Consider the following 67,122-nt stretch of genomic DNA (forward strand, 5'->3'; position numbering starts at 1 on the left):
CGATGAATGAATGAGGAATGAATGAAATGGATGTGTGACGAAACGAACGTACCGGCACTCAGCGCATTGTCTGCCCAGTGCAAAAGAGGTAGCAACAACACGATTGTTCCGTACGCTTCACTCGTTTGCGAACGATAGATGGAATTCAACGAATCTCGCCCTGTACAGTGAGGTTGAGTATGAACCCCTAGCCTAGATTTAGTAATCTAATCTTATCAAAAAGATACTATTTGACTTAAGGAAGTTATTATAATAATCACATTTTTAAGACATCTCATTTTTGCACGCAATCGCGATTTCATTCGAAATAGATAAACAATGCTACGGATACGGATGCTTTTCTTGAGAGACTAATAAGAAAGGTAGACGACGTTTGCTACCCTTCTCTCTTGCTATACTTGACACATACCAACGCGAATGAGACCGATAGATGCTCGCAGATGTATCACGCACACACATCCATCGTTCATCATTCAAACGAGCTGTCATTCAAACTCTGTCGTTAACTTCCCACGGAACAAAATATGCTTGTAGGCAAGTGCCAGAAATCTCTGAAGTAGAATATTTTATTTAAAGCGTTTTTCTTCATTTTTTACAGGTTTTTGTTTATTTTTGACATGTTAAATAGAAGTTTTATAAAATGAATAACATTAAAAAAATATTTCATTATTACAATTTGACGAGCACGTGTACCGACCGCCAATTGGAGTTTGACATTTTTCGTTAAATCTGTGTTGTTGTTTTGGTCTCCACCCGGTTAGACAAAGTGGAATTTATTAGGGAATAAAATGCCTTTTTTACGGGTTATTTTATTAATGTGTGGCGTTGCACTCGCTTCTACAAATGAAATTGAGGTATTTTAGCTATAAATAAGTTTAATGGTCCTTTTATATTACCCTTTACTTCATTTCAGTTACCGGCAAAGTTCGTAACAAGCAGCTCGCACACGAACAATTGGGCCGTGCTGGTGGACACGTCTCGGTTCTGGTTCAACTATCGGCACATCGCTAACGTCCTGTCCGTGTATCGTTCGGTGAAACGATTGGGCATTCCAGACAGCCAGATACTGCTCATGGTAGCGGATGATATGGCGTGCAACGCACGTAATCCACGCCCTGCCACGGTTTTCAACAACGCGAAACAACACATCAACGTGTACGGTTCGGATGTTGAGGTCGACTACCGTGGGTACGAGGTGACGGTGGAAAATTTTGTACGACTACTTACGGGTCGTAACGAAAATGGAACCGCTCGCTCCAAGCGATTGCTGTCGGATTCGGGGAGTAACGTGCTGATATACTTAACCGGTCACGGTGGAGACGGATTTCTCAAGTTTCAGGACTCGGAAGAGATCACTAACCAAGAGCTGGCAGATGCCATTGAGCAGATGTGGCAAAAGCAACGGTACAATGAGCTGTTCTTCATGATCGACACATGCCAAGCCGCCTCCATGTATGAAAAGTTTTACTCACCGAACATACTTGCCGTAGCGAGCAGTTTAGTGGGCGAAGATTCACTGTCCCACCATATCGATCCTGCCATTGGGGTGTACATCATCGACCGCTACACGTACAATGCGCTTGAGTTTCTGGAGCGGGTCGAATGGAACAGTAAAAAAACAATGGGAGATTTTGTAAGTTCCACGGAGACAATTCATCTTCACTTTGGCTACAGCAACATTTTTTAAATGTTTTTTTAGCTTGCTGTTTGTCCCAAACGTGCGTGCATTTCAACAGTAGGTGTCAGGAAGGATCTTTATCCGAAAGATCCCTTCAAGGTTCCTATAACGGATTTCTTCGGCTCTATCCGGCCAACCGAAATATCCTCCGATGTAGTCAACGTGACGCTTTCAACCATTCCAGTAGTATTGTGAGTAGTTAGTAACGCTGGTGATTTTATTGGTCAATGATTAATGTATGTACGTATCGTACATGGATGCATGTTTCTCTATTTCAGATCATCACCAAAGCCCATCAGTAAGCCAAATGCTCAACTGTTTTACGAACAGTTTCCTACCAAACTGTTCCCCCGGTCTTAGTCAACGACTGGTAGCAAATAAATGATCCAAAAATAGCTCTACGACGAACGTCCTTTGGTATCCTCACTGTTTGACAGTGATCCATCGCTGATCCGAATCGTTCCGGATTTGTACTCCGTGATTAGCGAGTTCTCTGCGTCTCCCAGGTTCTTCAATCCCGCTATGAATTGTTGATTTTCCACATTATCATCACACAGATTGTGGATCGCCAGAATGCTCCATTCCTTGATCACTGTAGAAAGAATGTATAAGTATAGAACGATGCGACACACTGTCCAAGGAGGTTCTTACGTGGATTACGAGCGTCTAGATTGGTGCACTCCAGAATCGCTGCAATAATTTCCATCTCACGGGCAAGCTTTTGATTTTTCTTTGATTTGTACGCCAAATTGGCTAACGCTTTTACAACCGAAGACCTCAAGGAGTAGGAAATTTTCGGCTCAATGTCCAACTCACTATCTCCTTGCTTAATTTTCAAAATTTCTTCTATCTTCTGCACCGGCGTGAACATGTTCTTCAGCTCGGATTTGCTGAGTAGCTGCATCTGTCGCAAAAGGCCTGAAAATGAAAGAATATTGAAGGTGATATCGCTCGAAGCATGAAGTGTGCTCTTTGCTTACATCCCAGGTTTAAAAATAACCCTCCGTCGTGACGCAGAAACGATCCATACGGCTCCACACACGATGAATCGGCAATTAAAACTAGCAGAGTGAACGCTTCCTCCGTGTCCTGGGCATCGAGCTGCACGTTATCGGTTTTGAGTATCATGTCCGACTTCTTCTTAAACTCGGCGAGCAAATGTTTGAACACATCCGGATGGATCGGGTGAACTCGCCGGTCCTCCTGCCGTATGTACTCAATGAGATATCGATAAAGCAGCAACTTTTTGCTGACATCAATCTTTTCCAACACACGCACCATCTCGTTACTTTCGACGATTAGATACTCCAAGAATATGGCCACGAATTCCGGCACATCGGTTTGTGCCAAACGGTTAGCTTCAACGTTTTCGAGTAGGCGGTTCAAAATATCCTGCAAATTTAAGCTCACAGCCTTATAAAGAAACCCGTTGTACAATATCATGGCCGAAGCATTTGAGTACCCTCCATTGGAGGATACATTTTTGAGCAAGAACGTATTCATGAACGTAATGATACGTTCCTGGTTGCACATGTTCTGTACGCAGAGATTGGCCAGCAGCTGTAGGCAGTTTGTGCGAACGTTTTCCGGTATGGTGCCATTCTCGTTCTCCAAAATGTCCCGAACACGTTCCAGGAATTCTACACGAGCAACGATGGCATTTTGAAACGATTCTCCCCGGGCGCAGGCTCGCTTCAGCAAGTTTAAGCACTTGATCGCAATGCGATTCGCGGGTTCGGCCTCCAAATCGTGGCAATCGTAGAAACTTTCTATTAAAATAGAGACTTCTCGCCGGAACGTGTCTACATCAGTGTCGCTAAAAAGTAGAATGGAAATAAATTTTCCAAACACGTTTCGCTTATCCGTAGGATGTTTTCTACGGTGAAAATCGCTAATATTACCTTATATCCAATGAGTTTAATGTATCCAACACTTTATCATAGTTTTTATCAGTAATATTTTGCTTTATATCAATCATGGTGAATGTAAAACACTTCTGATTGAGTTAAAACTGTATCTGGAAAAGTGGGAAAACGTATGGTCCAGAGCTCGACACTGCGCTCAAGAAAACATTCAGCTGTCAAATTTGACCTCTGCGAACGAACTGTTTTGAAAAATGAAGAAATGAGAAATGAGAAAAAAAATGCATTTATATTAATTATTTATTTTACTAAAAATGTTCTAGAACATAAATTTACATTCAACTAAGGTCAATATGAGGAATAGACCGTTTTTACACAATACAAAATATTTTTTAAATTAAGTTTGTTTACATTTCCTTCACAGCTGTCAAAACACAACCACAGACCGATAGAGCGGTGGTTAGAAAGAGATGCAATAGTGAAACTCAATTCCCAAGCAACAATTTCAGCGGAACTCTAGAAAATCAATTTCAACTCTTGCTAAAAGTCTTAACAACGGAGATAACAAGGTAATTGTGCATCTAATACAAATTACCCTGCACATTTTCTTGTTCAAATTATTTTTCATCCAATGACTAATATCTTCGTGGTCTAGGCCTTCAGAAGTTCTCCAATCCGCTCACTGTCGAACGTCGACACCATCATCCCATTTCGGTTCGGGTCTACCACTTCTGCTCTGTACATCTGTATGAGCAAGAAAGACTTTACGAGCTAGCTCGTCGGGTGCCTTTCTAGTAACATGTCCATGTCTAAAGACCCTGGTGAGTCGAATTCCGTGTACGATAGTAAGTTCTTCGTTTTTCTTCCTCTCGAACGTAGCTAAAAGAATTTCGTCAGATTTGGACACTGTTCATGTTTATAAGTTTTGTATAGTCCCAATTTCGATCGTCGTACTAATTCTGAGTAAAGAAAATTCCTCAGATTGTAGAATGACTGGTTGGGAGCCAGCACCCTGGCGCATGTTAGAGCATCAATGCTGTTGTAGGTTCTGACCTTTGGTGATTGTTTGACGACTCCTAAAGTGCGATCATATATCTCTACTTGAACATCCAAAACAAAGACCAGAATGCAACGAGCACCTCCAGAGATTGTAGCAACCCGAATAATGCACTCACACAAGTGAGGCTTACCACATAGGTATAAGCATATGTAAAAACAACATTATTATTCGATAAATACTCCAGTACATCGAGAGTTAATAGAAGGAAACTGTTTTCTAGGAAACAGTTCACATGTTACACATCTTTTTCATAACACTGTAACACGATCAAATAGAACGCACCTTTCCGAAAGGAGGAGGAGCAAAAGGATGCTTTTTGATCATGCGCACACTTTGCCAACCGTTTCGAATCGAATGCACCGTAAAAATGCATAGCACGTTTCGACTCATGCAGTCGCGCTCGGGAAGCTGCAAGGAATACAGGTTTTACACGGAAGAACTAGAGATTGTGCTCTACCAGGGAATTACAGTGTACCAGTGCAATGGAAAGCAATGCCAATAGTGATATCGATATGTCCAAGCTCGGTGCATCGGCCAAAGGACTGTTGACCACGTTCGAAAACGCCAATGCCAGCCTGATGGCATCGGCGCTGGTAACAACGGCACAGTTTGCAGCGGTTAAGGACATAACCGAAACGCTGCGACACGGTGACTGTGGTGAAGTGCAAAACCGATCAGAAGCTTGCTTTAGCCGCAGCCCAATGCAGGATCTGTCCGACGAGGATATGTCCGATTTTTCATCCAACGAAAGTGATGGGCTGGAAGAGCTGGATTTGAAAAATTCTGGTTAGTGTTACAGCTTGTGAATGTCGCAAACAAGGAATATTTAAGCTATTTCCCGTTTCTTAACATCAGGCCATCTTCGTAGTGCCGAGGAAGATGCTGACGGTCAGGCTCTCGATAGCTGTGGAGCACTTGTGCCCGTAATTCCGGTGCTTAATCTAGCTGGGACAAAGTTAGGCATCGGAGGAACTGGATTGAACGGGTCCGGTGCCGTCGTAAGAAAGATGTTCACCAACACCAGAGAACGCTGGCGCCAGCAGAATGTGTCCGGGGCGTTTGCTGAGTTGCGAAAGCTAGTTCCGACCCATCCGCCGGACAAGAAGCTGTCCAAAAATGAAATTCTTCGTATGGCCATCCGGTACATACGGTTGCTAACGAATGTGCTCGAGTGGCAGAAGAAGCAGGAAGCTAACGATCGCACTCCACTGAAACAGCGAAGTTCACAGCAGCAACTTCAGCAGCTTATTCAAGCACCCAACCACATGGTGCAGCATTCCAACAACGAGAACCATTTCACGGGCAACTACAGAGAAAATGGGAACAATCTGCTCATGATCGTATCGCCCAAATCGTTTGCCAAGTCCACCAACACGCCTAGTCGCACTGGCAGGCTCGAATCGAAAGCTGAACAACAGTGTGTAGAGATTGAGAAAATAAAGCTGGTCAGCAAGCTGTGTCCGGTGGGCAAGCTGGCCAAACCCGGCGGCACTGCTAACACATCGAGCACCAGCGCCAAAAGCCGACGCAAAACGATATCCAACGCATTACACTTCCGGTCCGGCTTGCACATCAAAACAGATCTGATGGCACTTTCGCAACCAACGTGTGGTACGATACCTACAATGATGGAGAGCGAAATTAAGCGTGAATTGACGCACCATGGCCAAATGATTTCGCTTGACGGGGAAGGACACAGTCGGGAATGTTTGAACGGTGGTGATGGAATGCCACAGAAAAGATCGATCGACAAGGGTTTGGAAAAGTCAAAGTAAATGGGGCAGATCCGTAGTAACGCAATTATGCATTAATGTTAACCTATAGTAGGTAATCGTGACGTGTTTGTGCTTAGTAATCTTAACATTACAGATAAATGTCCACCAGTTCTGATCAACTAATCAATGCGAAATATAGTGTTTCCAATAATACGTATCTTTTAATTGTGTTTGATATAAATTTTCTAAGCTATGTGTGACCACAAGATAAGCAATGTTCTTGCCATAACATGCAAATCAACTGAACATAAATCAATCAACAGGCAATGAATAACTCAACAAATTGATGTCCACAATTCCACGTAAATTAATTTCCAATATTAACGATGTAATTCCAAGTAATAACGATGGCTTCGCCCCATTACAATCACAGTCCCAAACCACGTTGCCCTGGTGTAGTTCATGTTAACTTTTCCTGTGATACTACAATCATCATCGATTGGTCTGGATCTGTGTTGACCGTAGCCGGCTTGCAACGGCTTTGACACGAATCATCTTCTTCTTCCTGGCGTAACGACCAACCAGGTCATGCTGGCCATTTCTGGCTAACTAGACTTATTTCACTACGTAGCCAGAGAGTCAGTCCCTGCTACGGGGGATTGGTCCTGATTGGAGTCGTGTCGTGTGGAAACCGGCGCCGCTACCAATACACTAGCGGACTCATCTATAGATCCTAAATGGACAGACTCTACCTATGGATGGGTAATTAAATTGACTAGTCTCCTCCATTGTCCTTAAGCGATCATGCTGGCATACCTAATTGCCCTTCCACATATACGGGTCTGTAAATTCTGCTGAGTACTTCCTCTCGAAAAAAGATTGGGAGGTTTCGTCCGCTTTGGGCAGAGCAGTGTTTGTAAAGGTTTATGTGACTCCTAGAACTATAAATGTGGTGATTAGTGGTGCCAGATTCACCAAGTATGTTGAGATTAACAGTTTCCGCCGGTTGGTTCATGGTGGTTGTTTTATGGCTAATATTGGTGTCGGTGTGGAGTTTTGATGCGTAATATATAAAACGATGCACCACATAGAACATGTTATCATCATTTTATTCTCATTATCATTGTTGTATCTGTTGGTGGGTCTTACTGTACATCATACCTTATTGCTGGTTTTATCGTCAAAAAAGAACTAAAATAATATTTTGTAATAAAAAAAATTGACTGAAAGTTCAACCATTCTGGGCGACAAAAAATGATGTAATCGATTCATTTTAAACCATATTTCTGATGCAAGTATCGTGTAATAAAAAATGAATTTGAAAACTCGCTCGATAAACAAAACGACTGATGTTAAAAATCACACCACCGCTTCTTTCACTTAATCCATTTTCCCATCGATATCACATGAGCAGTCGTCTGCCGGTCGTCAACACCGTCGTCTTTTATTTGTGTAAAAACCTCCAATTTAAATTCATTACAACCCCGAAATTCACTCGCCGGTGGAAGCTGGCACGTGTGTATCACATCGTTTTGCGTTCGAGTGACAAATAAGCCGAGCTGAAGTGACGAGTAAAACCTGAGAGCCCCAGGAATCTGGTCTGGTGTAGATAAGAGATTTCTCCACACACCCCTGCTTGCGCATTTCCTCTGCGCGCATGTAGCTTGGCCGAACCAGGATTCCCGTGCCCACCAATATTGTGCAAAAAGGGTGCGGCTCCTTCCTCCCATCAAACCTTCCAATTAATTTCGAATGATACTTCCGGCCACACGCCAATCCCCGACACGTGTCGTCACCTAACGTTTGGTTATCGGCACCACGAGTGGCTAATAGGATAAAGATTAGTTTATTTAGCTTATTTTATTGATTACTTCAAATCGGATCTTAATGTAGGACAGCTAGTTTCGTCTACTACCCAGCTTCCGGGAAAATTTAAGGGAAAATTTCGTCATAGAAACCACGCCTACTGAAAGAAAAGTCATTGCGTGGCAGACATGTTTTTTGTTGTCGCAGCTCAAGGCAGTGCAAAGCAGAAAAGATTATGTTTAGTGGGTATTGAAATTGGGGAAAAGATTCAATTTAGTAGCAAAAAAGTACGGAGAAAAGTGTGAAAATTGTTACGCGATAAGCACCGTGAGCTGTGAACCTTGGATAAGGACATTTAATCCGGTTAAATTTCACCAACGTTGTTCGGCCTTTGTCGGTTGTTTGTCATCCGTCCTAATCAGATTTCCCGACGGGATGAAAAGGAACAAACAAATTAAAAAAACACGTTGTTTTGATAATCGATTTTGGAAATTTTGCTTATTTTGCAACAATTGGTAAGAGACGATTAGTCTATAAATGTGTATAAACTGATGGGACAATGCCAACAGGTGTTATTATGGTACATCGTGCGATAAACGGTATATGCTGGGCTTTTTTCACATCAATAAATTGTTCAAAACTATTTAAACAAACTGGTAGTTGGTCACAACCATTGGATTTACTGGTGTATTTGTTTTCTTAGATTAGAGAAACACTTGTGAAAGTTTATAATAGAGCATGAGCATTAGAGCATGAGGCTGTTATTACCCCAAAAACAGGGCTCTACCCAAAGCTAATGAAATCTTTTTAATCAGAGGAAAACGTTCAAAAGAGAGATTGATCTAGTTTTTGTACAAGAACTATGCAGGGATGGATCAACCACTCTGTGAACTAGTTGACAGCGGGGGCTTCAAGCATCAATAATTACTGGAGATTCTGGAGTGGAGTGGAGTTGGGCCGCTTGGGACTCCATCGTCAAGGGGGGGCCCGAGGAAAGTTTGCTTTGCTTGATGGCCCTTCAAAATAGAAGTCGATCTATAGTGAGTCGGCTACTATTGGTAAACACCAAAGACCAAACTGCGTAGGGCTTCCAAGCTACTACTATGAAGTAGCCAGTGCAATGACGAGTTGTGACGGCGCTGATGCATCCGCCAGTAAGCCCAATATTACTGTGAACAGTTTCTTCTTCATCGGCACAACAACCTCCAAGGTCCTAAACCAAGAGGTTTGAGCCTGCCATTTCTGGCTTTCTTTGATAGTCAGTCCTGCATACTGGGGTTATTAAAAAACAGATGTTTATTAATAAACGAAGACTTCCGAAAGAAATTGAACTATCATATTTATGAGCTACACTTCACTTCAAAGCTTTCCCTGGCCGGTCCTGTCCTTTCTGACCACATCTTCTGCCAATTGGTGATTCCATTCTTCTTTTCCGAAGTAAGTTTTGAATCACTTTTAGTTTATACTGAAGACTACACAGTTACTTTCATAAAACCATTATAATTTATTTATGTTTCCTTCGCCATTTATGTATTTTGAAGTCCAACGTCCTTTCCTATTTACTACAACCAAAAACGAGTGGTTAAAAGTATATGAGTCACGAGTCCTAGCTTTTGATGCAACCGTCAGCTCGTCGGACTTTCAAATTTGGCCCGATCGGTTCGGCACTGCATGGTTTGACGTCAGATGCGCTCGAATGGATCTGACAAAGAACATCTGCTCGAAATCGTTGTCCCCTGGGTTGGGCTGCCTGCATACGGTACAGCAGTGTGCGTGATACCGAAACGTCCCGTCAATGTGATTGGGGGTGTGTGCATGGAGCTGCTGAACGTCGTTGTATTGCGCGTGTGTGCGTGTTAAGCAGTCCGTCGTCGTTTTCGTTCGTAGCGAATCTTCTTCCTAAGCTCACGCAAAAATCCCGTGCAATTAGCGTAGGCCGTGTGTGGTTTTTCTGTGTTTTTGGGAAATTTGTGGCCCTGATTTGGCAAAACCTGTAATCAGCACGCGTTACAGTACGTGCACCGAACAACCGAAGGAAACGGCTCCGTAAGCCACACGCACCAGACAGCGTCTTTTTGGTGAAGCATTAGCACAAAGCAACAGATAAAAAAATGGTAGGTGTACCTGGTCATGTTTCGGCAGTACCCGTGCAAATTTCCGTGCCGTTATGAAAGTTTAATGAAAATGCGACAATGTGTAAATAATGGGAGTGCCGTACGGTATCTGCAAAAGTACGATAAACTGTGCTCTGGGAGTGCAATCGGTTCTTAGCACAGCGTACAATTTGGTGCAGTGTCTTGAAGGGGTACTGAAAATGTCACCCCTTTAGCTTTAGCCCAGATCTCGTCTCGCCCTAGATCCCCAAGTTGCTATGGCGCCCTCTTTGCTGAATGGCTATCAGCGATTGAATGTATTTAGATTTCTAGTAAAGGAGGATTAAATTCTAATGCAAACGTGATGTTCTTTCTATTTACAGGGAAATGAAACATCGCTACCGATGGAGCTCTGCTCGAACTGTAAGTTTACCTGTTAAATGGACGCGCTTTTTGCAATTTGGATTTTGTGCATAATTCACTTGGCCGCAAGAACAATTATTCTACTTGAACGTGTGAAGAAAGAAAAACACGCGTATCACTGATGTGATCGGCGCGTAGTAGTAGGCCACAAAATATCCGTAGTGTACGAACGTGCGCGCTCTCTCGCTCTCTCTCTCTCTCTCCTGTTCTGTACTTGTGTGATGTTGTGTATGACCGTGTGTGTTATGTGCCTGCAGCAGCAGCAGCAGCAGCAGCATACGGCTATTCTCGAACCAAGCTAGAGTTTATCGATTTTCCTCCTTGCGAAAGACGCTAATAAAGAGGCGCATTGATCCTAGTATGCAGGAAATGATTTTACCTTCAGAACTCGACAACCGACGTTGTTAAACATTTCAAGTAAAGTAAATGTTGGACACATTTTGATAAAAAAAAAACACATTTAATTTGGTGTCATTGTTAGGCATTTTATGTGTCATTAATTAAAAAGAAAACCTTACTACATTTCCACATACGACGATCGCCCTGTAACGTTTAATAAATGATTCTTTTTACTTTTAGTAACACACTTTAGTCGGTACTCAATTGCCATTGGGATGGCGCGCATGTCTTGCCAATTTTATCTGAACGGGCAATCCGGCACGATCATTCCGGACGGTGACCATCTCGCGCGCAAATGTTTTTTTGTGTTGCTTCTCATTTGCGCGTATTATTTACATCTGCCAGATATTTGTCACTCGGTTCTATGAAAAAGCCGCGTGGGCCGTTCCACACTAGCGAAGAAGCGCTTGATTTGGGAAGACGCGCTACCATGGGAACCGGGTACCAAAGTCCATGCTTCACTTCGGTCGCCTACCGATTGAACTGGATATAGAATCAATCTCAGTTTCCTTTTATCCAGCAAACGAAGAGGATCTCTTTCTGTTTGTGCGTTCCGAATAGTCGGTTAGAATAGTGCTAATTAAGAAGCGTCTAATTCCGGATGGGTCAAATAACATCTCGCACACGTACGAGCAACAAAGAGGGAGCGAGAGCGAACGCGCATTTTGTCATCATCGTGTCACATGATAATTCAAATGTGCATTACTATTTTCCAGTTGACGCGGATGAAATCCGTCGGTTGGGCAAACGGTTTAAGAAACTCGATCTCGACAATTCGGGCGCCCTGAGCATCGATGAGTTTATGTCCTTGCCGGAACTGCAGCAGAACCCGCTAGTGCAGCGCGTGATCGACATCTTCGATGCGGACGGTAATGGTGAGGTCGACTTCAAGGAATTTATCCAGGGAGTGTCCCAATTTAGCGTAAAGGGTGACAAACTATCGAAGCTGAAATTTGCCTTCCGAATATACGACATGGATAACGATGGCTACATCTCGAACGGGGAACTGTTTCAGGTAAGCGAACCAAAGAACCGTATGGGGCTTTTTTTTTTGTTTTGAAATGCACGCGATATTATTCGCTCGTAGCGTCCAAAAGTAGTAGCTCCCGAACGTGCGCGGTCCTACATGGCTACGCGGTAGAGCAGGAGACGTTGAATCAATGCTAAAAATAATCATTCATCGTTCCGGGCTACCTTGAATACCCGCGTGTTCGCGACCGTAGAATCTCAGGCATGTGTAGATATTGCCGCTTTTTCAAAACAAAAATCATGTTTCCTTTCATGTTTCGACACTATCGCGCGTTCCGCCCTGCTTCTGCCACTCTCCACGCGGACCAGGTGTTAAAAATGATGGTCGGTAACAACCTAAAGGACACGCAGCTGCAGCAGATCGTGGACAAGACGATCGTGTTCGCCGACAAGGATGAGGATGGCAAGATTTCGTTCGACGAGTTCTGTTCGGTCGTGGGCAATACGGATATACACAAAAAGATGGTCGTGGATGTTTAAAGCCCCGCTCCCATCCCCCCTCGCCACGGGTTCCGTTTAACCCTCTTCCACCAAGCCGGGGCTCAGGTCATGTGCGCGCGCGCGCGCGCCATCTAGAAATGATCGGTACCAGTCGCGCGGCACTAACGAAACTCGTAACTCTTACCCAAACCACCACAACGGGCCGAAAACAAGGCGCACACGGCATCGTCGTTGTCGTCCTGCAAGCTTCGTCTAAAACTATTGCAATTATCTGCACCATTACACCCTTAAACATACAACACCCTGCATCGCGTATCGTTGCGAATGACGATGAGAGAACCGTGCGTGGGATTAGTAGTAGGGTAATTTCTACACCTTTTTACCTTTAGAGAGGGCGTTGTTTCTTTCTTTTATCCATCCATCCATCCACCAGCAAAGGCCAGACACACGGCACGAAAAAATTGCTACAATTTCACATTTAGAACCGCTCTCACATCAACCCCGCTGTGTTTGCGTCGTTAATTAAATTGCGAGGAATACGAGAGCCATATTTCATAGCACATCGGATGCAAGAATCGTCAAATAGGTAGACTTGTGGGTTTGGGTGGTGTTGTGTAAGCTGTCTCCAGTGTTTTTTTTTTTTAATATTTCTCTCGTTTCACCACAATCTTCCTTTGTTTGTTCGTAATTGTTTAGGAAAGAGGCAACATGCTTTACACACCTATATTTACACATTGTTGTTGATATGTCTCTTTGCGCGTTAGTCTGTGAAACACTTCGTTATCAAAACGTTTTTAAAACCACGCGAAACGATGAATTTTATGCTTAGCATTACGTTGTATAGTTTTGTTTTTCTTTTTTGTTTGTTTCAATCATTACACTTATCGTATTATCTAGACCAATGTAGTTAAGTAATAATGATATATAAAATAAAATGTGCGTTCTATGCGTTGTGGAAGTGGATTTACAGTGTGTAACTTGCAGCAATTCACATAGCCGGCTCTCGAATGAAAGATCACTTATTGTTTATTAACATACATTAACCTTCCACCGGTCATAGAAATAATCATAATAGGAATTTTCACACCTCTAAACAGAGTTCATATGCAAGAAGCATTTATTTTAATTTTGCTTCCCAAGTTTTCTCTACTGTATGAGTGTATTTTTTAAGTTTTCTTTCGTGTTAAGAATTTGGGGGCAAGCAATTCATTACAATGAAAGCAAAAAGCAAACAAACAGCACGCGCATGGTTAGGTCAGTAAGGATATTTAAATGGTCAAAAGGCATTAATATAATAAGTAACATTCTTCGACCGTTGATCTTATCGTTAAACCAAAAGAAGGACGAATTCTTAACACACTCTTAAGAGCATGCACTCCGTTGCCGTGTGCATACCTGAGGCTAACGCAAAGATAAAGATGCACAGCACTAAATTACTCGAGAGTGGGAGAAAAAAAACACATTCATGAATACTAACGAAACATGCTTTTTTAAGGTAAAATTGATGAAAATATGCAATCATTAGCAACACGATGCACACACAAAACTGTAAAGGACAAAAGGAAGATGGTTTTCAAAAACTGTTGTTAAGATGTTTTCTTTATTTTTCTCTAAAATATTGTAACTATTTTACGGGAGCGATCAGTTCAGTGGGATACAACAGTAACACAAAATAGAAGGAAAAGCAAATCGTACTTATATGCGCGGATGAATCACTTAAAACTGAATTGCAAAGTTTGTTAACATAGTTCTTAACATACGATGGTTATCTACGAGGAGGTCATACATTCATTCTGCACAGACGGACACTGATGATCAAGGAGCCCGCGTTCCGTTTTTAAATAGCGTTTAATAATAAAACAACCCAACGCCGATACCGTGTTCGACAGCTCACACTGACTAGCAAGCAGTGGTTGCGTTAGGAGGCCCGTTCGCGTTCGTGTTTTGGGTGATATCTGTGTCCTTTTCCAATACTAACGACATATGTTCTTGCATAAATGCTACACACAAACGTTACGGTGCGTGCGGTAAAAAGGCCATATTTTCCCGTTTGGAACAGATGCTTAGGTTAGGAGTAAAGTCACTTGCAGGGAGAGAGGCGTGCATATATTAAAACACGAAACTGTATCGGGATGCGATAACATGAATTATCTGCACATTTACACGACACGTTTCTATAACCACTATGAATGATCTGGTCTGCAGCTGGAATTCGCACTGGGGCTCTTGTCCCAACACTCTTCCACCCATTAAGAAGGAACACCTTGATGCCATTTAACACCATCGCCGCTAACCGAGTGGTGGTGTGTTACAACAGTTTAACTTGTAAGTGTCGTTTTCAGCGCGCTAATTCCCCTGACTAAACACCACGAATCTCTGCAAAACAATAAACACACAACAAGGTCTTGTAAATCGATTCCTAAATGGCCACCGCTCTTGATTGAATTCCATCATTCATCAGTGTTGTTATTTTCGCAAAATATTCGCACTACAAATAATCGAAATCATATACCACTACCCCCCTGAGGAGGAAAAGAAGCACCTTAACGTGTAATGGATGGCGGCAAATTAATCTCTAACCAATTGTGCTCTACGAATAAAACAAAGCCAGAACTATATCTGAAAGACATTCAAAAAGTGCAGTCGAGAACTCCCTTGTCGGGACGTTTTTCTTTCTTTTACCATACAAATACCTCGAAATGGTTCCGAAATTGTTATCAGAACAGTATCACAATCATTTATAGGTACGCCACACTCCGTATAAAAGTGATAAACTTCAGAAACACTAGTGGATATTTCCGCGATCGTACCCGGCCAACATGAGCAACAGTCGGTACAAACGATCCGTATTTCTTTCACTGTTCTTCCCTTGGCTGCCGTAAATATCTTGATGCTGATTCTACTAAACTACTTACTAGTGAACTGAACCAGACAGGGTGAAAAATGGAATATTTTGGTCGCTTTTTTTTAATGAATACGCTATGCATGTTTATATACTTTATTTGCTTAACGCCCACGTCGATGCGTGGTTTTAGTTTTTATCATAAAATTTTCGTTTAGGCACATGGTTCGTTTTCACAATTTTGCAATAATAATACGCACTGTGTGGGTATAAAACACCGTTTGAAATGATTACGTCTAATTAATTGGAGCAAACTTTGCTCGTTCGTCACACTTGAGTTTCACTAATCATAATCATCACACACCTTCGCCACCGGCTTGGAATGGTGTTAAAGGGGACAAAACGAGAGGAGATCACGAAGCGCAAAGTACAACGGATAACTGCAGTGTCTTTCGCAATGCGTACGCTAGGCGTTTAAGTGGAAAGACACCGTACGTTCGGCACCGTTCGGTGTGTAAAATGTTTAAGTTACGGTGATTTCTTCCTCCTTTATCAGAGCAGATTCTTTCTTACTGCTGCTGCTTCGTTCGTTGTCTTACAGCGCGAGATCGTACTTATAGATGTAGGAATAGATAAGAATAATACGTAATAGCACACACAATCTATACGAGTGTGTGTGTGTGTGTGGGGGGTAGGAACAACTTCAACAATACGTTTTAAGCAAGCAAAGTACGTGGAAAGTGATTCATCTCAATGAAATCCTGCACTATCTCCTCCAGCAGCTCCCTAGTAATCTGTGGATGACGCAGTTTATACCCGTAAGACTTTAGCTTTTCGTTGCTTAAATGCAAATGCTTGTGAAGAAGCAACTCTTGGTCCATGTACGGTGTTAGCGGTGTATTCTGCACACCGTCTCGCTGGCACAGCTCGGCCCACGGCCCCAGATGTCGGTCGTTAATTTCCTCGATCGCTCCGGCCATGTCGAGCTTCGTCATGTTCGACATCGTGACGCCCCAGTAATCGATTTTGATGCCAAACATGTCGGCAAGCAGCTCACTGATCATCGCCTGGGTAGCATTGCTGTCATCACACACGTTGATCGTTTCGCGCACCGTACGATCGGTTTGCAATAGCTCCCAAATGCTACCACACACGTCATCCACGTGCACCACGTTCATCTTCATCGTTCCGGTCCAGAGAAGTTTCATCGTTTCGTCCAGGTGCTTATAAATTCCCGCTATAATGATGCGAGGCGCTAAAACAAAGAACAGGGTAAGTAAGACCATATACTAACGGTCCAGTTCTGGTAAAGCGGCCAAAGCACGTACTCAATCCTTTTCGATCGCCTACTCCATAGCAGATCGGCAGCCGCAGTATGGTGTAGGGCAAATCCTTTATGGCGATCAGTTCCTGTTCTACCTTCGCCTTGTACTTGCCCACCATCGTCCACGGTTCGACGGGACAGTCCTCATTTTGTGGGACCTTCTCGTCCGACCACATGCTTCCGGTGCTCAGCTCCACGTAGCGCTTCGCTTTATGCTTCACAGCCTCCGTTGCACAGTTTAAGCTTAGCTTCAGTATACCTTCCTGGTAGACGGGATCCGTTTGGCCGGGTTTCGTTTCGGCCGCACAGTTTATCACATAATCCCAGCACCCATCGATCGGTTGTTCGCCCACCTCCATGCGGAAAGCATTTTGGCACGAAGCGAGGTTTATTAGATTGGCGCTCACAAATTCCACCCGATCGTTGGCGAACGCTTGCGTGTGTCTGCTGTTTAACCAGGCCATCAGCGGTGGCGTCTTGTCGACCACCTTAATGCGCCCCGCTAGATCATGACTGACGAGATGATCAACTAGATGACGGCCAATAAATCCGCACCCTGCGAAGTTAGACAAAGTAAAAAGGGGAAAAGTACCTCAAAAAAGCAGAAAAAAGCAAACGCAACCATGCAGTGCAGCTTCTCAGCTGTCCCTATCGGTGATTGATCTCGGTTCTCTACCCTCCCTAGTGGCATTGAACCGTGATTATCGCTTCAGGAACCGGCTTTGGAAGCAGCAACACAACCGGCTTCTGCTGCTGCCGGATGGCACGTTCCAGCGAATGTGCGATGCGCAGAATATCGATCATGAGTGGCAATTATGTGACATTAACTTAATTATGAACCGGGTCCGCATTGTGTTCGTTGGCAAGATTGTTGCGCAACGAGATTTTTCCCCATTCCGCTTTTCTTGTTACCGAACTCTGGAACAAAAGTGCGAAAACCTCCCCTTTCAACATTGCTCTTGCGCTTAATTACCTCCAAGGACTAGAACGTTCGGTTTTGACATTATTTTTTAACACTTTTGCAACTGTGGCCGGAATAGCGGAAACAAAAATTGCACACGAACCGCGAGAACGGAAACAACGTTCAAATATAAATAGCACGGCACACTTAACTAAAACTAAGTAAACGCGACAAAGCTAATGGCACTAACGGCTAGTGAAGCTGAACCGAGCAACAGAAGAATACAATGTACAGAAGTGCAACGAAAAAAATGTGAACACACAACCGGAGTGGTCCAGTGCACGATGCAACCGTTGCGGCAGATGAGTTGTTTTTGTTTTCTTTTTATCGCCCAACTGCACTTGCTTTATATCAGATGTGGGCAAGTGGTAGAGAAGCGCACGGTCAGTACATTTGGTACAGTTTGACAGTTGCTGGCACGGGAGGAAATAGAGTGCATTTTGGGTCAAATTGAACAATTTGCGAGAAGTTGAATATCAAATGTTTTGCGATGAAGATTTGAAACATGTACAGTTCAATACATTTCATAGTTTTTCTTAGTGATATGTACATATGTCCAGAGGCCGTCAGTGATCAGATCCGGCACGAGTAGAGTGGCGCAGAGAGCTCGATGAATACATCAAGGTTAAGTTTAACCGTCGGAGATTGGATACAGCCGGGGATGGAGGAGCGCAACCCTAGACCTAGTTTCCTTTAAACGGACTGACGACCTGGCCATACAGGCGATTTCAAAATTTTTGAAATCTCGTAAATGTCAGGTCGTTTGCGATGAACCAGCCTGAACCAGACCATTTTCATGCAAATGACATTTCCGAGAAACCAATTCGAAACTGTCACTTTGGGCGAAGGTTTCTGACGTGTTGTTTTGTTGATGTACACTTGGCACTTTAATTTGTGAGCCGCTATAGTTACAGAAAATGCTGAATATCGCTACACATATGGTAAATATTCTCGCGTTGCAATTCCGTACACACTCGCACTACCATTCTGCAACCATTTTGCAGGACTTTGAGGGCCAAGGAAGGGCCGAGAAGCTTTCCCGCATCATCATTACGCTGTTCGGTACGGTAGGACTAGTGTGGGGCTACATTATCCAGCAATTTTCTCAAACGGTGTACATTCTCATTGCCGGAGTTTTGCTGGCTTCGATTGTAAGTAGCTTAACTTGCGCAAAGTAACATCGATATGATTTGTTGGTTTTTTAATCCGCAATCCTTTGTGTCCTCGCAAATGTAGCTCACCATTCCACCATGGCCAATATATCGTAAGAAGCCCCTAAACTGGCAAAAGCCTCGCCCCGATCCGCAAACAACGCAGAGCTCATCGGATGAAACTAAAAAGAAAAAGAAAAACTAGTGCTTCGGATGGCTAAATGGTTAAGATACTAATAAAAAAAAACACACCGTACTATGGGCTGACATTCCCCTGTTTGTCGGAAAACGCAGTGTGAGTAGTGTTTTAATGTGATTGCGCTAGTACAGTGGCCGTTTGTACGCTTTTAATTTCTCGTGATCATAATGCTTATGTATGAGATTGTACATGTGACGGAAGAAGAACAGTAAGTTATCGTATTGTCCATTGTACGGCTGGACTCCGTCCGGGCTCACTTCGCTCGGATGAAAAATACGATCCTGCGGTATTTGATCCATTTTCAGATGAATGTGATCCAGTCCACGGTACCGGCTGTCCAGTCCCCAGGCAGCAATGTGCACTTCCAGCACGAACTGATGTATGGCTTCGACTGTCGCAAGAAACCAGCGTGGACTGTTGCGCTGATGGCGCCAGAATTGGGAAATCCTGTTCTGTATCACAACGGTACGCAAACACGACAGTCGCTCGTCCTTGTATATACCACGGCACTGATTCCAGGTACTGTCAATGAACACGGCCCGTTTCACAGGGAAGTTGCCTGTGTTGCATTCGATCGAACTGGACCCATTCGGTTGATGGTGCGTGTCCACGATGTCGTTCAAGCGAAAGCGCAATAGCGTACCCATATGATATCCCTTGGGAAGGCCATAGTTTTCCTTCATCTGGTACGTTTCGCCGCTAAACAAGCTGGCCACCGTCAGCGCGGTCGGTGTGGGGAATATCAGCACAACGTCCTCCTCCATCCGATAGTCGGGGATGTTTGGATAGGTGTATATTTTAACATCATCTGGCGCAAGGATGGCTGCATGAACTGCCGTACTTTTGCCATCGATCTCATTCCTATGCTTTATGACGTCGATTTTCACCGGCAGCGTAAGGCGAGGCACACGGGATTCTATTTCCCCGACGGGGACGTAGCATGTGTAGCAGAAAAACTTGCGTGACTTTCCACATCGAGAACAACAGCTCCGGCCCTCAACGTCCATTAAGAAGTCGGTTTCCGCAATGTCCATTCCTTCGAACGGATCCGGCCGCTGGGCGGTTTCAGACGAGGCCATATTTACGGCGAATCGCTGGGAATTGTACGACAAATGCTGATGGTCCTTTGTTTACATGTTTTTGCTCTCTTCGTAAACTACAACTGGCTGTGACATTTATCATTCAATTCAAATATGTAACGCGTAACCCTCGTCAGGCGTTACACAGTGCGTTGCACAATTTCAGCGATATGTGGCAGAATGTAACAAAATTATAGATTCAAAGAGTAGGAAATGATATTGATATGATAAGACGGCTAAGTTTGTGATAATCCCCTCATTTAGCACAACAAAAGTTAGTTGTTCGATCAACCCATTGAACAAGACGTAGTCCAATGGTCTCATGTTTCTGTTTTCTGAGACTATTACACCCAAGATGAAGTAAAGAAAGAAATCAAAGTCACAAAAAAACCATTTACAACTTGGACTTGGTTTAACTGTTTATTGAATATACTAGTAATGTATGTATATATTCATATATTTATAGGTATATCTATCCATCGACGCTGGTATAGGGGATGGGAAAAATTAGACATCGCAGCGTGTTTTATTTTGAAATCGCAATCCACCAATAGACCACCAAACCAACCAACAAATACATCCATTTGTTGAGTTCCTACATTTGCTTCGTTTCCTCTGTTCTGCTGAGAGCAAACCTTCGCTTCATTGAATTTTCTATTCCGTGTGTGTTTCCAGAGTCAGAGCAAGATAAAAAGTGTGTATTACTGTGTCGTATTACATCATGCCGAATAGTTAGCTGGACAGGGTTTTTTTTGTTCTCTAAAGTGTGGCTTTTAAATCTTCATTTGCATCTGTTTCACATTTAATTACGACAAAGTACAGAAAGTGTATGCGTGTGTGTTGTGTGTGGTGGTACTAGTTTGTTCTCTAGAATTACTTCACGTCTTTGTGGGGAATCGGGTATCCTCACCGTTTTGATCCGAATTTTACTAACGAAAAACTGTGTGGTAAAGAAAGCGATAAGAATATTATTTTCCATTTATGCTTCTGCCCTAGAGTAAAAACAACATTGTCACCAAAGCATACACATTCAAGTGTGTTTCATATCCTTATCGAACGGATTTTCACGCAAAATTACTCCTTCCTCCCGTTGACATCCATCATCCTTGTTCAGATGATTAAACAGTGCCAAGGAACGCCAAGCGTCCCGGTAAGCCGCGTTCCTATGTGAAAACTGAAGCGTGTACTATTATAATGTAGAGAATGTCTAGTTGTTGTGTGTTGTTCCCTCCCACTTGTCTTTGTGTTTAATTAATTATCGGCCCTTCCTAGCGGTTTGAAAGTATATATCCTTTACCAAGGGTGGTGTAGCAGAAAAAAGAGCAAAACCAAAATAAACTAGACGAATTTAAAAATGCTGACATTTGCGTACGCGAACGTCGATATCGAAAAAAGGACTGCTTACGATAGTATGTATAGTTTATAGTTTTTTCCCCCACATTACGCACCCAAATCGTGAAAGTCGCCGCAAATAAACGCTTCACATACATCCATACAAATCCTGTTTCCGTGCGTTCGTTCCTGCCGAAGAAGGATCGGTCCCTTCAAACTACCCCCCCTCCCCCTCTTCTCTCCCACCCACAAAAAAAACATGATCGATCTGCTAATTGAACAAAAATTGCTCCAGAGCTAGTGTTCGAATTCCAGTTTCTCTCAACCCAGTTCAATTCTCGTCAATGGCGCACATTGTTAGCTGAGTGACAGTTGACCAAGGGCTAGCAATCGCTCGACGGCCGCATTAATGTCACCGAACGAAGCAATCAACGCCTGCAGGTTAGCTTCCCGATTGACGAATCCCATCGCCGTCAGTTGCTCCAACTGGGAACGATAGCGTTCCTCGGGTGGAATGTTCGTATCGGACGTACCGGACGCCATCCCGTTTATCATGCGGGCCATAAACTCCGAAAACAGACCGTCATTGTTTGGTGGCTGTGCACCGGCGGCGGCGGCGGCACCGGTCGCTCCCGTTCCGGCCGCTGAACTGCTCGTGTTCGTTGCACCCGCACCGGTCGATGGCGGTGCGCCCGGCATTGGTGGGATACCCATCGAACTCATCAGCCCGGGTGCGGCCGAACGTAGCTGCTCCATGCCTTGCTGGATCTGCAGGATCGCATTCAATGCTTGCGGATTGGTGACCATCTGTTGCACCTCAGGATTCTGCATCTGTCGCAACAGCTGTGGCATCATCGTACGAAGCTGATCCTGCAATCCCGGATTGTTGGCCAGCAGCGGATTTTGGCTCATCAAGTGGGCGGCCATTGCCGGATCGGCATTCAGCGCTTCCATCATGCTACGAGTGGCCGGTGAGTTCAGCATGTTCGACATCACGGACGGGTTTTCACTCATCTGCTGTATCAAACTCTGCATGGCCGGTGTATTGAGCAGACCGAGCGGTGTACCGGTAGCATCCGTTCCGGCACCACCGCCCGTACCACGGTTTCCACCACTTGCGGCCGTTCCACTACCTGCGCTACTCCAAGGATTCGGCAGGGGACTTCTGTTTTCGGTGCCCTGCTGCGGATTGACACCGCCCCCGCTGGTGCTGCCGGAATCGGACGCGCCCGAGTACGGATTGCGGAAGGTAGCGTTCATCATCGGTTCCTGTATGTCGCGGTAGATTCGCTGCAGCGCACTGTACCCGCCCGGGACGCTCTCTAGGTTGGAAATGGCACGATCATGCGAGCGCATTAGCTCTTGCAACATCGACGGGTTACGCGCTAGCTCCATGGTTTGTCGCAACAGCTCCGGGTTGTTCAGCATGTGCGATATTTCCGGGTTGCGCTGCATCAGCTCCTGCATCTGTGGATTCGAGGTCAGTATCTGGCGCATCGTGTCCGGACTGTTCATCATCTGCTGGACGAGCGGATTGTCCAGCACGGTGCGCATCAGGTCCGGGTTATCTAGCAACTCGTGCTGCATGCGCGATTGCAGATCCATAAAGTTGGTCTGGTTACCACCGAGTGCACCAAGGCCAGCGAGACCACCGAGCTGATTCAATCCGAACGGTGTCTGGGACACGTCAGCCGGTGCTCGTCGTGCACTCTCCGATTCTGCACGCGGTGCTGCCTTTATGACCAGATACACCGTTAACCCTTCCTTGATGTTGTGTGTCTTGAGCGTGTCCGTGTCCTTCATGATCTTTCCGGCAAAAATCAAACACACCAGTTCTGGGTTTGTCTCGAACTTTTCCGCCACTATGAGTTTGAGCTGCAATCGAGAGTGAGAGAGAGAACACGTAAAACGTAAAACGTGAAAATCATTTTTAAATTGCATCATTCACGCGCCCAAACATCCGAATGTTGTCCCTCGCTTGTTGAGGATTATATTCAATTAAGTAATGCTCCTATTGCTGCTACTGCTGCTAGAGGTGATAAACACATTCCAACATTTTCAACCTTCATTCCAGTAGGCAATGCATTCGTGCATGTGTGAGTAAGCAATGTATAAACCACTCCAGCGAACGGAGCCCCCACGCACACACTCACGGCCATGTGTCATGTTTTTGTTCGATTTTTCCAAGTCACTCTCTGCTCACTCCGAAAGGGCCTCGCGCTATGGCTTAACGACCCTTCATTGCACCATACACTACCGATAATACCCGATAAAACGAGGCCCCGGATATGGAACACTCCAGAACGGAAGTCGAACCAGACCGAACCATGTACTTCAGAATACGAGAAAATTCTCGAATCACTTAACGCCACACCATCATCACACGGACGGGGACGCTGCCGTCGGTGCCACACAAAAAAAAACACACACGCCCGCCATCATCACCGTGTCGCGTTTGGCGAAAATGGAATCGTTTTCCACTCACTGCACTTACATCTTTGATTTCAGCATCATCTTCGATTTCGACTGATTTCCTATCTTTTGGTGTTTTCACGTTAATGGTGATTTTTTTCCCACTCGCTCTATTCTCCGCCATTATTGCTGCTTGTTTGCTGTAAAATCTCTTTTCGCAGACACCACTGGTGACGGGAAGCGATCAGCAGACGTACTGCGAGCGGTTGGCTCATCTACAGCGATGTGACGTTTGCCATACACGAGAAGAGGAAGAAAACGAACGATGAAGAAAATTGACATTTGGGAACAAATGCTTCAATGATGGAAGTTTAAACTAACGGTTTTATTCATCATATAACGATGAACATACCGTTCGTTTGACTAAATTGTACTTTATTTACAATGTAACATGAAACACGACGTTCTTGCTCTCTCTCTAGACCACTGATGTTCTGGATAAGATCATACCTCATCGTCCGATTCTATTCAGTGGGGCTTGGCTACAATCTCGCGCAGCTTACGGTGTTTCACAAGACAGTCAGGGTTCGGCGTTTCATCCTTATCGACTCTCTCAACGCTATTCCCGACGCCCGCTAGGATGCTTAGTGCTAGAACAATTAACGAACACCATTATTTAACTCCTCTTACCCGTTCTGCTGTCGTAACTTCCAAATAATGTTCTAAATGTTTCACACGTTATCGAGCATGCTTGTCAGTCGAATGACCCAATAAATAAAAACAATATTATTTCAAAATTTCACAATTGAAACATTTATTATCAGGATCTGCAAGTGAAAACTCATTGCCGATTTGTGTGCAAAGAACCTTCCGTGTTCATAATGTAACATTATTCTGTTCCAATTCCTACAAAAGTTTTGCTGCAAGAATTTCAAGTTTCGTATAACAAACGTGGTCTGTGTTAAATGTAACGAGAGAATGAGACGCGTCGACATTGTGAACAGGAACACTAGTAATCGTTCAGTGGAATACTACTGAAGATTGTTTAATTAAAGAATATAAGTGAGTGGTTGCCGAGACTAATTACTACTATTCATTGCCCTCTGTGCGCAATTATTGACGGTTGTTGCAGTACAATTTTTAGTAGTGTGCCGCGTAAGGTGTTTTGCGCAATACAACGATATACAGTGCAGCACAATTGTATCTAGGCAATATACCTTAACATTCCAAGGTGCCAACATCTAAACCCGGTCTTAGCTTTGATAACTACAGTCTTTTTTGTTGTCAAGTTGTTTGACTTACTACACCAATTCCTGCAAACTTTCCTACTTGTGCTATTTAGATTTGCGCGAACGTAATGCGCGAGGATGTAGCGGGGCCCACGTGGAAATAAGGGAGGATGCCACACCACCACAACAGTCCGGCTGTGCGCTACAGTTTGCAGTAGTTAACGCGCAACGTTCGCCAATGCGTTCGGTACAAAACGGTCCAAACCAAGTCAGGTACAAATTGTCCATAGAGTGCACGCAACATTCGCACGAGCGCACGTTTGCCCTACAAGGATAGAAACAAACCAAAAATGTCTCCCGTTTCCACCAGAGACCCTTTCCTTAATTCGTGTAGGTTTTTTTCTGGGAATTGTGCCCCCCAAGGATACATACGGGACACCTTTCTCGGTGGGCAACAGAAGGGCATAGTACTCTTGGTGGTCCTAAAAACAGGGCGCCTCACAGTTCGACCGAATCGTGTGTTGTTGGTATGGTTAATTTAGTAACGTACTGTACGCTTCCTTGCCCCACAAAAACCTTTTCCGTGTACATCGTACGGAAAAATTCGAAGTTGTGTTGAATGAAACACTCTGGCAACTGAATGATCCTTTTATCAGAAATGTATGGGGATGCATGATTCACGAGCTGATGGAGCACAAACACACACACACACACATGGCATGGTTGCAAGCAGTACGAACAGCACAGGTTACAGGTTAAGCCAGCTCCAAAATGCGTTAAAAGTAAGGTAACAAATATTGGAATATACATGACCGTTAATCTACAACAACAGCAATTGTGGGGCTCAATGGAGATGAAACACAAAGCTCTACCTAATGCCCATACAACGGGTTTTGTTCTTAACATTTACTACATTTGATGCTTAACATTTGCACCAAGTTCAATCGCGACTTGCAGCTCTAGCAGTATGAATTTATCTACCTTGTTTTTTTTTTGTATACTATGAACTATGAATTTGCTTTAGAATATAGTTAAGACATATATTTTTGCGCACGTGAGAGTTTGTTTTGTGTGTATGCTTTAGGTGCTAGATTCGAAACGTTAGTGTGGTTTTAACAGGGGGCCATATCACGCATTACTACTGTACCCCAGATTTAACTCATTCAATGTGTATGCATAGACCAAAAAACAATCGATTAAACCATGCGCGTGCAACGTGATGAAAGGGGCAAAGCAAAGAAAAGTACATAACGTATGCATTAAAACTGTTGGAAAAATGTTAAATGACGATAAACGAAAAATTATCTTTAAGATAATTGAATGCAATATAGATCGATTGAATCCTATTGTTAGGTGAACTTTCAGGAAAAAGGAATTGAAGTCCTATCGGGTTAAGATCGGGACAAAGATCAACATGTTTTCGTTGATTTTATACGATAAGTGGCAGTTACAAATTAACGGATAACATTGTCAAATTTTGTTCGTGCATAATGGGATAGTTACAAAAACAGGAAACAATGCTGCCATTAGGTGGCAAGGAACTTGTATCGCGGAAAATTGTCCATTGTTCTAATGCATGCGTTAGTTCACATTAAAAATACACGCTTTAAAATAAAAAAAAATTAAGAAACATCCATAAGTAATCAATGCAAATCGATGGGAAAGACACATGCAAACAGACACAGATAGAAATAAATGGGGAACATACACAACGATCGTACGATTACTAGAGTTCGGCAATGTCTGATCAGACAGATATAAGTAGTTCGATCTCGTATTTGGAATATCTTTACACCAACCGATATCCTTCCTAAACTAGCTCGTTTAACTCAAAATTACACTCTGTTCGCTTGCAGCAAATGGTCTAAATGGCTAGAGAACATGGAAGCGCGAATGTAGCATCGCTTCATTGATGGGACAGTGATCGATCGAGAAGCTTTTAATTGCATGCTTTCACAGATGATGGAGGTTCGCCACTAATATAGCCTAACGGTTTGCTAACTATTACTGGTGTACGATAACGGTTGGTTGGATTTCAGTTTCCAGTTTCCGGCCCGTTTTCCAGCAGCAGCCGCCGGTGTGTAGTGTTCCGGCTTGCGGCAGATGAAATGATGAGGGACTGAATGATATAGGGCGAATGGGCTGTAGCCCCATTATTAAAAGCCACATTCCGGTAGATGATTGCCAAACGAAACGAAACGGAACGGAATGCAATAAAGGAAATTAACTCATACTTCAAACACAACCAGGCACACACACACACACACAGGAGCAGATGATCGTTCGATCGTCACCCATTCGACAGCCGGAGCGCACCGTTCTGACAGGCTATTTGTGGCCGCCGCTATCCTTTCGCATGGTGGGTGGTGGGTGGGGTTGTTGGAAACTCACTCCAACGATGACGATGATGATGTGTTGTATTTTTTTGAAACTAGCGTATGGGAACGTAATGCGTGATGCCCGATAGCACTCGGCAGACGATGCTTGTCGTGAGCTGATCGATGCCAGCGAGGACAGTGCTTCGAATTTTACCAAACGATGCACGGGAACGGTTTACTCAGTTCTTACTGACACTCTTCAGGATGCCCGCGGTACGCCGCGGTCCATGATCGTGCACGGTCAGATCCGGCTGGGGCAGTAGCTGGGGCAGCTGTGGCTGCGGCTGATGTTGCCCGTCCCGCCCTTCGTGTCCCGCACCACGGGAAGACGATCCGGCCGGTGGCGGTACCAGGTGCACGGGTATGGAGTTGGATTCGATTTTTTTCTTCAGCCCACGGAACGTTTGCGTCATGTTTCGCAACTGATAGCGGAGCGAGTTTGTCATTTCCTTCTGCAGCTGCTGCACCTCCTGCAAATCTTTGCGTAAATTTTGATACTCGTTTTTCACCTCCGTCACGGACTCCAGCAACTCCATGACGGATTCATTTTCCAGCGACTCTAGCTCATTCTCGTCCAAATTACGCTCCACATCCGTTAGTTTAAGGGCGAGCGTATCGAGCTGGACCCCGGCAGTGTCCACCTACCGAACGTGGGATGAAGAAAAAAGAAGGAAACACGCAAAACAAGGCGTCAACCGCAACACCGAAAGGAACATGTAGGCACAGCCTTTCTTTTGCCCGCCCAGCGTACTTACACATTTCTCCAGATCGCACAATGCATTCGAGATCATGTTTACTACATTAAAGCCACGATTCTACAATTCCGACAATAGATTAAACTGTTTTGCACGCACAAAATACTTTTACTTGAACAACGACATCGCAACAAAGATGTTGGAGGAGTTTTTTTTGTTTTCAACACTTCAGAAGAAAAGGTCCTGGCAGGATCTGTCAATTTTTCAAACATGAAAAAAAACGTTGAACGCGCGATGCAGTGTTGCCAGGCAAACAAACACATTTTTTTCCCGTTCACGCGTTATTTTGCGGCAAAACCATAGGAAACTGATATAAAAGGGTTTTTATCGTATTTTAGGTACAGAAATATAATTTTAGCAATAGTCATATATCGTTGTTGGGATGATCTCTCTTAAACTCGTAATATAAGACAAAAACAAATAGAGAAGAAATAAACTGCGTCGTATAAACTGGATCATCATCCCACACAAATACGAAAAGTTATCGATTTGTTGTGATTCCATCCAAACAACGAGCGCAGGGAGAAACAAAGCAACGCAGAAGCGAGTTCCACGTCCTGTAGTGGGTTGCTTGGTACAAGAGCCACAGAATTTACGTACAATATTGTGCAATCGTGAGAAGCATGTCGACCGGGCGCTTCGTTTCGTCGGCATCGATCGGCAGCACCAGCACCACCTCGAGCACACAGATATCGGCCAACGTGCCCATCTCCAATACGGCCAACAAGTGGAAGCGGGAGAGTGATTGCGATGAATTTGTTGGGGCGCGCCGTTCGAAGCACACGGTGGTCGCCTACAAGGAGGCGATCTATGTGTTCGGTGGGGACAATGGTAAAAACATGCTGAACGATCTGATCCGGTTTGGCGTGAAGGATAAATCGTGGGGCCGTGCGTTTGCTACCGGGACTCCTCCCGCACCTCGGTACCATCATTCGGCGGTCGTCCACGGTACGTCGATGTTTGTGTTCGGCGGGTATACCGGGGACATTCATTCGAACTCGAACCTTACCAACAAGAACGATCTGTTCGAGTACAATTTCCAGAACGGCCAGTGGACGGAGTGGAAGTTTATAGGACGCACTCCGGTGGCAAGAAGTGCCCACGGTGCTGCTGTGTACGATGGCAAGCTGTGGATATACGCTGGATACGATGGAAACGCCCGTCTGAACGATATGTGGACAATAAGGTTGACGGTAAGTGTGTCCGAATGATCGGCTTTGTTTCCATTGTCTAACTTCAAATCCACTTGCAGGGTGAAACGCATCAATGGGAGGAAGTGGAACAGAAGGGCGATCGTCCGCCCACGTGCTGTAATTTTCCTGTGGCCGTAGCACGGGGCTGCATGTACGTGTTTTCCGGTCAAAGTGGTCTCCAAATTACCAACACACTGTTTCAGTTTAACTTCAAAGATAAAACGTACGTACTAGAGAGCCGCCACAGTACATGCCAACTCTGAATTCCACTAATTTTACACGGTTCTGGTTCGAATTTCTCAGCTGGCGTCGAATATCAACGGAACACATCCTGCGTGGTGCTCCACCACCACCCGCACGACGCTATGGCCACACGATGGTACATCACGATCGGTTCCTTTACGTGTTTGGTGGAGCGGCTGATTCGACGCTTCCCAACGATCTTCATTGCTATGATCTGGACAGCCAAATATGGTCTACGGTAACGCCGGCACCGGAATCGCAGATCCCAAGCGGTCGCCTGTTCCATGCCGCGGCCGTCATCGGTGACGCGATGTACATCTTTGGTGGAACGATCGATAATAATGTGCGCAGCGGCGATACGTACCGGTTCCAGTTCTCGAGCTATCCCAAATGTACGTTGCACGATGACTTTGGAAAGTTTCTCCAGAATCGGCAATTTTGCGATGTACAGTTTATTGTCGGTACCGAGGAGGTAAAGATTTCTGCCCACATTGCCATGATTGTGGCTCGGTCACAATTTTTACGATCAAAAATATTGTAAGTCATTTAAAGTCGGTGTCGAGTCGTTGGAACCCAACTCATGTTAATCTTCTTATTGCAGAGCGGCACGTGATGCCAGAAATTTGCATTTTGAAAAACTCTTCGGCACGACGGATGTTCCGTTGGCGGAACAACCCATATTAGAGGTGCAACTGCCGGATGCCCAACCGGAGGCATTTGAGATAGTACTAAACTACATTTACACCGACCGGATTGTCTGTAAGTAGGATGGACAGTCTCGTTAGCGTTTTTTTTCCTGTTACCAATACTTTCTGCCTGTCCTTCCACAGTTAAAGATCCATTTAGTCACAAGCTTGTGCTGATCATGATGGATGTGTATCAGCTGGCGGTGCAATTTAACATTCCCCGGCTGGAGCAACTGTGCGTCCAGTATCTGGAGTTTAAGATCTCAAAATCGAACGTGCTGGATGCGCTGTACAATGCGGACCGGATGGGCTTAACGCTCATCAAAGATTACTGTCTCGGGTTTATCGTGAAGGAAGATCATTTTTACAACATCGTAATGTCGGCCGAATTCGCTGCCCTGGACAAACCGCTCATCGTGGAGATCATCCGCAAGCGGCTCAATCCAAGCAAACACACGACGGACATGAAGTACGACAAAACGATCGGTACCACGCTCGAGAGCGATATGGCAGTGTTTCTGAAGTCGGGTGGGAAAGAATTCTGCGACATCAATCTGGTGCTGGAGGAAAAGATTATACCGGCGCACAAATCCATACTGGCCGCCCGCTGCACCTACTTCCAGGCCATGTTCCGCTCGTTCATGCCGGCGGACAATACGGTCAACATACAGATCGGTGACATTTCCCCATCGCTCGAAGCGTTCGATTCGCTGCTCAGGTACATCTACTACGGTGACACCAAGATGCCACCGGAGGATTCACTGTACCTGTTTCAGGCACCCTGCTTCTACGGATTTGCCAACAATCGGCTGCAGGCGTTCTGCAAACACAATCTGGAAAATAACATCACGTACGATAACGTGCTGCAGATACTGGAAGCGTCGGACAAGATGAACGTGCTGGACATAAAGAACTACGCGCTCAAGATGGTGGTGCACAATTTTAGCCAGGTGGCAAAGCTACCGAAGATGCAGGATCTGTCCCGGGAGCTTCTGCTCGACGTGATAATGGCGATCGCGGATATGAAGGTGGAAAACAAGCAGCGCATACACGACACATTCATCAGCCAGTATAATGATATTTGAGGTGAGCTGGAGTGAGCGCACTTCCGACATGCCCGACCGATCAACCGATACCGTTGAGTGTATTGGACAACTAATTTATTCACATGTTGCGCACATCTGTGTGTTGGAAATATAATAAAATTATATTTGATGGTTCTAAGCAGCACACAAGAGCGATCTATTCTTTACGTGTTTGCTGGCGCTTTGTCCAGGGTTAGTTTGATCTATGGCCAATTAAATGATGATGTTGTTCTAGATAATCATCTGTGTGGGGAGTTTACAACTCTAAAGTGATGATGTTACGAGGCCTTTCGTTCTGTTGTTTGATTCATACTTCACTCCTTTCTGTTATTTCTGTTCTGTTCTGTGTTATTTATGTTTTGTCATCTTATCAGAGAATATTTAGGAATTTTCTCCAATTTCTTTGCTTAAACTTTACCTCCTCCAATAGAAACAAAATATTAGTTCAAAATATTTATTTCCTCCGAATAAAATATAGAAACAAAATAATAAAACACCTTTGCTTAGAAACTATGCTTGCACGGTACACGTTGTTTTGCTACGGCCTCTTTCACCCCCTCCGATACTTCTTGAGAATATATTAATTCTACTAAAATCTGTACATTTTTTGCTAGGCGCGCACGCTGTAACATGTGAGTCATTTGCAACCGAAAGATTTCCTACTGCGGCCCTTTGTTGGTGGATGCAAAGGATGTGCGTAAACTATTGAAAAGGTAGCAGACTATCAACGAACTGCGATCGTGCATAAAACATAAGCATGCAAAAATACACTTACAAACACACGTACATACACACACATACACACGTGCACACATGAAGAAATCGGGATAGATAACGATTGATCGAAACGAGCAGGTCCGTGTTCGAAACAAAGTGTAACGAGTGGTTCGTAGATCTGCTGTCGATCTTCACCACAGTCACAGGCACTTCTTGAACACGGAACCGACTCGCTTCTACTTTGGCCTAGTGTTGCATACATGCATGCGTAACAATTTGCAAATAAGCCTCTCTCTCTCTCTACACAAAAAGGTTTGAAGTTGGCTACTAATATTGTGAGATATTCAGTGCTTCCACTTGCTACTACTATCCGAGACGTGTCTAATGTGGTATCCCGTTGTACTTGTGTTATTAATGTCCGTTCAAGGTTTGTCTGTGCTGCGTTGCACGGTTTCAAAAATATAGCATTTATCCCTATCCTAGTTATACAACTAATATACCTTTTATGCCTGATAATACACACCTTTATACGCAGCGCCAAAAACAAAAAACACTATGCATGTAGAAAACAATGGGGAATATTGAAAACAACACGATGAAAAGTAGTGAATGATTTTGTACACATGAAGGTATGATGGAACACGGGATGATATTGTATTAATCGCGCATGCCACAACACCGGAGATGTAACACGGAGCATGTTTTGGTGATGATGAAATGATCAAAATGCAACCATCATGCATATACAGACATGTCCATTTAACCGGTTGGGTTGGTATGCGAAGATATGTTAAATAAGCGTTAAAATTAGAGTGCGATCACCAACACACCGCAATTGTTTTGTGATGAAATGAGAACGAATAACTGCGAGTTTGAAAATGGGACAATAAAATTCATAATGAAATACGATTGCTCACAGCCCTTTTCTTATGTTTCTTCGTGTTGTTTTGCCTTTGTCTAGCTACAACGTAACCAACTACTATGACGACACACACCTACAATGCCGGTGCGGGGTTCGGGGTTGGGATATGAGAGGGTTTTCTCCTTACGCCTTTGGTCATTGGGCCCTTCTTAGTTGTCTCGCATGCTTCGTTCCTTCCAAAAGGTCTAATGCTTCACGGGTGATCGTTTTCTTACCACCTAGGCTATGCTGCTGCTGTTGCTGATCGTCAAGCCTCATGCGCCTAGTGTTGCAACCGGTTCTATTCAAACGTTCCTTCTCGATCGTTTTGTGCCCGGTCGGTAACGCTAAACACCGGTTGGGAGTGGTAGTGCTAACACCAAACTCATTCGACACTAATCCTGATCGTCGCAGCTGGTGGCAGTTTTCCATTGGCAACGTACGGTGGTCGGCGGCATTCACTTTATTCCTTGGTTGAGGAGTACAGCTCAATAATTGTCCGGCCGCATTCACCACTCCATTCGAACGTAACGCTCTTCGCACAAACGTGTGATCCGTGCGATCGTCCGCCACCGTGGTGGTTTTCTCGTGCGCAATGGTGTGCTGTGGTGTTGCGCGTATTACTGTGGACGTTTTCCTTCGCTTTACAATTCCCCCGAATGGTGAGGGTTTAAGGTCCACGCGTTTGCGGCCACAATCGGTAAAGCTGGAGGAGGAAGATTGATTACGCGCCCGGGACTGACGTCGACTGCTGCGCGTTTCGTAGAAGATCGTTATGACGCGTGTAGATGGTCCCGATTTGCGCGATCGTTGCTTTACCAGCACCGGCACAACCCTTTGCTTTACGCCCGACGACGACGAGGTCGTTGAGGAGGCACTGTTTTCTTCATCGCCACTGTACCCATGGCGGTCCGTGCTGGTACTCTCACTGTCCGAGTGTGACAGCAGCACTTTCGCTGCACTGGAACCAACGTACGAGGAAGATACTTCATTGATCTGAATCCGATGACCGTGAATGGAAATGATCTGCTGAAGTGGTTGGACACCAGCAGCAACCGTGTTGGAACTGGCTTCCGGCGTTTCTTTTTCGTCCTCCTCCTCCTCGTCATCATCGTTATCGCACGAGTCTCCGGTCGAAACGGGCTCACACTTTGAAGTGTATTTGCTGCAGGTTGCCTCACAAGGCACTACGACGGTGCCATTATTGTTGGCCGGATGCCGGTAATCGTACCGTTCCATCTGGTAATCATGATAGTGAGAATCCGTGTGATGCTGCTGCTGATTGTGATATTGCTCGTCCAGCTCCATCTGGTACTGGTGATAGCTGTGATGCGTTAAACTTCTCACAGAACCGCCAATCGATTCGATCCGAGTCGGAATGTCTCCCGTTTCTTGAGAAGGTTCCCTGGTACTCGGTATGCTCCTGTTATGCTCATCGTACCCTTGCGGTGCAGGATGGTGATAATTGTGAAAGTGCTCGATAATGGCCAAATTCCCCGTGCTGTATGCTGTGCTTTCGTCCGGCTGGCGTTGCTGATGGTAATATGTGTCGGGTGAACTGCAAGACTCCAACATCTCCGCCCGCAAACGTTCCGATTTTGTTTGCAAGTTCGTCAGCGAGTAAGTTGAATCTTGAGATTGATCCGTCACGATTGTTTCACTGTCGGACGAAATGGATGAATAATCGTACATCGTTTCATCGTCCTCTTCGTGCGACACTCCCTCCACCATGGTGGCTTTGTTACGGTACGCGTCTGCAACGTTATCCTGCTCGAGACCATGCTCAGTGACCGGATGAAAGAGCGATGTGTATGAGTGGTCCGTATTTTCAAAGCTCCGGTTTAACAGCGTGTTGTATGATTCGGCAAAGCTGTCCGTGTAGGAAAGATCCTGATCCTGGTACGAGGTAGATGGAAGGGCTTGGCTGTACTGATCCACAGCTTGAAGATGGGCCATTTGGTGATGCTGCTGTTCAGGCTGCTGATGAACCGCATGGCGATTAGTTTCGTGCGCTTCCGTATCACAAAACTCCTCGTCTGCGTTGTGGTGTGAGTGCTGATAGCTGTGCTGCAATGGTAGACTATGATGCGTCGCACTGCTGTACCGTAAGCGGTCTATTTCCGGCATCGTTGGTAGTGACTTCCCGCGTGTGATGCAGTCGAACAGATGAATAATATTGCTTCCCACCGCACTTTGGCCAGCACTGAGCTGATCGCTGGCTACGTGTTGGATGGTATCTTTCACCGATTTCAACACATCCCGCTTCGGTGGTCCGGGCGGGTCAAGCATAATGATCACAACGGACGTATTGTCTGCCTTCATGTTGCTACGGTTCCACCGGTCGAGGGCTTCATTCACCAGCAGCTTGCTGGGATTTTTCCACTCATTTCCACCCTCCAGCGCGATGCGAATGTTTTCCATCTCCGCATTCCGTACGATGTCGACTGCGTTCTTCGGGGACATTACGTTCCACAAACCGTCCGTACCGAATATGAGACACCTGTCGGATGAGAAGCAGAATTTAGAAAATATGGTTCTCAATTCACCACGCGCAGTGCTCTCGGTTAGCTTACCTGTACTTTTTTGGATCGATTTCAATGACCGATACGTCAGGAACGGGACTTACAACAAACTCATCCATCGCCGAATTGTAGCTCCATAGATCTCCCAAACTTCGTGCCACGGCCAGAAACGGTATCTCATCAATCGGTGTGCTTCTTCGCACCGGACCCTTATGGCCAATGCGCGGCCTGTTCCACACCACACGCGGTACACCGGACTTAGTGACGACCTTCCCTCCGCAACTCATAATACGCATCTTCTCCGCATAACTTTCCGGTTTGTGATCTTCGGTGAGAGGTGTCGCAACCCACTTGCCGTCGTGTGCCGATTCCTTATCATTTTGGTAGCCCAATACAATGCCCGAATCGCCTACGTGACCGATGTAAATTTTCCCACGCCTTATAAACGCGATGCTGGCAGTGGTTCCTGCCGTGCTCGGCAATCCGGACGATGTTTTCGGCCATTTGTCTGTTGGAAATTGAACAGAAAAAAACACATATCTTGTAATGGTACATGAACTGTGGTGAAATTTCCCGCCCAATGGAGGCACCCTCAGTCATAAAATGCAAAATAATAATAAAACCAGCTGAAATGTCCAATTTGATTGACATTAGCGCTGTGTTGTTCGCGTATGCTATCCCCCACACAAACACACACACATATGCGTCAGGTTGCTGGTATGCGTGAGCAAGTACGCTTACGTCAACCTGTCCGATTAAATGAGTGGGAAAATTAAACAACACGAAATTTCATGAAAACGCATGCAGGATGTTGGTTAAACCATCAAAATGCCACCTTTATCGAGGCATATTCTTTACCATATGCAGCGTTGCAGCCACTTTATGGCTAGCGATAAACCAACACCAAGGAAATGAACAAGTGAAAGGCCTCCAACATTGGAAAAAGAACCCCCCACAGAATTGCATTCGTGCTACTGGATTGTAGTGTTTGTGCGAGCGCGGGGAGGGGTGGGTTGAGAGAAGTGAGTTATCTTCTACGTTGTTTACCTTGCTCGCGCCACATCGAATAGTGTGTCTGGATGTAACCTTCGCGAATGGATTTCAGTACATCCTCATCATTCTCCGACCAGAACAATTTCTGGCTGACGATCGTATTCATCAGATGCTCCTTGGCGTACAGGGACGCTTCCGCGCCGCCATGCCCGTCGTAAATTCCAAAGTACGCGTACTCCAGATTTTGGTCATTCTCCGTTTGCTGATAGGCGACGGAAAAGTAGTCCTCCTGGTACTTGCGACCACCGATCGACGTGTGGCCCGTCACACGTAAATTCACTCCGATCGACATGTGTGAATATAAAAAAATATGCACCCGCACTCGCACTGTATGTGTCACACGGCTAGGAAAACTTTCTCGCGTACACAAAAATAGAAAACAGAACAAACAACGACGATGCAGCTGAATCGATCACCGCCATCAAGGTTTGTAAAACCAGGTAGGACAGTCAGTGGATGCGTGGTTTTTCGCAGGATGCCATTTTGAAATGTCATTTTTGTCATTGGCTTGAAGGGTACATGTTGTAATTTTTTTGGGTAATTTCCATCTTGTGTCTTTATGAAATTTTATTTAAAACTTTTTGAATAAAATATTGTTCAACAGATTTTCAAAAAATACAGAAGAATTTGCAGCATACCGAACCGCTTTGAATATTGATTTGGAACGCCCACGATTCTCCGACCAGTTTGGCAACACTGTATCTTCAGGAACTGATTGTTTTGTTTGTTTGACACAAATATTGGATATCGTTTGCAAAACGATTTGTTGGAAAAAAAAACACCAACAATTTTAGATGTTATCGTACGTTGCAAATCATAATTCAGGAATATTTAACATTTAAGGACAGTATTCCATCGCACAATAGTTGTGCTGAATACACGCCAAGAACTGTTTTATCAAGAGCAATTTAAACAGGTTTCAAACCATGATTCCTGTAATTCTACGATAAAACGACTCGAAACTCGATGTAATGATCAAGGTGTCACATTGTAGCGTATTTCTGTGATATTTCTTTCCGAAATCATTTGTGTTCAGACTTGTTCTCTTTAATTATTTTGTGTCAAATTTTAAACAGTTTTATTTCCCTAATAGAATGTACCATCCTTACCTCTGTATAGCAATCAAAAATATAACCTGCATTTGTTCGTTCTGTTTCAAAACACTTTGTGTTCAGTTGGCCTACGTTCATGAATAGGTAATTACCGTTCATTGTGATTGATGGAAGATATCGTACACTTGAAACGTGACTCAGCTGTTCTTGTGCACGCTAATCATTAATATCTTAAACTAAAGGCAATGTCGCATAAGTTTTCAAAGCTCCATTTCATATTGCAGCTCGTTCTGTGTTTCGTTTTTTTTATCTGAAGATAAATTCCCTCCCTTTTGCAATCTATGATTGCATATGATCACTCATGCATGAAAAGTAATGTTCGGTTTGCGAAACTGTCTGCTATAGTAAATGATTGTCCTTGTACTTCTTCGACCATGTGCATTCGCTGTTCTCTTTCCACTCCGAGCTGCCCTCGCCATCGCCGTACAGTTCCTTCTTCCAAACGGGGACAGATTTTTTCAGCTCGTCGATGGTGAAGTGTACCGCTTCCAGGCTGGACTTTCGATGCGGCGAGCTAATCGCTATCACTACTGATGCTTCCTTGACCGGAACCGTCCCAAGCCGATGGTGTATGCCGATATGCACCACATCCGACCAACGAGCGCGAACCTCCTCACACAGCAGGTTCATCGTTTTGATGGCCATCGCTTCGTACGCTTCGTACTGCAGCAGTACCACAGATTTGCCTTCAAAGTTATCTCTCGTCGTGCCCACGAACAGTGACACTGCGCCGCAACTTTCGTGTGCCACCTGATCGTTCAGCGCTCCGACATCCAGCTTATCAAACGTTAACTTTAGATAATTCATGATCTATTGTTATGCGGTGCGTGCGTTCCTCGGTCTATCCACCGGAGATGGGCGGTATCACGGCTAGCTCGTCTCCGTTGCGTATGCGTATGGTTTCACTGAGATCCGCACAATATTGCTCGTTATGCGCTAGTATGACATTGTTGCGGATGATGGACAGGTTGAACCGATTACAGATCAGATCGAGAAGCTCGGAACACTTGATTTCAGACTGCGGGACAAGAAAATCTTCCGCCCCAGACACACCAGCTAGTTCCCGAGATTTCGCGAAAAACAACAGCTTAACCCGCACGGAATCTGGATTGCTCATAGTACGATACTGTGAAACTGAGTACACTTTTAGCAATGAGTGCAGCACATTGCCTACGATCTCTCGAATCGGGGTACGAACAGCACTGTGATTACGCCAAGCAAGCACCTGCTGAAGTGAGCCCGTTTGCGTGACAGTATCCCAGGGCTGGAAAGAACCGTTGATGATTTGTGCAAATTTATTCGATAAATTCGATTCAATTTGAGCAATATTTTATTCGAATATCAACCAACTTATACAGAAAAGCATTGCTACAACTGACCAATAATTTAAAGACATGGTCATGCATTATTTCTGTACAAATAAAACGTTGAAAAATTACTTTTTGCTGAATTTCCAAATTTGCGAGTTGATTACAAAGCAGCCCTGCACATCGAATGTCGTGGCAAATCGAACCACCAACACTTCGAACTGTACTTTTAAACGGTTTTGCATACTCTCGCACGCGGACTCTCCGCTCTCGTTTTTGTTTACAGTTTGTCTGTCAGTCTCACCGGGCGCTGTTGGAAAAATGGTGCAGGCAGGAAGGGCCGCGGCAGGTTTAAATGCCCTTGCCACCGGTCCGTTCCGTTGCCGGCATACCTATCTGTGCGGTGTACAAACGACTGCGGAACAATAGTGCGCTCTCTCGCAGCACACGGTCCACAGTACGCGGCAAACATCTGATCGATGCGGTTCATGTGATTCCGTGTGTCACGCCGATTGTTCGTTCACCAACCAGCCGGGACGGTGGCTGGTTCCTGTTGGTTTCAACTCCCTTTCTGTCCACTACCAGCTCGCTCTGGAGCCGTTTTATATGATTTGCGATCTGTTTCCCGTATTTGCCAGTGCCAAGAGCATCGTGAAAGCCGTGCGTTTCCAATTTTATGTGTATGTTGTTGCTATTTTGGATTGTTTCTTTGCTTTTAGTGTGTGTTATTTTTTGTTTGGTGAATGGGTCCTTTCACAAGCAATACTCGAAAGGCAATCGATGCGTGTCGAGCACGGTGCATGTGAGATTCGTGCCCAGGCACATTAAGCTAAGTTTGGTGTAGGAAAAAGAAATGGAAGTCCTACGGTGGAGTGAACGTAAACGCTGAACAAACATCCCTGCCGTGCCGAAGAGAAAGGCAATTCGTACATCCTTTCTCACGCCGTTCCAGGGGCACGGTCATTGCCGTGGGGCGTTTATGTGCGTTGTCTGTATGTTTGTGTGTTTCTACGTACTTTACACACACCTGTCCACTTGGGCTTGAGCACATTGCACATCGTCCTGCCGAACCGAACAGGAGACAGTAGGTTCCGAGGTTGTAATACCTGCAATAGACAAAACAGAAATAATAATTACATCCAGACTTTGCTTCCAGTGCGATAATCAGTGTTCAGTCCCCGCATATTAGCTCTGCGCCTTCGTATGTGACCTTCGCTAGCGTGTAATCTTGATCGCAACGAATTAATCCTGCGAAATGAAGTCTGGGTTTGCGTGCATTTGCTGCAGTCAACAAACACTTTGACAAATGGCCTTCCACAGTGCAAGAGTGTGTAAAAAGGGGGACAAAGTAAACTGTGCCTGCTCGATCCTAGCAACCAACCGGACAGGAAAATAGTTAAACAAAACTCCCTCATTGCTTTGTACGGGATTTACGCATACTGTATGTAGTAAATACCATTTTTTTTGTCGTATCGTTTACGCGTCGATTTTTTCCCTTTTCGAAGTACCCGTTTGACAGCATCTCCGTGGGCTTTTCTCTGCAGATGTGGGCTCACCGAAGCCCAGCGTGCGAGAGGACATTCGGGCTTTCGGAAATTCTGCAGTGCCACGACTGCAATCTCCCAGTGTGTACATTCGTGTGTGCGTGTGTGTCTCTGAGTGAGTGAGGAAAACTGGGAGATCCCGGAAGCAACACATTTCCTTTCCAATCGAACAGATACTCAAAATAGTGGTGTACAATTTATTGTTCAATTCTCACCCGCTCTCATTTTCCATCCCATCGTAGGCTATGTGCAGTTTGTGTGCGAAACCCTGTAGTGTTTGTGTGTAAAATTTGGTTGTCCGATACCATTCACGACATCGGATCTTGTTTGCCGGCGTGAGCCTTACGAACCTCTGCCTTCTCCCCTTTCCTTTCTGCCACGTGCAGTGAAAAGCACAATTGGAGCTGAAAATTCCATCCCGTGTGGTAGCAAAATTAATTTCCCCAACAGTTTACCTGAGTTGTACGCGAAAGAAGTTGACCTCACGGTTCGTTCCGCTGGCTAGAGTTTCCTCTAGGTAAGTGATTTTTTGGGAAGAGCTAATCTTATTGATAAGTTATCTTTAAGCCGGCTCGCAGACGGCAAGATGGTTGTTCATACATTAAAACAAAAACACTAAGGAGAAGAAGGCAATTGCGTTAATAATAGGATAGGTTTGCTATTTGTTTGGTATTAATCATTTGTTCCCATAAGAGAAGTTATCGCTGCTTATCAAACGCATTGATACGAATGCTGATTAAGAGAACATATTTTTAGGCCTCCCATCGTAGCTCACCGCACAGAATGGGGGTGTTGTTTTTAATTGTTTGCTGTGAAGTAACAGCACCATAAAACGATCAGCGATCTTGTCACACTTATCGGCAGTATGGCGTGTAGCCCCGGCTGGCCATTGATGTTGGTAATCGTTAAGCTTGTTAAGCCGGGTATTACGTCTTCATGGCTATATCTAAACCCGAACCAACACGATTTTGTATGGTGCAACATAGTTTAAGTGCAGTTTGGCCACTTTTCCCCACGGCAACACGGCCTTGTAGCCTAATGGTTGCGTGGGTTGCTCTGGACAAGACTTTGGAACAATAATGTTCGTATTGCATATATGTTTTAGAGAAATAGTGCTTTGTTTTTTTTTGTATAAAACCAGCACATCTATTAACTTGTCATAAAAATGGCAATCTTTCAGTCAAATATCACTTTTTAATATTGATATTATGTTATAAATTGGAGTTTTCAAAATCTGGGTCAAGTACTAGTTTTAAGTATTTTCATTCATAATATTGTTTTTTTTTACAAGACACCAATAAATATCAATTTTATAGAACCTCTAAGGCTCTGCAAACATTAAATTTAAAAATACCACAATTATTAAAAAAAAAAATTACATAGTTTTAACCTTCTTCTTAAATATGTGCTAATGAAAAGAATCTTGACATCATAATACACTATCCTGTAAAACCAAAATGACTTAAATTTACTTAACATCAAATTTGTGATGGTACATCTACTTCTGATCTACTCAAGTGTCTTCCTGAGTGTTTTCTCCTATACGTCCTTGATGTCATTATTGTACAATGCATAAAGACGGTCAAATCTCAGGGGGCTGGTCATGTCATAAGAATGACACCAGACAATCCATTTCTGTATTTTGGTTCGAAGGAGCGCAGTTTCCAAACCACAATTTCAAGGAGACATTTCAAAGGTAGTCCATAAGGTGCTAAGGCCAGGAAAAACCTCTTTAGTGTGTCTAGAACCGCAATGCGATCTTGAATATTTACATTAAATATGGATGTGCGAAAGCGATACATCACACTTGTGTCGATATTCCTGTAGAGATTTAGAGTTGAAATGCCAGCTTTCCATCCATCCGTCGTTAATTATCATTATTTGCACCCATCCACCAAAATTTATGCAACTCGAAAGTTTCGATAATTTTGGATAGTCTAATTATTACCCATACCGCCCCCCAAAGCTAAGCGTTACCATCGAACGGAAAGGGCAAAAAGCAAGTCAAAAAAAAAAAAACAGCACACGAAATTAGCAATATCAAATAAGCTAATTGACACCCATCAATCGTGCAAACAGCCAAATCACATTAACTACCTCTGATTGATAGTTTGTTAATAGTCTCCCCACGGACCGCGGAGGAACAACGCCTCAACAGGTTTTAGTGGGTTTGGAGGGGTGTCCAATGGTAATCACAAACGGTTCCGCGCGTTGGTGAAGGAATTGGACCCGCAAATACCCTGCTGTTCTGGACTGTCAAGAAACGAACGAACGCGTGCTTCCCATGTCGTCGCAAGCGTCGTGCGCCGGAGTTAGCCATCGCATGAACGGCATGAATCACATTTTCACGCAAAAACAATTAAACGTGGCAACTTAATGCATGGCCAGTGGAGGTGGTGAGGAGTTTTTAAAATAAAAATACAAAACAAAACCAGTACACCGGGCCACCATTTTACATTCACCCGACCGGCCGGGGAAGCGAAAAGGCGTGCTCGTGAAAAAGCCAATAAACTTATTATAGCCTTCACTTGCTGATGCGCGTCTCCGTGCCTGGTGCCTGCCTAGAGGGCATGTATTTTTTTTTTTCATCCTCTAATAGGTACGTTTGTTTTGTTAATTATAAAAATTCCTTCTACGGGGAAGGTGGCACTAGGCTACACTCGAAAGGGGCCTAATGAAAGGACAGTCACTACAAAGTGTGGTGGTTGGGGGGAAAATCATCGTCAGCAGGTCTCAGTTTTCATATCGCGTGCCGTGGTCGTGTTCTTCGGCAGGGCCCGCAGGACGAGAAGGCGCCGAAAGACGGAATGGCGCCGGATGGCGTCCGCAAAGTTCACCACAAAACTTTCCCTGCGTGTCTTCTCGCACCGTATGCGGCATCGGAATGACAGTTCCGAGTTCTCTGCACCTTCTCCACCAATGCTCCGAACCCCGATCGGGGAAAAAAAAAGCAGTGCCCTGTAGCAAAGCCCTGTAAAAAGCAGTGTGCTGCTGTTGTGTGGCGCGATGTGGTGTGGCGATAGCTTGGAACAGTTTTCCAACCCCAGAGTGCCCGGATTATGATGTCATTTCCTGATGGAGGATCGCCGTTGGGCACCGGGCACGTTTGATGCGTTGCTGGTATGTGTGGAAACTATTTCTTCTCTTCACCTTGCAGCAAGGCAAGACACAAGCCTCAAGGCGCCGTGGCCTAGCGTTAGATTGGCTAGGAGATTCTTTTCTTTTTGTGTGTGTTTTTTTTTAAACTTTGCCTCACCATATCATCAAGAATTATATTTTCGGTTAGCAACATACCATTCCGTGCACGATGTCACACAACAATGATAACGAGCACAAACTGTACGAGGGTTTTAGCCTCTTTGTTGGTGTGTCGCCTCCATTACGTGTCCGGCAAGAATTAGTGGATAATGTTGGCCGTTCTGCGTTATCCACTCACTAACGAGGCAAGGGCCACACTGGCAAATATCACCCGGATGACGATGACCTCTCACTTGTATGATGGTGATTCCGGCAATGTACGCAACGTTATTATGATCGTTAGACTACCGAACAACCCCACCGTACATACGGGCCACGCGAATGTCAATTCGGTGTGACAAGTCACTCCCTAGAGACTGCACAGAGTTCGCTCGGATGTGGCTGCGGTCCCCACAAATCTCGACGGATCGACAAAATGGTGTGCCTAATTGGTAGGAAATCTGCGACTGCAAAAGAGGGGAACAAAATCGATGCTTATGAAAACTGCAACGCGCTTAGTGTTTGCTTACTCTGGACGCCATAACTGGGTGAAGTTGTCCTGCTGCTTGGGAGGGGATGCAGATATGAAGGGCGAATTTCCCGGGGGCTCGGTGGATGGTACTGGTAAAGTGGTTTAACTTCAAGATTCGTTCAAACAAGCGTTAAAGCCACGAGGACATAGCATTAGTTGTGCTTTATTTATTAGCTCCTGTGACCGTGTGCTCCTTTTGTTTGTCGGAAGGATCACACTCTCTAACGGCCGGTGCCCAAGGGTGTGTGGTGTTTGAGTGTCCCAACGCTTACGCTAGAAGCTTTGCTCTTCGAATGCCGGAAAACACATTCGATACCGCTTGCAGGCATTCCTTTACGACCAGGGAGCACCAATTTGACATACTGCCAACGATCAATCCATTAGCGGCAGTACACTATCGCAATCCAACACGCAGGAAGGTCACACAATTTCCTTCAGCTCGGAAAACTTTGTTACAAATGAAAAAAAAAAACAAAACATAAAACAAAAGCGAAACGATAATGACATTTTTCATCTTGGCATTCCTTGGCTTCCCAATCAATCGATCCACTTCCGTCCGTGAGGTGGTGGTGGTGGTGGTGATGGAGGGAAGTAAACGATAAATGAGGCCAATGAGAGTTTGGAACCGGTGGGTGGAATGTAAACGCAATACCGTTTGCATGGCCGTGGCACGTCAGCGTACCATTAGGATGATAAAAGAAGTGCGTTTTTGGTTGGAAGACGTTTGGTTTTGAAGTTGGAGTTTTGTCATTTTTTGTGTTGTGTTTGTATCTACCGTGTGACAACACGTTGTCCATTGGGTCTCGCCGAGGATGTAAATATATTGTACCGCGGCAAAACAACACCACATATATCATACGCTTTTATGTGTCGTTTTTATTGTCAGCGACTGTTGCGAGTCCCGTTCCGGGGAGTTTGGTCATTTGGTTCGGTTTACGAGTACCCGAGGTTCCGGGTGGAGGAAACATATGCAAATCTTCAAAACCTACCGACGCACTATCAACAGCATCGAAACGAGGTTGCACTATATTTGGCGGCGTTTGTTTGTTTAGGGTGTAAAGCCTTCGCTTTCCTTTACATTCACCGTAACCTACATCAACGTAACACGCTTTGTTGTTGATACGACCAACAGAAACAATAGCCGCACCACAAACCTGCAGCTTGAACGGGTCGAGAATGGTGGAACCAGGTGCCAGGTATCGGGTGATGTTTGGTAGCACGAGCACCAGAAGTGGGACACCGGAAAAAAGGCCACGGAAAGCGGAAGTTTAGTCCAAGTGAATATTAAAAGCCACACACGAATGACGTACGCACCAACCCGATACTGTCTAATTTCCTTTCCCGTTTGTTTTGAAGGTCAGCACAGCACAGGGCGGGAAATGGGGTGGATTCGGTTGGAAATAGTAGGGATAGGATAGGGGTGGGAGCATCGGGACGATTAATTTTGACAACTACTTCACCAAAGTCAAGTCAACTATCCTCGAAGCCTTGCGCGAATGAACGGGACCGAGATTCGAAGGCCCAACCAGACCGGCCCACACGACGACCCTCATTCGAAGGGTTTACTCGAATTTCCACCCTTTAAGCGAGCTGGGGTTAAAGTTGGAGTTTTTTTTTCTCTTGGTGGAGTTAATTTTAATGCGTAAAGTTAGTTGGCGTCCCGCATGTCTCCGCTTGTTTGCGATCACACTTGAGGAAGGTTTGTGGTTTGTGTACTTGCGTTTAATGCTTTTCTTAGCTTATGTCTAAGCTAAGAGCAGACAAATCTAACTACAATTGTGTGTACTCGTTCTAAGTAGAGCTCCTTTTGCTTATTAAACATTAGCTTATTATTGCGAATCAACTGCACGCATGCAAATAAGGTGAAACCATAGATTACACTGTTTTGTAACTTCAGCTTAAACTCGCCTGTATCTCAAATATAAGCGCAAACGCAGAAAAAAGGCGTTATAATGAGCCAATTACTCGTCTGTGTTTGCCACTTGGAGGCGATAGGTGAATGGTTTCGCATACATTATGGGGGAGGGTATTATTATTATCTCTGCTGGTGTCATAATCATCTTGAATTATCGTCGGTTTGTTTAGTGGAACGTGAAACTCTGTCTTTCCCACCGGACGGACTGGGGCCCTGGGATCACGGAACAAACCGATTAGCGAATACTGAGGCCACCGGCAATCCAGGAATACCGTACATTGGATAGCTGAAAGCGAAATTCTTTTCGTAAACCTCCCCAACAATTCCTCCCACCCGAATTCCTGCCACGGATTAAGGTTAGCGTATAAAATTTAGGCGACAAAACCGTGTTCGTATTTTACGCTCCGTGTGTTACGACAATAAACTGATAGTTATTGTTATGCCACGAAAGGAATCCCCGTTTATCTGTTACCAAGAGTGGTCGGAGTCCTCACACCCTAGACCTCACGGAGTCTATGGCGGGAAGGACTTTGTTTGACCGTATTTTTTATGTCCACATTATGTGTGGTGCCTCTTCAGCTTGTTGGGATGGGAAGGTATGTTGGCTCAAAACCATTCCCGTACGATGGTTGTGCCTTCTTCTTCGGTCGCGTGGAGGACATAATAATATTTTTAGAAGCAACCAACCAACTACCAACCAACCGGGACAGCATGGAATCGTTCGTTCGTTCCCTTGCTCAGGTCTGCACTACCTCTGGCCAGGTAGTGGTGGCAAAACAAACTCAAAACACCTTCCCGAAGCACAAGCTCCATGACCCATTTGCATTCCAAACGAGAATCGACACGCGGGTGACCTGCATAATCCGATAATCAGAAATCCCAGTGGCCAAAACAATTATCTGCGACCGATGTGGTGTCACCTTCTAAGCAACTATTGCCGAAGGTGACAATGGGGCACGATGAACTGGTGCCAATGGTTTCGTGGATGTGGGCACTTGATGGCATAATCGATATGCCGTAAATCCCGCACAGGACACCGACTTGCCTGGGGAATTGGAAAAAAGACTCCTTCCTCCCAAGGTCCTTCTGGAGTCTATCTGCAAAATTAGCAAGACGTACCGTTGTTGTACCGTTCATGCCTAACTAATCGGTTGTTTGCGGACGTGAGTGGCCGTGTGTATGGGCGTATGCGTTTTTTTTTACGATCTAGCCATTTCCCGGTTGACAAATTCCGCACTCGAACACATTGCTTGTCTCACGGTAGCAAACGGCGGTACCTAATAATCCACCCAACAAGCCCCCTTGTTCCGCGGAAGGTACTTAAAATTGTCAAACCCACACTGGTGGACGTAATTGTTTGTTAAACTTAGGAATAAACAACAAAAAAAGCGTGTCACCCATTGGCGCAGAGGTATACCGAGTTATGGAGTTGTTTGTTTGGCCATTGTGAGTTGTTTGTCATTCAGGCGCTTTGCTGATATGTATGTAAGCGTTTGAAAGTGTTATGTGATCAAACAGGCATGTTATGTGTTTCTATGGAATGTGCTTTGTATTAACATTTCCTTTGCTTTGTTTTAAACTCCCTGGAAGCTGAATGATTTATAACGGCCAGGTGAATCATAAAAGTAAAGTGAAGAGAAAATGGGATGTTGCTTGTGTGGGTTTATAATAATTTTCTGTTTAATATGTTCACGCTTCGGTGCTCTTTTCAAGAAAAGTTACACTGAATAAAAAAAAGGCCAAACTATTGAAACATTTATGCACTGCACTGTAGAAGGTAGCATCGTTCACGGCTCACGGCCGGCGCTTCTTCTTTTATGCATGCAATGGCGGCTAACGGGGAACCCCGGGGAGCGGTTGGGGATGGAGTCATACGGGCCATGCATTTAATACCGCACTACATTTATGGATTACGGCTGCGGTACGATTCATAATACCCGATTGCGATCTTTTTTACGATCGGTACAATTACTGTACGGCTCATAAGATAGCGACGATCACCTCGTCCCAATCCCAATCCCGTGTGCAGCATCTTGTCCCACTATTCCCTCCGAGTCTCTAGGTCATCCGTTTAAACCCCATTCGTGTGGGGTTGTGTTTTGTGTGTGTGTGTGTCTTTTTTCCATCCTCCAAGTTCATGCGTTTGTTTACGCTATCGATGATTTGTACGTATGCTCGGCACAAACAGACGGGGCACGTTATTCGATACGTTACGGCAATCGATTTTTGCCATGTATCATTCGTCACCGTGCGTTTTTGCTTTGTTGTTCTGTCACGTATCGCAAATATTGACCAAATGTGTGTGTGTGTCTTTTTTCGTGAGAAAATTGGTGGCTTGATAATCACAAGATGGTTTAGTGTGAACTATTGGAAAGGATGACGTTAAAGATACATGTCACAGCTAGTAAGTATGGAAAACGATCGCTAATGTAATCAAGGTTTGAAGTTATGATGCGTTTGACACTCATATTACGAGCAGTTTGGAGTTGAAATGAGAAAGTTGAAATATTTAAAAGTAGATAGTTCACCGACTGGAAAGTAATGTTGATAACTATCTTCTCTTTTTGCACCACAAACTGAGGTGATATTCTTGAAGTTTTCAAATGTCTGTTCTGACTTGGTTTAACTTTATCGCTATCTTGAGCTGGATAGTTGAGACCTGCGAACTGGGAAACAATACAGCACTTGGTACTAGTCCTGCTGTGTGAAATGATTGATAAATAATTTACAGGATATCCGAAGCCAAGTGGGAGTGTTGGAGAACTTGGAACGTTAAGTTGAACTTGAATAGGTTAAGGCACAAGAGGAATTTTGTCAACTATGTGGAGTCTTATACAGAATGCAATTGATTCTGATAAGATACAAAGCTTTCTCAATTAATACTTTCGTCTTAGCTGTTAAACATTGTCAATCAGAATCAATTTAACTCCATTTCCATCAACAAGAATGGTTCCAACTTTACCGATGGAACTCGAAAGATTCTTTTAAATCGTGATACAGTATCTCATACCAACAATTTACTTGAATTCAATAGTTTGACTTCCACATAGATACTGTTTGAATATTTGATTTAAATATTTATATATAAATGTTTTTCATAACCTTATTTATTGTTTGCATATTTATTTAACATTTCTAACATCCTGTATTATGCCTTACAGTTATTTCAAGCTGTAATATTTGTCATCTTTGCTGAATAATTAAACGGTAACATAATGCAATTGATTCGACTGTACACATAAAGCCTCGCACCGCAGTATGTTGCAATAACTTGCAACCAGCATTCACATTGAAATTAAAAATCGATTACAACGCATCGCAAAGGGTAGTCAGCGAGTAATGATGTTAAAGCGATCATGAACATAACATCCGCATTGACACCACCGTCCGCCGTGCGCAACATTTCCTCCGCTCCCGAACTCCCGAACCGTGACCAAATTTTCACTTCACTTTCGAGGTGGGTGTTACTTTATTAGTAAACGGTGAACAGTTTTTTTTTGGAAACAATCTTCACCATTAAAAGACTGAGTTTGCTGAACAAACTTGGGAGCAATACAAAAAACTCGAGGCAAATATTGTCCGAGCGGGTAGTGGTCACTTTTTTTTTTGGTGGTTTTTTTCATTATTACTTAGCCACATGTTTGTTCATGCTGTTAAAGCGTTGCCTGTTGCGAGCTGTATAAAAGCGATGATCAGTCGGTGTGACGTTCGCTTGAGCAACCCACAGCATGATCGGTGGCCACGCGCTCCAGTGGACGTTGCTAATGGGTCGGTAGAAAGCGAAAAGCGCAACTCCACCCACACCGAGCGGGCGTCGGGTGAAAATGATTAAGTAATCACATGATTGGCCACCGCTGTGGTGTAGTAGTGGCTGTAAATTCATTGAGGAAACTGTTCACTTCGCACGTTTACACACATTTCAATAACATTTCTCCAACATAGACTAAGCAACTTAAATAGCTCTGCTTACGTGGAATCAGAGCTGCAACATAGACTAAGCCACTTAAATAGCTCTGCATACGTGTGACGCAATGAGTACTAATGCCTTCTGCTACTTGTTAGTTTTTTTCTGTTTCCCTTTCTATTGACTGGCATTAGTATTGTTAGATATAGTCTAAGCTTTGATAAGCCATTACTCTATTTGGACATATGAGGGAAGCTATAAGTATTGGAGAGTTCTACCCTAAACTGCGGAGCCGCGAATCAATGCTTGCAGTTGAATAGATTACCTTTCGAGCCCTATTTCCTCTGTCGGTGCAAATACTTCCGGCCATTTATTCTGGCCTGAATATATGCACTCAAACCTGTCATTTAATGGTGTTTACCGCATTTGAATGATACCAATCAGTTTCCAGCGAGGGGCCCCCAACTGTCGTTGAGCGTTCCGGTGCGATGTTCTTTTTTTTTGTTCGGAGCAAATCGAAACCAATGCACCACTTTCAGCAACATTGAATAACCATGTATTGGTTGCCGGTTGCGTATTACCATGTCGCACGATCATAACACTTCAATCTACACGAACGTGTACCAGCGGCTCCGGAATAGGGTCCCGCATCATGCTTGCCGATGGGTGCGAAATAATAGCAACGCCGCACAGCCATTGTCACTTTGATTGGGTCTCATGTTGGGCTGTTGCGGGAAGTGCGCTCGACATATGCTGTTTGACGTTGGGGCTGTAAATGGCCGCAGTCAATCGATCTCGAGTGTGCCCCGAGTTGCGCCCGGCTAGTTTGTTACAGCCTACCATCTTTGCTGGGTGGGGAGGGGGGTGGTTTTCGTCAAGCACCACTGAGTGTCGGCCTGGGATGGTAGATCGATAATTTGATAAGTTATTGATGGATGATGGTTCGGTCCGGGGAATTCGTTTTCGACGATACATTTTGGACCTGCAGCAAAATTTGCCACACACCAATTTTGTGGCGTCCAAGACAGGGGAGATTTTGTTTTTCTTCTTCGGTTTCGGGCCTAGTGGAAAGTCAAATTACCTATCCACCAGCCACCGTTTGGAGGGCAGGTTCGGGTTCCGTTCATCGCGACCTTGTTTCGACGCTTTGATGGAGCACATTTTAACACGTCAGGCCCGCAGGATAAGGTTTCTTGTGATTTTGCACGATTGCTCGGAAGGAATTCCGTATTGCTCCCCTTTTCTTCACGGCTTGATCGTATCGGCCTCGTAGCCTTTAAATGCGCGCGAGAGAAAGAGAGAGAGAGTGCGAGTGTTCCTGTGTCTACCTCCGAAAGGTGCACCGTGTGTACCGTATTGATGGATGTGATGGTGGGAAGCTAAATTGCATTACAACGCCACATGCACCTGACAGTTGCTTGTGCCTGATGGACGGGCCGTAGATTGCAGGACGTCGACTCTTCTGTTTCCCTTAGCTCCGGATTCTCCCAGTGCTGGGAAATGGAATTAGCGAGAACGAGATGTTGTTCCGAAAATCGGGCTAGTGGAAGCAGGAAATGGGTGAATCACAGAACGATGAGCTGCTTGTCGTCCACCTGGAGTGCTGGAGCGGCTACAGCGGAGCAACTGTATCGGTGGTGACGGAAAGGTTTAGCAAATTCCTTTGCCCGGACCGGATTTATGTCTGCTCAAGTTTTCGATCAGGAAGCACCATTATATTTAACAGCCTCTAGTGGTGGGTCTTGCCGACGGTAGAAAGTAATGCTTCGTTCCTTGAAGAACAACTTATGCTGAGATTCAACAATGATTATGGGCTTTCATGTAACAACGATGTTAATATAAAATTGAATGATTTTAAAGGTAGTAAGTAAGTTTACTAAGAACCTTGAAGAATTGTTGTTCAATTAGTAAGGCAATTAAATTTAATTAAGAAATAATAATGAAGTTAGAAATCGAATATCTGAAGACAATCGGAATAGTTGGACGTCTCTGTTTATATTTGCTCAGTGATGTCATAACATTGACACATTGATGACAACATAGTCCTTCGATAGTAATTCTACATAATTCTTGTGTCCATCAACAGCGGATTAATGCATATTCTCCTTAAGTTGTGTTTCCAAAATACAGTTCCTCAAATCGGGAATGCTTCCGGGGTGCTAATTTGGGAAACATTCGCTCATCCCGTTCCTTTTGCGTTGGAATTCTTCCCCGAAGCACCCCAAACGCGCAACGTATCTGAAGTATGTTCTTGTGACTCATTCTTGCAGGTTTCAGGTTTTGCCAGTACCGTTCTGCAGCCAAGTAGAAGTGGCGACAAACGATCGCTGAAAAAAAAACGAAGACACAAATGGAAACGCAATCATGCGGACATGCAGTGCAATCGGAGGAATTCCAAGTTCTCGCCCGAAAGCGAGCGTGTGTATTGGCGTATTTGCGTAGCCGTCGTCGATCATTCGACGGGTAATTAGGTATGCACCGGCGCATGTCGCTACTGCTTTGCTGCGTACAGCACGCTTGTCTCGGATTTCGTGGCTGTGTATTCTGCACTGCGTCGTTCCAGCTCCAGCGGCCGCTTCTGGCAAATGCAAAACGCCCGTCCGAATTCGGGTGATGACTTCATGTAACGGGAGTGTACGGGGGATTGATTTCGGGATGGTTCTTTCCCTCAAATGTTAGTCATTCATTGCTAGATACACACTTGAAGTTGATATAGGATGAAGCCGTTGAGCCAAGGCAGTAAAGAGGTTAGATCTGTCTGATCGAACACTCGTACTTGTTGGTGGCTAATAATAGGATTCTCGGTCTTGGAGTGACTTCAATTGTGTTGGAGTGAACGTATTGCTGCTGTAGAGCAACCAAACGAAACAACAAACTTAAATCAATGGCAAATGCACTCGATATTAATGTTCGATGCTTAGTAGAAAAATATTCATTTTCAAAATTGAGTTCCACGAAATAAAAGAAAAAACTGACCACGGAAATAAAACGAAATGAAGTGATGAAGACGGGAATGAATGGGGAACAATTATAAAATTTTTTAGAAATATTAAGAACAATCAGCTCTTTAGTCGCACTACGATAGAAATGTGACAAAAATCAGTGTTGCACTTGACTGCCACCGGATTGTAATACACACCAATTATGAAGACGTTGATTTAATTTAATATGTCATCTCCAACCAACCGCGTAACGCCATATTTGTCGACAATGAATGTTGGAGTTGGTGTATTGTCCGCAAGAAAAAAAAAACAAACAAATCGCTCGTTCGTTCCGGTCTCGGTGCCAGCAAAATGTCGCACGAACATACGCGCCGCCAGACCTAGACCAATGGTCGACAGCCATTGCCACTGTAAGGAAAGGCTTGGAGCAAGATTGCCATTTTGTTACTCTTTTATGTGGTACAAAGAAAAATCTCCAAAAAATACGTTACCATTGCAGCTTTTACTCTGCTAGCTGTATGAACATTGTCTGCAAGGATGGCACCATTCGGCGTAAATAGATTTAATTATTCCTAATGGTCCGATTCGTATCATAACGTTTTTGTTTGCTGGGTAGCTTAGCTTACCAAATCGATACCAACGGCAGTCAGACATGCAACAGCAGCGAACTCACCTTACGGGCAGTGCCAACAGCGGCTAAAAGCGTGATGATTAATCGCACTGGTGGACGGATACAGCGATAAGGAAAAATGCCACCAAATGTGATTTGGAAGTGGTGATAATATTAGCTCCTGACGGAGAGAAGTGTGTAATGAGCTGTGGCACCCAACCCGGAAAACGGAAACAAAACGAAAGCGGACGTACCGAATAATGAAACTATTTTTAACTAGCCTAACGGTTGATTAAGCGCAGTTAATTGATCGTAGTGAAAACCCGACGGCAGACGGTGATGGAAATTTTCCTAAGCGTCTGTCTATTTTTGTTTGTAAACAATTGGTACTATTCGCTCTCCATGGGTGTGATACGAGACAAAACGATGGGAGCAAACTGTATGATGAATTCAAATAGAATGGGAACAAATATCTGCTAATACTACACACCAAACAGCACTAAACTAAACAGTGCTCCACAACCAAAACGGTCCGAGAAAGCAAACTCCTACCGATCCCTGGCACGTGGTACTGAGACTTACCGCTTGATTATTGAGTTGTTTCGAGCACGCATATAAAATATTCACATAATTAAAGCATCAGCTAACCGCGTAACACAGCACCCGGCGATCGATAGTTCGATCGCCAGGTATGTGCCGGGTCATGAAAATCCTGCCAATGGGTCTGGCACTAATCAGTTGGTGTGGCTGGCGACACTAGGTGTGATTTACGTCAAACGACCGGTATGCAGGGCTGCTTTGTCCATTGAGTTTAGTCATTTTTATGGCGATTACAGTGTGTATTAATGGCTTTCCTTTCTTCTCACTTACTTTACAGATCAATACCCGTGATCAGTGCAATGCCGTGAATGCGTGTATGCTATCCGTGGCTTCTGATAACAACAACAAATTTATTGTGTGCGGGTATGTACGTTGGAAATATGGTAATCGAAGCATGTTCGTATGTGTTTCCGTTAGCTTGCTGTCAATAGCTGCTTTTAGAATGAATATATTTTAAATGAAAATTAGAGGAAAGCGAAGAATATTATTCTCTTATTCTTGAACGTGAATCTGCAGCATTGTTTACAGTAATCGATTAAAAAATGGTCTTAAAATGGTGTTATAAATTATTATACCTTAAAGTTATCGTTTTTATTATCGTTTGTCTATCGGAGGTCTAAGATTGGCAATTATTGGAATCGGTTCTAGTTGCACAATATACTGAATTCGTGTCAGTTTAATTAAAGTACAGAAATATACCACATGCGAGAACTCTCAGCCTGTGGCGACCGATGGTAATTAATCATAGATAATTAGTAGGAAGGATGAGTTCCACGACGAATGTAACCAGGCATGTGCCTTCGATCAAATCAACAACCAATTTCCCCAACGATCTTGCTAAGAAGGTGTTAAATACAACGCGAAAAACATCGTGGACGAGGAATGCTCTGTGAATGGAACAAATAAACAACCCGTCGAGCTCCTCAGCCCACCTCCAATGACCACCTCTCGGGGGTCCTAGGGGCAGGATGATTTCACCGTTGCAATGTTTTTATGAATGATTTTATGGTGTTGGTGAAAGGTGAAACGGCAAACTCCGCGTGTAAGGCAACGTACAGCCAAACGCCACCGATGTATGGGTGCGTGAGCAGTTCAATGTTCTCAAACATTGAACACCCGCCCAACGGCCGGGAGATAAAAGGAAAAATAAAACGAACGAGTTTTAATTCTCATGATTTTCCACGGTGCTATACCCCCCCTAGGGGGGGTGGGAGCGCCTAGTGCTAGCACATTATGCAAATGCTTCCCAGAACTCCTTTAGAGTTTTGCCCGAAACGGAATACTACGTTTGGATTGCGCGGAGAATCGACAAGGGCGGCTTAATTTTCTCACATTGGAGAATTTTTAGCTCTCGCTGCTGGAATAGTGTGAACCGTGTTTATGCCTCGGTCGTTCCCTGCCTCGGCAAAACTCTAAGCAAAGCTGTTGTTTGAGGCAAAACGGTTAGTGTCACTATTACGGTTTTCAAACACTTTCGTCGCCTTGGTGCAGACACCCGCCTGTGATGGTGAGGGCCGGCGTGGGCTGTTTATAGTACCCCCTAACCTTACCCTCTCCCCGGTTCTGGTCCTCCCCCGTTCACTATTTTTCCAATACCGACCCCTGTTTTGTTATGGTAACACTGATGTTTGGTTTGTTTTCCCATTCGATTGCATCGTGTTCCGCTTTGAGCTCCTCCGGCTCCCGGCAAATGATGGTTGTACGGCATTCTGCTAGGAAGGAGCAGATTGAATTGGGTGGTGGGGGAACGGGGAGCGGGAGGTAACAGGCGAGGTGTACTACACAATGCATCCTTATCTAGAGCGCACCGTTGGGGATGGCCTTTGACTGGTAACCCCCGGGTACCGAACGGAGTTACCTCTAGGTGTTTTGCAAGTAAAAACGTGGACTACGAAAATGCACTTGTTTCTGGCCGGGAACCGTATTCCGGGAGCGCGGTTGGTCGATGAAAAATTAGGTTAGCCAGTCAGACCACACCGGTGATCGGTAGGAGTTCGGTTCCGTGGCTAGTTTCGCGTTGGGTACGGCGCTAGAGCGTAGGAATTATATCGAAAAAGGACGCCATCATCGAATGGACCTAATTTCCCGCTTGGTGTTTCTATGTGTGTGTGTGTGTGTGTTTGTGTGTTCATTAAAGTTTCCGGGCTAAGTTTTGTGATAATGGTTGCAAGGCTTTCCAAGCGTACCGCAATAGGGTCAGGTGTACTTGGGAAAAGCTGAAACGCTTAAGCTCTCTATCGAAGGGAGCGTACTTGATAGACGAGAAACCCTCAAACTCCATTGGTCGGTTTGGGTAAAAATGATTAATCCTGCTCGTAATAATCGAAAGTGAGCTTTAGTTCAGCCGCGATGTGATGTTGTGTGGTTGTGCAACGTTAAGCTCCCACTAAAAATGCAAATTTACAGCAGATTCTGTGCACATTTGGCTGATAAAATGCGCCACCGGTGTGTAAAATAAATAAGGACTGCTGGTTTAACACCAACCAAAAAAAAAAGGTCAAGTGTCCTCCCTCCAGTGCAAGTGTGATTCGACATCCAGTTGTCCCATATTGACCTTGTGCGTTGCATTTAGCTGAACCAATCTGGTGGACCAGTGGAAGGTGCTTCTTGTGGAGACAGTGTCCGGCCGCATCGTTGAGACAGCCCTGCCGGACGAACGACGACTGCCGGGCGGCTGTGGGACGGCAATGTTGTGTCGCAGGCAGCACCAAATATGGCAACGTCGTCGTCGCTGTTATGTTGCCGTCGAGGTCGGTGCAACATTACCGCCATAACTCGCTGCGCTGCTAGTCGCTGGGGTGGAACCGTGGGCTGTTGCGTCTGTTGCTAAATCGCCGAGTCGGATGGTAGCAGCGGCAAGAAAAAAGGGAACAGCAAACAAACAAAAACCAAACCCAAACCTGTAGATACAGCGGTCGGAATTTTGTTTCTTCGTATCGTATTGGAAGTGCATTCGTTGGCGTAGTCGAGGGGCCCTCCGTTTTGCACGAGGGAACATGAACAACTTCCAGCGGCTCAGCTTGTACAAGTATGTGTATTTTTGCTGTTTAGTGCTAGTTGTAGGCATATCCCAAGCAATGTTGTACAGCGATTCTTCTGCAGTTAAAGTTTTGCAATCAACCTTACGCCTCAAATGGATTAGAATTATTCTCCCATTTAGAACAAAACCGGTAATGTTTAGACAAGAACACTTTAAGCTGTCAGCCCAATGTTTATCTTTTCGTCTTGTTTTTGCCATATTTCTCTTCGAATGAGGACGGCCTTGCCCGATTTGGAAGAAAGTCGCTAGTGCGCATGCTTCCCAAGCTCGAAACTTAACCTTATAAAGACATTGCCCGCTTGTTGCACACCATCTGCTCACAATACCGTCGACGACTTCGATATACAGTCAACCACATCAGGTCCTTATTTAACGAGTTTTTTTTTGCATAACGAGCGTTTGAATTTCTGGAACTCCAAAGCCAAAACGTGAAAGAAGCTTTTGGACAGTGATCCAACAGTAACTGAAATTATAACGTTAGGCAAGTTGTTTGGGAATAGGGAATTGAAAACAAGTAACATTAAAGACCTTCTAACGGAGCACATGGAATGCTAATCTTCCGAAGCACTTAGAACTTATGGAGTTTGACTGACGCCAAGGAAATGGTTTCTGCAACAGAAGATCAATTTATCGAGGATATCATTCCGATTCCTGTTAATTCCTCATGTGCTAGCAAACAATCCTGCTGGAGATGTCCGGACCATCACTCAAGTATTTTTTTCTTCATCGGCAAAACAACCTCAAGAGGTCTGGCCTCCCATGTTTGGCTTTCTTTGACATTATTTACCCGCACCGGGATAGTCAGTCTTGCGTACGGGGGTTTGGTCCGGATGGGATTTTGGACCGGTCCTGTCGTCTAAACCACTGGGCGCCCCCAACTGAAGAATATTTGGAAATAAATTGAGAGAGTTGTTGTGAAAAAACTTTTTATTTTTATCAGGTTGATAGGCAAATTATTTGAATTTTAAACGATTTAGAAAATAAACGCTTGGATCGCCTAAATAAGGGTCATCATCAATCGTTTTCAGAACAATTGTAATTTGATTGAAATTAAAACTTTTCAACAACCTTTTACAGTTGGGGCTTTTCAAAGTATGTAAAAAGGAAAACAACTATTATTAACCACACAAGAGGTAACTCAGAAGAAGGGTAATTCCAACGACATGATCACGTGACCGAACTTTCGTTGAATAATTAATTGTTTAATTTTTCTCCTTTTCTTATTAAACCTGTTACCTGCTTTCTTAACGAAAAAATAATTGTATAATCTGTACTCAGTTTTATTGGCTTTGCAGACGCGGGTTTTCCAAACTTCAATTCAAGCGCATACTTTTTATCACGAAAAGCGATCATGTTACACAAATGGTAACTGTTTTGAACCACAATATGACAGTAATATCCTAGGGTCCGTAGCGCTTTCGTGACCTGAATTAACCTGTCCTTTTACTTCACACCACCAGCCTTTCCATTCACGAGCCGGAGGGGGGGGTGGAACGTCGTAAAGAAATTCCAACCGGAAGGAAGCTCCCCAGAGGGTGGCCAGCAACAAACGGAAAGGCAAACGCTAGACTGCCTGCCCTTTTTCTGTACTCCTCGAGACGTTTGTGTAGGGAAAATGGGTATGTAATTGTTGCTTAGAACAGCCAACAGTACCTTGGCGCTGTTGTTTAGCGGTGGTGGGAGTAAGAACTGATGTTGTTTGCAACATGACAGCCCAACGTCAACCGCAGTTAATATCGCGGGCCATCGAGTTCGAGCAAGATCGAGTGGAGTGGAGTGTGGTGGAGTTGGCGAGTGGAGCCACCGCCCAAAGCCACCCAAACAAAACACGGCGCTGTGTGTTGTGTCTTTTGTGAAATGCGGGAGTCCAGGACGCACATTCCGATATTCGCGTGCCGTTGTAACAATCCACGGAAGCGAACCAGGGCAACCGGTGCTTTGGTAGATAGGGGTGGTAGATATAGCGCAGAAAGGGTATAGGAAGGGTTCACCGGTTGGAAGACAGTTTGAGTCCACACGGTGTAACGTATCCGATAACCAAATCAGTCGAGCTCGGCACTCCTTGTGGTGCAGATGTTGTATACTTAAAAGTCGTGGATGGTGTTTTAGTTGTTTGTGTCACTTTGTTACTTAGAAAGGAGAAGTTATACACTTTTCTTAACGTATACTTAACGTAAATCCGTATACGATAGTTTGGTAGTGTGTTACAATCTTACCGGAACTGTGAAGAAAACATTTGATATTAATTCGATCCTCCGCTTGTGTAAAGAACGTATTAAGGAAAAGATGAGACTACGCGAACAGTTGGCACGTGAAATTTTTGACCCCAGTTCCTGTCTTAGTCAAAACATTATCATCCGGGAGATGGTGTTACAGCACAAGGAAAAAATGTAACGTACAAAGAAGAATCTAACTAATCCACTAGTACAATATCGATGAGTTAAAGCAAATATTTAAATGTTTAATTAAGTTAAAAAATGGAAAGTTATACCAATCATTCAGCTTAACTTCGCTGCTATTGTGAGAATTAGGAATTATAAATGAGGCCAGTTACATGTAGTTTAACACCTCTAATGCAAATATCCAACTTCGTACTCTGCCAGAAAAAATGTGTAACATTTAAAAGTCAATGAACTGATAAAAAGGATAATCGAGTTGTACGTGCGGTGAGCGATGACCGACGACACCCCAACCGATATGACTAATCGAACATAAATTATTACCCTTCCGTAGCGAAGAGTATCGTCAGTAAAACTGGTGTGAGTCGGATTGTTTTGCTGTATAAAACCGTCAATGCAGTTGATTTTATGTACCTGCCACGGCTGGTGGTGTAGTTTTTCATAATTCATAAACCTGCGGTTTTCGGGTTTTACATGCTCGCGGCAAAAGGGTATAACTCGATAACCTATGCGATATTAGAAATTATGAATTGATTATGGGTTCCGAGCTTCCGATCGACGGCAGCAACGATGGGGATGACGTGCGTCCTCCCTCCCATTATTGAAAATATCGTTTAGTGACGTTTGTGTCTGATTTGGTTTTATCCCTTTTGTTTTTCTACTTGCAGGCGGAAACTAAACGGGTACTCTAGTTTGGATTTATTCGTTATGCCTATAACCGACAAACCGCGATTAAATCACTCACAAAAGTAAGTAAGAACCGGAAGCACAGTCCCCCGGAATCGTAAAGTATTTTGGGGATGATTATTTATGACTCCCTAATGCACCCCTAAACGTTTATGATGGATGCTATGGAGAAACTGTTTTATAATAGTTTTACTCTAAATGCAAGACATCAGTCGGGCTCGTAGTAAACTTGTTCGCATTTTGAACCACCTTCCAAAACATGATTACTGATGTGGGACGTTTTTACTTGCAGTGCCAAAAAAATCATACCAGCTACACCCAATCCATGGGTCGCCGGTGGTCCTCCGGGAGGAAAGGACGCCGTCCTGGTGTTCCGCACCTACGCGCTATCACCGGCGGCTTCGGAGAACGGTTCGGACCTATGCTCCGGTAGTGGCAGCCCATCAGTGACACCGTCGTCGGAAGCTTCGTCAAGCCCATATCCAGCCGATACTGCAGCCAACGCTGGTTCGTCAACAACAACTCGGCTGGCCGAGTTGAAGAGCGCACATAAAGCATCTTCCACTGCCACCAATTCTACACTGCCGAAGAATTTTAACGTTCAGCGTAAAACGCGTGGAACGGCACCGAGCAGAAGCAGCACAGTCACTACCGAGGACGAAAACGATGACGATGAGGAAGAGGGTGAAGGTGGTGACGAGGATGAGGATGATGAGGAGGATGAGCTTGAGCGTAATGATCGGGTTGCGGCCAGAGAAGAAGACGTTCAGGACGATGAAGAGACAGGAGAGGGCGAGGGCAATGACGACGAGGAGGATGGGGATGAAACGGATGCCGGTACAACATCGCAGGAGGAATCAAGCCCGGTCAAGGGAAAGGCAACAGTCGCTGGTGAAAATTCGGGACGCACCAACAAGCCCAAAAAACGTCAGCTCGAATCGTCGTCCTCGTCCAGCTCGCTTAGCAATGCGTCCATGTCCAGCGTTAAGGGTGGCTCGGGTGATGAAATAGACACGGAAATGTCAACTTCGAAATCGGAACCCGCGCTTGCGATGGCCGCAATGGACAAGAAACTAGCCGCACATCGCAAACACAAGGAGGAAAACAAAGAAAACCAACAAAGCGCACCAACGAAAACGGAAATGCCGGCTGCACAGTTAAACATTTGCTACAAGTTCATTAACACGGAAACGCGACTGCTAAGGAAGATCCTAAACGCGCACGGTATGGGCGAGAGTGGACCGGAGTGTAATGACTTCAATCTGCTGTGGACGGGCATACATCTGAAGCCGGACATTTTGCGTAATCTAGCCCCGTATCAGCGGGTGAATCATTTCCCGAGGTGGGTGTGAATTTGTGGTACAATTCTATGTTAGTATGAAGGTGATCAATAACAACCGAACAAGTTTCCTAATTTATAAATTCACGTATTTGATGAAATGATACCGCCTAATGAAATGATTTAAATTCGTTTCCTTTTAGGTCCTACGAGCTGACACGCAAAGATCGTCTATACAAAAACATTGAGCGGATGCAGCATCTTCGGGGCTATAAGCATTTCGACATTGTACCACAATCATTCCTACTGCCACAGGATTACAAGGAACTGATAGCAGCGCATAACAAATGTCGGGGCCCATGGATTGTAAAGCCGGTTGCCTCTAGCCGAGGTCGGGGTATTTTCATTGTCAATTCGGTAAGAAATTCGGTTGAAAGTGAAGGCTCTTTAACTATTTTACTAATTTCGATTCTTTCCACAATTTATTTTCCGGTTCGCTTCCCATCGTTTAATGTGCAGCCGGATCAGATTTCATCGTTTGAACAGGTCGTGGTGGCCAAGTACATTTCCGATCCGCTTTGCATCGACGGGCATAAATGTGACATTCGCATATACGTTGCAGTGACCTCGTTCGATCCACTCATCATCTACATCTACGAGGAGGGTCTGGTCCGGCTGGCCACCGTCAAGTACGACCGGACGGCGGAAAATCTCTGGAATCCCTGCATGCATCTGTGCAACTATAGCATCAACAAGTACCACACCGATTACATCCGTTCGAGCAACGCCGGGGAAGAGGATGTCGGGCACAAGTGGACGCTGAGTGCGCTGTTGAGGCACCTCCGCAGCCAGGGTTGCAACACCGAGCAGTTGATGCTCGCGATCGAGGATTTGATCATTAAGGCAATTTTCTCCTGCACGCAGCCGATCGTGTCCGCCTGCCGGATGTTTGTGCCGCACATTGGCAACTGCTTCGAGCTGTACGGCTTTGATATCTTGATCGACGACATGCTGAAACCGTGGCTCCTGGAGGTGAACCTCTCGCCGTCACTCGGCTGTGATACGCCGCTCGACACGAAGGTGAAAGCGTCGATGCTGACCGATCTGCTCACGATGGTGGGCATACCGGCCATCAGTCCGCTGCAGAAGGCATGCTACGATAGCAAGGGCCAGAAGATACGTAACCTCACGACACCGTATCGGCGCGTCAATTCGGCCGATTTTGTACACACCACCGGGCGGAAGGATGGGCCCGGTACCGGTAGTAATCAGCAGCAGCACCAAGGGAAAGGCGATGGGGGTGGAAAGCTGCAGACGACTCTGAGTGCGCTGACGGCAGAGGAGCTGAAGATTGTTCGCTTTGCCCGGTCGCAGTATGAACGGCGGGGTGGTTTTGTGCGAATTTTCCCAACAAGCGACAGCATGACCCGGTACGGATCATTGCTGGACCCAATCACGGGCATTCCCACATCGGCCATCACGTCGTCCAGCAGTGGCACCTATCTAATGATCATACCGCACAACTACAATCAGATGTTACACTCGCAGCTATTCCCGGCTGGAAGTGAAACGGAGAATCGGATCGTGCATCGGATTCAGAAGTACGAGCGTGCCCTTGAAAGCTCGCTACCGATTACGATCGGTCCGAAGCATACGGCACCGAAGTGTGTGGATGAAGCGAAGCGGCTTCGGCTGCAGGTGCGGAAGTTGATCGAGAACGGGCACGAGATGAGCATTCTACAGGCCAGGCGAGCGTTTGGATTTTACTTGGAGTACATCCTGAAGCGGCTGTCATCCGAGCCGAAACACAGCCACGAGGAGCTAATTATGAAGTTCCTGTATCGCGTCGGTGCACACATGAAGACGCCTTTTTTCTTCCGCAACTTTGGGAATAAGGCGCTTGGCAAGGATCGTGGTGCGATGGTGGCAAAACAGCTCGGCGACTATTTGCATCTGTACAACAAGGAGACGGAATCGTACGTGGATGTGTTCGATATCGTGGGGATGTTGCCGATAAAGCTGTTCGACGATTTTCTGATGCAGGCCAGCGAAGCGGATCTCGAGTCCGTCCTGACACTTCACACGAATCTTACCCAACAGATGCCATTTCTGTACAGTGGCTGCTCGACCAGTATTCCACCGGCACCTCCCATACCGGTTGGTGCGCACGGTTTTCTGAAGGCCCTTCCCAGCATGGCTCCGGGCGGTGCCAACAAGGAGCTGATACGATTGGATCCGTTTTATCGCCGTGTTGAGAGTAGACTGCCGCTTGGAGCTCGTGTGGCCGGGCTGTCAGATGCACGCGGACCGGGTGTAGGCGAGTCGAAAAGCTCTGCCCGGCTTTCTCCGATGAAAAAGAAACCACCCATCGGCAGCATGGTAAAATCGTCCCGCGAGCGAGAGCAGCGTTCAAACTGGCTTTACTGAGCTGAGAGAGTTTTTGGCAGTTTTTTGCTGTAGCATGTAAGAACATTATTTATTTGTTATGCGTAATTTTATACGTTTTTTTAGTGGATTTGCTCGCGTGTTCGTATAGGTCGTATCGTTTCCAAAATGTTAGTGTTATATGTTTTTGTTAAATTATTTCCTATGTGTTCTTCATTTTGTTTCACTAACGTTTATCCTTGTGTACAGTAGTAATATGTTTATGTGATTAGTTATGTTTTACGAGCGAAAGCAGGTCCCTTTTCACCTATCACTGTTGTCCAAAGAAGGGCTGATAGTAACGCTGTTAAAAGTGAATAGGAATCCATATTTTTTTTAATTGTTCGTAATATACACGATTGTGACTTAATCTCATTTTCCTAGTAGTAAGGAGAAGTAACGCGAACAAGAATGCTTTTTGTAAAAAGGATTAAGCTATCAATTGAACTCTATTCGACCGAAGATTAGGTTTTTTTGGTTTAAGTGCTTTTACAACCGATTTTGCGTAACACAGTGAAGAAATAGGAACATTTGCAGGCAGTCAGGTATGCAATCTGTAAGCAAGCCGCATCCCAGCCTACCTAAGACAAGCTGGAAAAATGTCAGACCCGAATCGTCTAGTCATGAATTCCAAAAAGAAAAACAATCTCGTTCTTAAAAGCATACCAACCAATTTGACGCTTTGTGATTGATGCTAGTGAGAACAGCTAGCGTGAAACTGTGAAACAATGGCAAAGTTGCTAACGAACCATGTGCTGAACCCAAATACCGATACAAAAACTGGCTAAGTGAATGAACTACAAATGCAAAACCATTAGCTTCGATTGTGATATAAGAAATGACGTAGGGTACTCAAATGCAGCAAAATCTAAATACTCGCGGTGCTCGAAAGATTGAGACGAAGAACAGAAAGGGTACCGTGCACAGCCCAATACAAGCAGAAACAAACAAACAGATGAAGGTAAATTTAAGCGTAACGAACATAATCCGTCAAAAAAAATCTGAAATGAAATCAAGTGCTTTTTCCTCTCCTCACTCGCGTATCACGAGTTTTAATGCGTTTTAAGACAAGCTACATAGAAACAAATCAATACAGCAAAAAAAAACACCCAAATAAACAAATAAAAACTAACTAATGCAACGATTGTGAGGCCGTTACATGTTGATCTTTTAAGCGAAAAGACAGCAAAAAATACAATATTTACTAATAACGATAGTTTCGTATACCTTTTTGGAAGAGGACAAGTAATTAATGATAAGGCCGTATATTCACCTGAAATAGAAGCGTTTTCTGTTCTGTTGATAGACGCTATTGTGTACAGCTGCATGCCATCGCTTATAAAAAGGTAGAAATTCACACGCTCTGCGGTGCTTGAAGTAGCAGAAGGCAGAACTTGTACCGAGGTTAAGATTCATTTCGGTTGTTTCGTCCCAACAGCTAGCTTTGCTTACACTCTTAATACTAATTAGTGGAACGAAAACAGTTGGCAGTATGTTACAAGATCTTCAAGCATGTTTCGAGGCCCTAATAAGCCCTTTCCTCTGCCTGAAATATTCACATTTTTGAAGCATACTTCACATTGCAAGCGATTAAGAAAAGGTACACACCAGTATAGAAAACTCCAAAACACGAAAACAGTTAACTGCAAGGTAAACAGAATTTACAATCATAATAAGAACACAAGCAACTAGTAATAAGTATTCTGCGCTTAACACGTCAGAAAATAGAACAAAACAGGACAAGCGTGCACAAAACCATTTGTTGCTTTGAAGGTAACATTTTAACGTAAATAAATGCACAAAAAGCAGTTGGCTAGTTGTCAAAGGTGCAAGAACTAAAGAGATAGCAACTTAAGCACAAATGAATTATCACGTTTAGGAACCAGAAATCACGATGCGATACCAAGGCATGCCAGGCGCATTGTATAGCATGTTGCTAGTATGCTGTAGGGGATGTGCTACCGCTGTAAGATAACACGGTTTTTTTTAAAGTGATTCGATTTTGTTTTACAATATTAGTTCACGCACCGCCAAGCTAAATGCAGCGACAGTTGAATGATGTTCACACGATACGTTCAAGGTATGGTTGCAAACAATACGAACCGCAGTCTCTCGAGCAAGCAACGAGGGGATGTTAATGAGCGTAAAGCTTTTTGCCTAACGAAATAAAAATACAAGAATTTCAGATTTCTTCAACAGTATACAAACTAACGTTTGATCTTTGGTGAAGTGGTGAAGGAAATGCTACCAAGGACAAACAGAAAACGTTGCAAAATCTTCGCGTTATTTCAATTCCTATGAATGATACAGTAACTTCTCTGTAGGTTGTTTGCACACTGGACATCCTTTAAGGCATTTGCAAAAGAGACTACGAAATAAATGAAAAAATGAAAACCAATTGTTGCGTATTGTTTAAATTGTTAAAAGACATTCATAGCAGTTGTTGCGCGATTTTTGAGGTTTCAAACAGTTGTTGGGCGAATCGTATTCAACTTCATGAATCTGAAAGATTCTTTGAACTGAATGGATTCGACTCTGAATTTCTATTCTAAAGGTACATGACTTCTTAAAGATTCATGAATCTTGTGAGAATTCTACAACTGAGCTGTTGAATTTTAGAAAATTTATGTAATAATGTAATTGAGAGTGTATGAATCATTGACGATTTATTCAATGCTTTAGAGAGTCGATTTCATATGACCCATTATTCACTGATTTTTCTTAAATGATTCTTTCGACACAACACTTTGTCGTCCAAACTGTTTACCCGCACAAAAATGGATATAAACTCCATTACCAACAGATGTGTTTTTAATCGAATATCTCGGCGCTTCCCGCTGCTATTTCTGTCAGCTGTTTTTTGGCGCAAACTTTGCTTGTCACTTGCGAAGGGACAGCGGTATGTTGGGGCAGCCCAGCAGCCACAGAAGAGCTGGCGAAAATATCTGTTTAATTGGTAAACTTTGCTCGTATCTCCGTGTCGGCTCAGCATGCAATCGGTTCCCACGAACTGCAGGAAAAT

The 67,122-nt window shown here is 44.5% G+C and overlaps 14 protein-coding genes across 14 annotated transcripts; 6 read left to right on the forward strand and 8 right to left on the reverse strand.

Moving 5' to 3' along the window:
• The first annotated feature begins 788 nt into the window (after positions 1 to 788).
• On the forward strand, positions 789 to 2,038 carry LOC128715652 (putative GPI-anchor transamidase). Its single transcript, XM_053810565.1, has 4 exons — positions 789 to 854; positions 914 to 1,633; positions 1,700 to 1,869; positions 1,957 to 2,038. Exons 1-4 carry the CDS (start codon positions 789 to 791, stop codon positions 2,036 to 2,038), a joined length of 1,038 nt encoding a protein of 345 aa, XP_053666540.1.
• Positions 2,039 to 2,076: 38 nt separating this feature from the next.
• Positions 2,077 to 3,656, reverse strand: LOC128708925 (ataxin-10). The gene is made up of 4 exons (XM_053803905.1): positions 3,580 to 3,656; positions 2,659 to 3,494; positions 2,330 to 2,596; positions 2,077 to 2,270 (listed from the first exon to the last, which is right to left on the reverse strand). The coding sequence occupies exons 1-4, from the start codon at positions 3,654 to 3,656 to the stop codon at positions 2,077 to 2,079; spliced, it is 1,374 nt and encodes a 457-aa protein (XP_053659880.1).
• A 1,426-nt stretch (positions 3,657 to 5,082) lies between these two features.
• Positions 5,083 to 6,375, forward strand: LOC128708425 (uncharacterized). Its single transcript, XM_053803403.1, has 2 exons — positions 5,083 to 5,386; positions 5,456 to 6,375. Exons 1-2 carry the CDS (start codon positions 5,083 to 5,085, stop codon positions 6,373 to 6,375), a joined length of 1,224 nt encoding a protein of 407 aa, XP_053659378.1.
• Positions 6,376 to 10,492: 4,117 nt separating this feature from the next.
• LOC128710013 (calcineurin subunit B type 2) lies at positions 10,493 to 12,545 on the forward strand. Its single transcript, XM_053805053.1, has 4 exons — positions 10,493 to 10,531; positions 10,598 to 10,637; positions 11,753 to 12,051; positions 12,375 to 12,545. Exons 1-4 carry the CDS (start codon positions 10,493 to 10,495, stop codon positions 12,543 to 12,545), a joined length of 549 nt encoding a protein of 182 aa, XP_053661028.1.
• Positions 12,546 to 16,064: 3,519 nt separating this feature from the next.
• On the reverse strand, positions 16,065 to 17,676 carry LOC128707556 (uncharacterized). Its single transcript, XM_053802512.1, has 3 exons — positions 17,646 to 17,676; positions 16,677 to 17,228; positions 16,065 to 16,603 (listed from the first exon to the last, which is right to left on the reverse strand). Exons 1-3 carry the CDS (start codon positions 17,674 to 17,676, stop codon positions 16,065 to 16,067), a joined length of 1,122 nt encoding a protein of 373 aa, XP_053658487.1.
• Positions 17,677 to 18,550: 874 nt separating this feature from the next.
• Positions 18,551 to 18,989, forward strand: LOC128706729 (signal peptidase complex subunit 1). Its single transcript, XM_053801671.1, has 3 exons — positions 18,551 to 18,574; positions 18,638 to 18,784; positions 18,870 to 18,989. Exons 1-3 carry the CDS (start codon positions 18,551 to 18,553, stop codon positions 18,987 to 18,989), a joined length of 291 nt encoding a protein of 96 aa, XP_053657646.1.
• Positions 18,990 to 19,105: 116 nt separating this feature from the next.
• LOC128707342 (tRNA-uridine aminocarboxypropyltransferase 1) lies at positions 19,106 to 20,062 on the reverse strand. The gene has a single exon (XM_053802294.1). The coding sequence runs from the start codon at positions 20,060 to 20,062 to the stop codon at positions 19,106 to 19,108; it is 957 nt and encodes a 318-aa protein (XP_053658269.1).
• A 1,689-nt stretch (positions 20,063 to 21,751) lies between these two features.
• On the reverse strand, positions 21,752 to 23,990 carry LOC128706747 (ubiquilin-1). The gene is made up of 2 exons (XM_053801690.1): positions 23,889 to 23,990; positions 21,752 to 23,269 (listed from the first exon to the last, which is right to left on the reverse strand). The coding sequence occupies exons 1-2, from the start codon at positions 23,988 to 23,990 to the stop codon at positions 21,752 to 21,754; spliced, it is 1,620 nt and encodes a 539-aa protein (XP_053657665.1).
• A 1,247-nt stretch (positions 23,991 to 25,237) lies between these two features.
• LOC128708274 (uncharacterized) lies at positions 25,238 to 28,204 on the reverse strand. The gene is made up of 3 exons (XM_053803234.1): positions 28,169 to 28,204; positions 27,608 to 28,054; positions 25,238 to 25,360 (listed from the first exon to the last, which is right to left on the reverse strand). The coding sequence occupies exons 1-3, from the start codon at positions 28,202 to 28,204 to the stop codon at positions 25,238 to 25,240; spliced, it is 606 nt and encodes a 201-aa protein (XP_053659209.1).
• A 587-nt stretch (positions 28,205 to 28,791) lies between these two features.
• LOC128719827 (leucine-zipper-like transcriptional regulator 1 homolog) lies at positions 28,792 to 31,375 on the forward strand. The gene is made up of 5 exons (XM_053813465.1): positions 28,792 to 29,361; positions 29,421 to 29,584; positions 29,665 to 30,141; positions 30,206 to 30,363; positions 30,435 to 31,375. The coding sequence occupies exons 1-5, from the start codon at positions 28,792 to 28,794 to the stop codon at positions 31,373 to 31,375; spliced, it is 2,310 nt and encodes a 769-aa protein (XP_053669440.1).
• A 1,774-nt stretch (positions 31,376 to 33,149) lies between these two features.
• On the reverse strand, positions 33,150 to 36,860 carry LOC128708752 (uncharacterized). The gene is made up of 3 exons (XM_053803731.1): positions 36,563 to 36,860; positions 35,567 to 36,023; positions 33,150 to 35,493 (listed from the first exon to the last, which is right to left on the reverse strand). Exons 1-3 carry the CDS (start codon positions 36,858 to 36,860, stop codon positions 33,150 to 33,152), a joined length of 3,099 nt encoding a protein of 1,032 aa, XP_053659706.1.
• A 1,159-nt stretch (positions 36,861 to 38,019) lies between these two features.
• On the reverse strand, positions 38,020 to 38,487 carry LOC128707635 (molybdopterin synthase catalytic subunit). The gene has a single exon (XM_053802594.1). It carries the CDS (start codon positions 38,485 to 38,487, stop codon positions 38,020 to 38,022), a length of 468 nt encoding a protein of 155 aa, XP_053658569.1.
• Positions 38,488 to 38,521: 34 nt separating this feature from the next.
• LOC128708943 (molybdopterin synthase sulfur carrier subunit) lies at positions 38,522 to 38,797 on the reverse strand. Its single transcript, XM_053803924.1, has one exon. The coding sequence runs from the start codon at positions 38,795 to 38,797 to the stop codon at positions 38,522 to 38,524; it is 276 nt and encodes a 91-aa protein (XP_053659899.1).
• A 15,790-nt stretch (positions 38,798 to 54,587) lies between these two features.
• On the forward strand, positions 54,588 to 64,103 carry LOC128707315 (tubulin polyglutamylase TTLL5). Its single transcript, XM_053802266.1, has 5 exons — positions 54,588 to 54,634; positions 60,379 to 60,459; positions 60,690 to 61,739; positions 61,880 to 62,093; positions 62,196 to 64,103. Exons 1-5 carry the CDS (start codon positions 54,588 to 54,590, stop codon positions 64,101 to 64,103), a joined length of 3,300 nt encoding a protein of 1,099 aa, XP_053658241.1.
• The last annotated feature ends 3,019 nt before the right edge of the window (positions 64,104 to 67,122 follow it).

Source organism: Anopheles marshallii, chromosome 2 (genome assembly GCF_943734725.1).
Source record: "Anopheles marshallii chromosome 2, idAnoMarsDA_429_01, whole genome shotgun sequence".
NCBI lineage: Eukaryota > Metazoa > Arthropoda > Insecta > Diptera > Culicidae > Anopheles > Anopheles marshallii.

What these genes read in the sequence shown, in the direction of transcription:
- LOC128715652 (XM_053810565.1), top strand. Translation starts at nt 789, where the DNA reads ATGCCTTTTTTACGGGTTATTTTATTAATGTGTGGCGTTGCACTCGCT. An exon ending in CTTCTACAAATGAAATTGAG is followed by an intron (nt 855 to 913) that starts GTATTTTAGCTA and finishes ACTTCATTTCAG; the next exon opens with TTACCGGCAAAGTTCGTAAC. An exon ending in AAAAAACAATGGGAGATTTT is followed by an intron (nt 1,634 to 1,699) that starts GTAAGTTCCACG and finishes ATGTTTTTTTAG; the next exon opens with CTTGCTGTTTGTCCCAAACG.
- LOC128708925 (XM_053803905.1), bottom strand. Translation starts at nt 3,656, where the DNA reads ATGATTGATATAAAGCAAAATATTACTGATAAAAACTATGATAAAGTG. An exon ending in GTTATTTTTAAACCTGGGAT is followed by an intron (nt 2,597 to 2,658) that starts GTAAGCAAAGAG and finishes TTTCATTTTCAG; the next exon opens with GCCTTTTGCGACAGATGCAG. An exon ending in TCTAGACGCTCGTAATCCAC is followed by an intron (nt 2,271 to 2,329) that starts GTAAGAACCTCC and finishes TTCTTTCTACAG; the next exon opens with TGATCAAGGAATGGAGCATT.
- LOC128708425 (XM_053803403.1), top strand. Translation starts at nt 5,083, where the DNA reads ATGGAAAGCAATGCCAATAGTGATATCGATATGTCCAAGCTCGGTGCA. An exon ending in GCTGGATTTGAAAAATTCTG is followed by an intron (nt 5,387 to 5,455) that starts GTTAGTGTTACA and finishes TCTTAACATCAG; the next exon opens with GCCATCTTCGTAGTGCCGAG.
- LOC128710013 (XM_053805053.1), top strand. Translation starts at nt 10,493, where the DNA reads ATGGCGCCCTCTTTGCTGAATGGCTATCAGCGATTGAAT. An exon ending in ATGGCTATCAGCGATTGAAT is followed by an intron (nt 10,532 to 10,597) that starts GTATTTAGATTT and finishes TTCTATTTACAG; the next exon opens with GGAAATGAAACATCGCTACC. An exon ending in CGAACGGGGAACTGTTTCAG is followed by an intron (nt 12,052 to 12,374) that starts GTAAGCGAACCA and finishes CACGCGGACCAG; the next exon opens with GTGTTAAAAATGATGGTCGG.
- LOC128707556 (XM_053802512.1), bottom strand. Translation starts at nt 17,676, where the DNA reads ATGTCAAAACCGAACGTTCTAGTCCTTGGAG. An exon ending in GAACGTTCTAGTCCTTGGAG is followed by an intron (nt 17,229 to 17,645) that starts GTAATTAAGCGC and finishes CTAACTTCGCAG; the next exon opens with GGTGCGGATTTATTGGCCGT. An exon ending in AGGCGATCGAAAAGGATTGA is followed by an intron (nt 16,604 to 16,676) that starts GTACGTGCTTTG and finishes TCTTTGTTTTAG; the next exon opens with CGCCTCGCATCATTATAGCG.
- LOC128706729 (XM_053801671.1), top strand. Translation starts at nt 18,551, where the DNA reads ATGCTGAATATCGCTACACATATG. An exon ending in TGAATATCGCTACACATATG is followed by an intron (nt 18,575 to 18,637) that starts GTAAATATTCTC and finishes ACCATTTTGCAG; the next exon opens with GACTTTGAGGGCCAAGGAAG. An exon ending in GAGTTTTGCTGGCTTCGATT is followed by an intron (nt 18,785 to 18,869) that starts GTAAGTAGCTTA and finishes TCGCAAATGTAG; the next exon opens with CTCACCATTCCACCATGGCC.
- LOC128707342 (XM_053802294.1), bottom strand. Translation starts at nt 20,062, where the DNA reads ATGGCCTCGTCTGAAACCGCCCAGCGGCCGGATCCGTTCGAAGGAATG.
- LOC128706747 (XM_053801690.1), bottom strand. Translation starts at nt 23,990, where the DNA reads ATGGCGGAGAATAGAGCGAGTGGGAAAAAAATCACCATTAACGTGAAA. An exon ending in ATGATGCTGAAATCAAAGAT is followed by an intron (nt 23,270 to 23,888) that starts GTAAGTGCAGTG and finishes TCTCGATTGCAG; the next exon opens with CTCAAACTCATAGTGGCGGA.
- LOC128708274 (XM_053803234.1), bottom strand. Translation starts at nt 28,204, where the DNA reads ATGATCTCGAATGCATTGTGCGATCTGGAGAAATGT. An exon ending in TGTGCGATCTGGAGAAATGT is followed by an intron (nt 28,055 to 28,168) that starts GTAAGTACGCTG and finishes CACGTTCGGTAG; the next exon opens with GTGGACACTGCCGGGGTCCA. An exon ending in CCGCGGGCATCCTGAAGAGT is followed by an intron (nt 25,361 to 27,607) that starts GTCAGTAAGAAC and finishes CTATCCTTGTAG; the next exon opens with GGCAAACGTGCGCTCGTGCG.
- LOC128719827 (XM_053813465.1), top strand. Translation starts at nt 28,792, where the DNA reads ATGTCGACCGGGCGCTTCGTTTCGTCGGCATCGATCGGCAGCACCAGC. An exon ending in TGTGGACAATAAGGTTGACG is followed by an intron (nt 29,362 to 29,420) that starts GTAAGTGTGTCC and finishes ATCCACTTGCAG; the next exon opens with GGTGAAACGCATCAATGGGA. An exon ending in TTTTTACGATCAAAAATATT is followed by an intron (nt 30,142 to 30,205) that starts GTAAGTCATTTA and finishes TTCTTATTGCAG; the next exon opens with AGCGGCACGTGATGCCAGAA.
- LOC128708752 (XM_053803731.1), bottom strand. Translation starts at nt 36,860, where the DNA reads ATGTCGATCGGAGTGAATTTACGTGTGACGGGCCACACGTCGATCGGT. An exon ending in TTCGATGTGGCGCGAGCAAG is followed by an intron (nt 36,024 to 36,562) that starts GTAAACAACGTA and finishes AATTTCCAACAG; the next exon opens with ACAAATGGCCGAAAACATCG. An exon ending in ATCGATCCAAAAAAGTACAG is followed by an intron (nt 35,494 to 35,566) that starts GTAAGCTAACCG and finishes CTCATCCGACAG; the next exon opens with GTGTCTCATATTCGGTACGG.
- LOC128707635 (XM_053802594.1), bottom strand. Translation starts at nt 38,487, where the DNA reads ATGAATTATCTAAAGTTAACGTTTGATAAGCTGGATGTCGGAGCGCTG.
- LOC128708943 (XM_053803924.1), bottom strand. Translation starts at nt 38,797, where the DNA reads ATGAGCAATCCAGATTCCGTGCGGGTTAAGCTGTTGTTTTTCGCGAAA.
- LOC128707315 (XM_053802266.1), top strand. Translation starts at nt 54,588, where the DNA reads ATGCTATCCGTGGCTTCTGATAACAACAACAAATTTATTGTGTGCGG. An exon ending in AACAAATTTATTGTGTGCGG is followed by an intron (nt 54,635 to 60,378) that starts GTATGTACGTTG and finishes TTCTACTTGCAG; the next exon opens with GCGGAAACTAAACGGGTACT. An exon ending in CGGGTGAATCATTTCCCGAG is followed by an intron (nt 61,740 to 61,879) that starts GTGGGTGTGAAT and finishes GTTTCCTTTTAG; the next exon opens with GTCCTACGAGCTGACACGCA.